The 70,522-nt window shown below is 44.8% G+C and overlaps 2 protein-coding genes across 4 annotated transcripts in view; both read left to right on the top strand.

Annotated features, from left to right (window-relative positions):
• Positions 1-22,145, top strand: part of STK36 (serine/threonine kinase 36) — a 27,586-nt gene extending 5,441 nt beyond the window's left edge. Inside the window, exons 9-27 of the mRNA XM_061148731.1 lie at positions 81-268; positions 779-878; positions 2,670-2,813; positions 7,778-7,957; positions 8,785-8,882; positions 9,322-9,427; positions 10,883-11,033; positions 11,221-11,348; positions 12,185-12,289; positions 12,645-12,743; positions 12,830-12,918; positions 13,197-13,260; positions 13,445-13,555; positions 14,750-14,824; positions 15,261-15,435; positions 15,700-15,847; positions 16,037-16,184; positions 16,729-17,475; positions 18,880-22,145. Coding sequence (XP_061004714.1) covers positions 81-268; positions 779-878; positions 2,670-2,813; positions 7,778-7,957; positions 8,785-8,882; positions 9,322-9,427; positions 10,883-11,033; positions 11,221-11,348; positions 12,185-12,289; positions 12,645-12,743; positions 12,830-12,918; positions 13,197-13,260; positions 13,445-13,555; positions 14,750-14,824; positions 15,261-15,435; positions 15,700-15,847; positions 16,037-16,184; positions 16,729-17,475; positions 18,880-19,023 — 3,000 coding nt within the window. The 3' untranslated portion in view covers positions 19,024-22,145. The remainder of the gene's footprint in view (positions 1-80; positions 269-778; positions 879-2,669; positions 2,814-7,777; positions 7,958-8,784; positions 8,883-9,321; positions 9,428-10,882; positions 11,034-11,220; positions 11,349-12,184; positions 12,290-12,644; positions 12,744-12,829; positions 12,919-13,196; positions 13,261-13,444; positions 13,556-14,749; positions 14,825-15,260; positions 15,436-15,699; positions 15,848-16,036; positions 16,185-16,728; positions 17,476-18,879) is intronic.
• Positions 22,146-27,095: 4,950 nt separating this feature from the next.
• TTLL4 (tubulin tyrosine ligase like 4) lies at positions 27,096-61,697 on the top strand. Of its 3 annotated transcripts, none has more exons than XM_061148728.1 (19): positions 27,096-27,288; positions 41,881-43,465; positions 44,340-44,449; positions 44,801-44,864; positions 48,684-48,805; positions 49,243-49,353; positions 49,716-49,792; positions 50,486-50,677; positions 50,776-50,858; positions 51,092-51,220; positions 52,586-52,708; positions 53,004-53,102; positions 53,428-53,562; positions 53,995-54,123; positions 55,403-55,505; positions 56,234-56,444; positions 56,851-56,921; positions 57,317-57,402; positions 57,737-61,697. In XM_061148728.1, the coding sequence occupies exons 2-19, from the start codon at positions 41,979-41,981 to the stop codon at positions 57,993-57,995; spliced, it is 3,591 nt and encodes a 1,196-aa protein (XP_061004711.1). In that variant the 5' UTR covers positions 27,096-27,288; positions 41,881-41,978; the 3' UTR covers positions 57,996-61,697. The 3 variants fall into 3 exon arrangements, with proteins under 3 accessions (XP_061004711.1, XP_061004712.1, XP_061004713.1); XM_061148729.1 differs by having other exon boundaries at positions 41,845-43,465; XM_061148730.1 differs by lacking the exon at positions 27,096-27,288 and adding an exon at positions 29,259-29,276.
• Positions 61,698-70,522: the final 8,825 nt, after the last annotated feature.

Genomic DNA, 70,522 nt, shown 5'->3' with positions numbered 1-70,522 from the left:
AATGGGCTTTAAATGGAATTCATAGTGTCTTATGGCAACCAGATAGTTCTGACTCAGTGTCTCCTGCCCATTTCCTGCAGAAACACCAGAACACAGGACCTCCCCTTGAGCAAGAGGATAGGACCAGCAAAGTGGCTCCTGGCACAGCCCCTCTGCCCAATCTCAAGGACACTCCTCAGGAACCAGGCCTCTTAACTGGGGTTGTAGCCTCAGAAATGAAGAGCAGCTGGGCTGAGTGGGGTGCTGGAGAGGCACCCCCTGCACCTCGGTGAGGAAGGTAGAGCCCAGGATCTGTAGGATGATGTGACTTGCAGAGCTTTGGCTCCAGTCAAAGCAAATGCAGCATGGTTCCTGTCACTCATCACTGCCTAAATGTGGACAGGGCCCTGGGAGTCTAAGTTTTGGGTTCTTGAATTCTGATTCCAGATGCTTTCGTGATTTTATCAGGAAGCATGGGAACTTTCCTTTCTCTATGTCTCGGTTGTACATTAACTGAAAAGGAAAAAAAAAAATAGTCTCCAGACACACGAAAAGATTATTTGAGTTGAGAGCTCCAGGGGAAAACCACCAAGGTAGATTTGAAAATAAGATTCACAGTGGGAGGGCAGTCAAAGATATGTGTGTAGTGAACATATGCTGTCCTGGCCAGATCCTAGAAGGTCTCCTCTTGCCAGTCCTCTATGGCTTTCCATTCCTACGCTGAACCTAGAGGGAAGGACAAGTTAACCCTAAACCTCACAGGTCTGGTACTCATACTACTCCCTGCTTCCTCTGGCAGGGAAAACTGGATCACCCAGGACTGTGAACGAGCGTTCCCAGAGCTGAGGCCAGAGGTGATGGGCCAGCAGAGCCTTGATGCGGTGGATCTGGAAAATGAGGTGAGCCCTAGAGGCTCCTCTTGGCTTAGTCCCTGCCATGGATGTTAGGTCTTGGTAGCAGTTTTCTGGAACAGTGATTCCCAACTATCTAAGGATGAGTCCCCTTGTGTTAAAAACTGCTTCCTTCTTATTCATAGATTTTCATTGCATAGTGTGTGAACATTTAATTATAAAAAATTGGAGTACTAAGTAAAAAGGAAAGTCCCCTTTGAGCCTTATCTCAGTCCCAAGGTGTCTGTCTCCTTCCAGACTTTCTGTGCATTTATACATATGTATGTAGCCACATAGAATATATAGTTTGGCTGTTTCTACATACTGAGTCCAGACTGTAGGTATTGTTTTGCCTCATGTATCTCTTACCATATGATCTGTTGTAAAGATTTTTCTACATCTACTTCAATCTTTTGGTTTTTTAGGGTTTTAACTTTTTATTTTGGAAAGGTTTCAAATTTAAAGAATAACTGTGAAAATAGCACCAAGAATTCCTATATACCCTTTTACTCAGATTCACCAGTTGTTAAAATTCATTTTAGGAAGAGTTGCAGATATGCACCTTCATTGCCAAAGACTTTAGTGCATATTTGCTAAGAGCTAGGTGATGCACTTGCACTACCTCAGTACAATTTATAGAAGTCAAAAATCTGACATTGATATGATTAATCTACAATCTACATTTTTATTTTCCCAGTTGCTCCAGTAATGTTTATAGCAAAAACACATTTTCCCCCGATCCACAATCCAGTCCAGTGTCATTCATTGCGTTTAGTTGTTATACTTCATTAGTCTCCTTTAATGTGAAATAGTTCCTATTCTTTCTTTGTTTTTCATGATTGACAGTTTTTAGGTGCCCAGGTCAGTTATTCTGTAGAATATTCCTCAGATTGCCACTTCCACATGGTTAGATTCGAGTCATGCATTTTTGGTAGAAATGGTACATGAGTGATGCACTGTTAGTACAATCTTTTTTTTTTTTAAGATTTGCTTTGTTTATTTTTGGCTGTGCTGGGTCTTTGTTGCTGCACGCAGGCCTTCTCTAGTTGCGGCAAGAGAGGGCTACTCTCTAGTTGCAGTGAGCAGTCTTCTCATAGCATGGTGGCTTCTCTTGTGGTGCACAGGATCTAGGGCACATGGGCTTCAGTAGTTGTGGCATGTAGGTTTAGTTGCTGCACGGCATGTGGGATCCAACCTGTGTCCCCTGCTCTGGCTGGTGGATTCTTAACCACTGGACCACCAGGGAAATCCTAGTGTTTTTAATAACTTCTTCATGTTTCCTAACATGGATATGCCATGATTTATTGTTCCCTTACTGACTAGCTTTATGATGTTGTTATTATAAACCATGCAGTGGACATTTTCCTAGATATCTCTTTATGTACACATGCTAGTGTTCTCCAAGAGACTTTTCAAGACCTCTCACATACTGCTGACTGTGTCTTTTTAAATTGATGGCTGAAAAAAATACAACTGTGCCAAAGGAGTCACTGGCTTTTTGCAGTTACTTAATGATTCCTTGGGCTTCCCGAGTAAAGAATCTGCCTGCAATGTGGGAGACCTGGGTTCGATCCCTGGTTCAGGAAGATCCTCTGGAGAAGGGAATGGGAACCCACGCTAGTGTTCTTGCCTGGAGAATCCCATGGACAGAGGAGCCTGGGGAGCTCCTTTGGTCACAAAGAGTCCAACATGACTGAGCAACTAACACTTTCACTTTACTTTCATGATTCCCCAGGGTGGGAGCTATTGCCTTGAACCTGACACACTCCTCCTGACCTCTTTCTCTCCCTGATGCCTCAGGAGCAAGACAGTGATGATGAGTGGCAACACCTGCTAGAGACTACCGAGCCTGTGCCCGTCCAGCTGAAGGCCCCTCTCACCCTGCTGTGCAATCCTGACTTCTGCCAGCGCATCCAGAGTCAGCTGCATGAGACTGGAGAGCAGGTAAGCAGCAGAAGGATACCCATGGATGGGACTGGAGACTGTTTTCACAGATGAGGTGTTAAAAAACAATCAGCATAAGGAGAAATTCCCTTTCCAGTTTTCTTTCACTACTGTCTGTTTAATTCAGGTAGTTTCGGTAACTTCTTTTAGTATACAGAAAGAGCAGACCTTGGGTTTCTCTTTCTAAAGGGAAAAAGGATTCTTCAGAGCAAGGATAAGCAAGCTTTCAGCTGTAAAATTTTTAGGCATTGACTGCCAAGAGGGAAAAAAAGGGAGGATATCATTTAACTACTGCTTCTTTTTTAAAGATTTTTTTGATGTGGACCATTTTTAAAGTCTTTATTGAATTTGTTACAGTATTGTTTCTGTTGTTTTATGTTCTGGTGTTTTGGCCAGAGGCATGTGGGAGCTTAGCTCCCTGACCGGGGATTGAACTCACAGTCCCTACACTGGAATGTAAAGTCTTAACCACTGAACTGCCAGGGTAGCCCCATAGCTACTTCTCTAATGAGAGAAAACACATTTCTACAAAATTTTTGACAAAATTAAAAATACAGATGTAACAATTTATACTTTCTAATACAACTATACTAATGATCACCATAATTCAGTTTTAGAATATTTTCATCACCCCAAAAAGGTAATCCCTAGCTATTTACAGTTAATCATCATTCCTACTCATAGCACTTACAAGGAGATTGCTTTCTGTCTCATAGATTTGTCTTTTCTGAATATTTCACATAAACATGATCATACAATAGATAGTATTTGGCTCCTTTCTCTTAGCATAATGTTTTTTGAAGTTTCATTCATGTTGTAGCCTGTATCAGTACTTAGTTCCTTTTTATTGCTAATTAGTATTCTATTGTATGTATATATCATGTTTTTGTTTATTTGTTCCACAAATTGATGGAAATTTGGGTTGTTTCCACTTTTTGGCTTTTATAAACAATGCTACTTTGAACATCCATGAGGAAACCTTTGTGTGAACATACGTTTTACGTTTCATTTCTGGAAAAGGTCAGTTTTCATTCCAATCCCAAAGAAAGGCAATATTCAAACTACTGCACAGTTGTACTCATCTCACAGGCTAGCAAAGTAATGCTCAGAATTCTCCAAGCCAGGCTTCAACAGTATGTGAACCAAGAACTTACAGATATTCAAGCTGAATTTAGAAAAGGCAAAGGAACCAGAGATCAAATTGCCAACATCCACTGGATCATAGAAAAAGTAAGAATGTTCCAGAAAAACATCTGCTTCTGCTTTATTGACTATGCCAAAGCTTTTGACTGTGTGGATCACAACAAACTGTGGAAAATTCTTCAAGAGATGGGAATACCAGACCACCTTACCTGCCTCCTGAGAAATCTGTATGCAGGCCAAGAAGCAATAATTAGTCCTGGACGTGTAACAATGGACTGGTTCCAAACTAGGAAAGGAGTACATCAAGGCTGTATGTTGTTACCCTGTTTATTTAACTTCTGTGCAGAGTACATCATGCGAAATGGCAGGCTGGAGGAAGCACAAGCTGGAATCAAGATTGCTGGAAGAAATATCAATAATCTCAGATATGCAGATGACACCACCCTTATGCCAGAAAGCAAAGAGGAACTGAAGAGCCTCTTGATGAAAGTGAAAGAGGAGAGTGAAAAAGTTGGCTTAAAACTCAACATTCAGAAAACTAAGATCATGGCATGTGGTCCCATCACTTCATGGCATGTGGAGGGGGAAACAATGGAAACAGTGACAGACTTAATTTTCTTGGGCTCCAAAATCACTGTAGATGGTGACTGCAGCCATGAAATTAAAAGACTCTTGCTCCTTGGAAAAAAGCTGTGACAAACCTAGATAGCATATTAAAAAGCAGAGACATTACTTTGCCAACAAAGGTCCTTCTAGTCAAAGCTATGTTTTTTCCAGTCGTCATGTATGGATGTGAGAGTTGGACCATAAAGGAAAGCTGAGTGCCGAAGAACTGATGCTTTTGAACTGTGGTGTTAGAGAATACTCTTGAGAGTCCCTTGGACAGCAAGAAGATCAAACCAGTCAATCCTAAAGGAAATCAGTCCTGAATGTTCATTGGAAGGACTGATGCTGAAGCTGAAACTCTAATACTTCTGCCACCTGATGCGAAGACCTGACTCATTTGAAAAGACCCTGATGCTGGGAAAGATAGAAGGCAGGAGGAGAAGGGGAAAACAGATAGATGGTTGGATGACATAATTGACTCAGTGGTCATGAGTTTGAGTAAGATCCGGGAGTTGGTGATGGACAGGGAAGTCTGGTGTGCTGCAGTCCATGGGATCGCAAAGAGTTGGACACGACTGAACAACTGAACGTTTAGTTTTGAAATGAAATCATTTTTTCATTTCTCTTGGGCCTATGCATAGGAGTGGAATTACTGAGTCAGATAGTAAATTTATGTTTAAGAAACTGCTAAACTGTTTTCCAAAGTGGCTATACCGTCTTGCATTCCCAGCAATGTATGAGGGTCTTCATTTCTCTACATCTTTGCCAACATGTATTCAGTTCAGTTCAGTTCAGTCGCTCAGTCGTGTCTCACTCTTTGCGACCCCGTGAACCGCAGCATGCCAGGCCTCCCTGTCCATCACCAAATCCCGGAGTTTACCCAAACTCATGTCCATTGAGTTGGTGATGCCATCTAACCATCTCATCCTCTGTCGTTCCCTTCTCCTCCTGCCTTCAATATTTCCCAATATCCTATCCCTCCCAACTTCAATCTTTACAAATGAGTCACCTCTTCACATCAGGTGGCCAAAATATTGGAGTTTCAGCTTCAAAATCAGTCCTTCCAATGAACACCCAGGACTGATTTCCTTTAGGATGGACTGGTTGGATCTCCTTGCAGTCCAAGGGACTCTCAAGTCTTCTCCAACACCACAATTCAAAAAACATCAATTCTTCGGCACTCAGCTTTCTTTATAGTCCAACTCTCACATCCATACATGACTACTGAAAAAACCATAGCCTTGACTAGACGGACCTTTGTTGATAAAGTAATATCTTTGCTTTTTAATATGCTCTCTTGGTTGGTCATAACTTTCTTTCCAAGGAGTCAGTGTCTTTTAATTTCATGGCTGCAGTCACCATCTGCAGTGGTGACTTTGGAACCCAAAAAATTAAAGTCAGCCAACATGTATTATTATCTGTCTTTTTGAGTGTAGTCATCCTAGTGGGTGTAAAATAGTATCTCATTGCTATTTTAATTTGCATTTTGCTAATGACTAATGTGAGCATCTTTTCATGTGCTTACCAGCCATTTGTATATCTTCTTTGGTGAAATATCTAATTATTTCCTTTGGTTATTTTAAAGTTGAGTTCTTATTGAGTTGCAAGAGTTCTTTATATATTCTGGATACAAGACTTCTATCGGATGTGCAATTTGCGAATTTTTCCTCCCAGTCTTAATCTGTCCTTTTATTCTTATGTCTTTTGAAGCACAAAGGTTTTGGATTTTGAAGTCCAGTTACCATTTTTTCCCTTTGTGGATTTTGCTTCTGATATTATATTAAGAAATCTTTTTTTAAACCCAAAGTCTTAAAGATTTTCTCCTATTTTTTTTTTTAAACTTTCCAGAATTTTAGCTCTGACATTTATGTCTCTGACTCATTTTGAGTTGATTCTTATATATATTTTGAGGTAGGGATCTAAATTCATCTTTTTGCATGTGGATACATAATCACCCCAGCACCACTGGTTGAAAAGACTCTCCTTTTACCATTGCATTGTCTTGGCACCCTGCATCTCTCGTTTGGCCCCTACATGTCCTCCTTGTGTCAGATAATTTTTCAGTGGGAAAGGAGGTTAACAATTCTGCCTCCAGGGTAAGACTTTCTGAGTTGGAATTCCAGCTGAACTACTGTGTGTGTTTGTTTATGGCTGTGCTGGGTCTCCTGCTGCCAGCCTTTCTCTAGTTGTGGTGAGTGGGTACTACTCTTGGTGGCAGTACAAGGGTTTCTCATCGAGGTGGCTTCTCTTGTTGTGGAGCACAGGCTCTAGGGTGCATGGGCTTCAGTACTTGCGGCTCCTGAGCTCTAGAACAAGGGCTCAGTAGTTGTGGCGCATGGACATAGTTGCTCCTTCTGGGAGGTGGGATCTTCCTGGACCAGGGATCGAACCCATGTCTCCTGCATTGGCAGGAGGATTTCTTTACCACTGAGCCACCAGGGAAGCCCCCTGTGTGTGATTATTGACTGTTTACTTAACCTGTCTGGAAGCTTCAGTCTCCTTATCCATAAAGTTGGTAGTTGTATTTACTCTACAGTAACACAGAGTCGGACACGACTGAAGCGACTTAGCAGCAGCAGCAGCAGCAGCAACTAAGGTTATTGTAAAGATTGAGTAAATAAGTGAGCAGATTTAGAACGATGAGTGGCATATTGTAAAGTTCTTGATGTAAATGTTACATTTCTTTTGAAAAATAACCTTTTAAAAAATAACCATTTAAATATAGTACTGTCCTTGGCATATGAGCTGTATGAAAATAAGTAGTAGGCTGGATCTGGCCTGCAGGTCACAGTTTGTTAACCCTGGAGGTAGAGCTGAATAATACTGTTTTGTCTATGTGGAGTTGAACAGCACTGTTTTGTGCCCATTGTTTTTAATTCTCAGAAATGTGTGTGGTTTCATTTCATTTTATTTTAAGGTGAAGGGCTGGAGAAGGAAGGGAGTAGATAGGAATGCCCACTAGGTCCATCCCTGACTGAGGGGGGACCCTGCTCCCCCTTAGTCCCCTCTACGTCAGGGGCCCTGGCCACCTGTAGTCCTCTTTCCTGGTGCACTTTCCCTGTTTCTCTCTTCTCCTTCTCTGGGTTTTAGATTTCCAAAAAAAGGAGTAAGAACACTGGGTCTTCTTTGTCAGCGTCTTGGGGACACTTGGTTGCTGTGACTCTCTTTTATCTCTCAAGACATGGATTATTATCTCTTTCCCTCGTGTCACCCAGATCCTAAAAGGCGTCCTGGAGGGTGCTCCCCGCATCCTTCCTGCACTCCGGGTCCTGAGCGGTCTCCTCTCCAGCTGCAATGACTCTATTCCCTTGTATTCCTTCTGCCGTGAGGCCGGGCTTCCCGGGCTGTTGCTCAGCCTCCTCAGACACAGCCAGGAGAGCAACAGTATCCAGCAGGTAAGTGCCGCCTCTCAGGACTGACCGGCATTTCTTCTCTTTGCATTTCTTTTCTTCCAACTGCCATCTCTATCGGCCCCTCTGCCTTTTCTTTCTCTTCTCCGTATCTACTTAGTAGATTACGAGTTGCAAATTCTTTTGCCTTCCGAGGCCAGGCAGATAATGTCATCAGGGGAGTAGACCGTGTATGACTGTTTGAATAGCAGGAATGTGAGGAATTGAGGTCCCGTGCCCAGGCCCATCCAGCTCACTGTTGCTCGGTGGGAAAATGGGCTCATGGTGCCACATCCTCCAGTTTTCTAAGAGAAGCTAGAAATCCAGACTTTTCTGTGTAATTTCTCAAATATTCAGAGCTTAACTCACCCATGGGCACTACCCTGTAAATGGTCATGGAGATGATCCGTGGGAGAGCTCAGGTTGAGACTCAGCATCCATGTGCCCATGCTGTGTCCCGCCGCAGCTGAACCGAGAGGCTGGGATGCAGAAGTGTTTACTGGGGCCAAGGCTCGGGTGGCTGGAAGCGCACTCTGTTGATGAGTGTTAGTCTTGAATGTTTTTAAGGCATTTAGAAGAGAATTTGTGCTCTTTTGAAAAATAGAACCTGCTACACTCCAAAATGCTGTTCAGACCAAACAGGACACATTTTGGGCTGTTCATAGCCTGTTGGCCACCACTTGTGACCTTGAAATCTCCTCTCTCTGTCTAAAGGTTTTCTTCACTCTGTCCCTTTCTGTTTGGTCACCTAACTGGATCTCTGACCCATTTTTCCCTTGGTCTTTGTTTCTGTCCCCTGAGTTGCCCTAACTCTCTGTCCTCTTCCCTGGCAGCAATGTTGGTATGGGGCCTTCGTACGGGACCTGGTGGCCGTGATTCAGGCCTACTTTGCCTGCACCTTCAATCTGGAGAGGAGCCAGACAGGTGACAGGTGGGATGAGAGGCAGTCTTGCGCTGTTGGCCAGTTTGGCTTCAGTTTCTACCCCCATTTCTTCCTCTCCCCATTAGGAAGAGGCTGAGTAGGGAGAAACCATGATTTGTGACAGGTTTAGGGGTCAGCTGAGTGACCTCTCAGAGTCCAGCAAGTCCTTTTAAGGACCTTGAGTCACCTCCAAATTTGCCCACAGAATTTCAGGTTCTAAAGGTCAGCGTTAGTCACCATACACTGAATGGAAGGCTCAGGGTGGGAATAAGCTAGAGAAAATGGCAGAGAAGAGGCCTGGAGGTGTGTATGTGAGACTCTGTATGTGTGAGGAGAGAGAGGGAGAGCGTTCTGAGGTGTTCCTTTGCAGAGATTTTCCTACCCACATTCTCCACATGTGGGCATTTAATAGAGAGATGAGAAGAAACCAGGACTCATTTTTTCCCAGCCTACAGGTATTTCAGGAGGCCGCCAGCCTCTTTCTGGACCTGTTGGGGAAACTGCTGGCCCAACCAGATGATTCTGAGCAGGTTTTGCGGAGGGACAGCCTTATGGTAATCTGCTCTCCCTTCCAGATTTCTCTCTCTGTTTTTCCCCATGTTCCTCCCATTCTCTTTCTCATGACTATATAGGGTTAGATCAAGTAATACAACAAATGTTTGTTGCCTGCCAACTATGTGCCGTATACCATCTGAGTCAGAGGAAGTCTGTATCTTCAAGGGATCAGGACTAGTCTAGTAGGATAAATGTGATAAAGGACAACAGTGTGAAAAGTACAATAGAAGGACTTCCCTTGTGGTCCGGTGCCTAAGACTCCAGGGAACTAGATCCCACATGCTGCAACCAAGGTACAGCCAAATAAATAAATATTAAAATAAAAGTATACTAGAACTTCATATAAAACACAGAAGCACCACTGAGGAAGATTCACACTACCTGCAGGGTCATAGGAAAAATCTTTTTTTGGCTTTACCACACAGCACGCAGGATCTTAGTTCCCTAGCCACAGATCAAGCTGGGGCCCCCCTATAATGGAAGTGTGGAGTCCTAACCAATGGATCATTGGGGAATTCCGTAGGGTCATAGAAGAAATCTTGAAGAAGGAAATAATCTCTGCTAGGATTTGAAGGGTGCTCAGAAGTTTGCCAGGTGGATGAGAAAAGGAAGCAGGGAGGACATTCCAGGCAGAAACAGTAATGTATATTAAGGTGCAGAAGCAGTATGCAGTGTGACCTATTTTGGGGAACCACAAATAGAAGTGATTTCTTCTTGAACAGACTTACAGATCAGCTAGTATTCCCAACCTTGTTTGTCCTACAGACTAGCAACCTAGATAGGTCATCTCTCCTGGACTCTGCATGTGAGGGACAGAAAGGGAGGATTGAAAGAGAAAATAGCCAAGTTCTGACTGGTCTCAGAAGAGACTGTTAAGAGAGGAACATGAGCAAGGAAGGAAACAATTGTCTGATTAGTTTCAGACTGGCAACTGGGAGCACAGATGTGGGCTGCAGTCCTACCCCAAGCTAGCAGTCCATTCAGTCTCTTCTAGTCTGGGAGTCTGTCTTAATATCCCTCATCCTTTCTGGTCAGGAAGCTGTTAATGTCTAACCTAAATTTTGGCCAGTAGTGACTCACATTATTGGTCAGCACTTCTCATATGTCACTGTGCAGTGAGTAGCATGGGGAGTTTGGAATAAATTCTGAAGACCGGGTTGGGAAGGACCGACGAATCCCCAGGAATTCTTATACTTGGGGTCCGCGATACTACTTCGAAAAATATTATTTAGGGAGCAGCTGATCAAAATAGAAGGATTGACACCTAAAATTCCTGTTCCCAAACATGAAGGCAATTACTCTGCAGTTTCTGTGTGAGGAATACTTAGAATTCAACAACTGGTCCCCCTGGGTTTTCCTCCTTCTTTCTCAGGTTCTCCGGGAGCCCTTGCTCCTTACCCTGAGTCCAGTCTGGTTTCTGATGTGCTAATGTGAACCCTGCCCGTCTCCCCTAGTGCTTTACTGTTCTGTGTGAAGCCATGGATGGGAATAGCTGGACCATCTCCAAAGCCTTCTACTCCAGCCTGCTGACTACACATCGGGCTGTGTTGGACGGGCTCCTTCATGGCTTGACAGTTCCACAGCTCCCTTTCCATAGCCCCCCAGGTAATGGGAATGGGGAAGGGAGGTTCTCTTGAGTGACTTGTCAGCAGGACCAGCCCTGCTCTTTATCCTGCCGATTGCCTAGAATAGTGTCTGTCATTTAGCGAGTATTAAGTAACTATGAACTGAGAGAAAGAAGAGAGAATCTGAAACAACCCATGCCTTTGTGCATTCTTTGCCTTTCTCACAGGCGCCCCCCAGGTGAGCCAGCCGCTGCGGGAGCAGAGTGAGGATCTGCCTGGAGCCATTTCTTCGGCGTTGGCAGCCATGTGCACCGCTCCCGTGGGGCTGCCAGGCTGCTGGGAAGCCAAGGAGCAGGTCTAAGCTACAAATTTTTTTTTCAATTTTTATTTATTTATTTATGGCTGCGCTGGGTCTTGGTTGCTGCATTCAAGCTTTCTCTAGTTTCAGAGAGCAGGGGCTACTCTCTAGTTGCGGCGAGTGGGCTTCTCATTAGGGTAGCCTCTCTTGTTGCAGGGCACAGGCTATAGTGTGGGGATTCAGTGATTGTGCTGCATGGGATTAGTTGCCCGGCTGCATGTGGGATCTTCCTGAGCCAGGGATCAAACCCATGTCCCTTGCACTGGCAGGCAGATTCTTGACCCACTGGATCACCCGGGAAATCCTGAACTACAGTTATTTGTTCTTATTGTCGCTGTTGCCAGTGTTGGGGAGGTTGGCCCCAGTGTCTCAGAAAAGCAGAAAAACAAGCTTCTCTGCCTGCCTCTACTCAGTACTTCCAGAAGCAGATGCTAACCACTAGGTTTGGGCCACGTGTCGAACATGATGTAGCCAGAATCCCAGGGCCCTTGGCCAGCTGATTGAAGAGCTCCATGACAAACTGCCCATGTGGTGGGGTGGCTGATCTGAAGCCACCAGTGATGCTTGCTCAAGGGTTCAGAGTTCAGATTTCCTGCTCCCTTTTGGCCAGCAACACTTTCCTCTGTACCTGCCTGCAGTGGGACTTACCTTGGCCTTGTCTTTTGCTTTTCCACTGAGCATGAAGACTGGGGATAGAATGAGGTCTGAGGTTCCTGGTAAATCTGGGAAAGAGTGGCAAGCAAGGGGTTAAGAGTCCTGATTAGTTGGAGATATGAGAGGAATAGGATTGGAATAAAGGGAATGGGATTGAGTCTTCAGGTATGTCTCCACAGATCTCTCAGCATCTGGCTGATCAGCTCACCAAAGACAGCAACCACCTGAGGTCATCCCTCATCTCTGCCCTGCAGCATCCCATCTTGTGCCTACCCCTCCTCAAGGTACTGCCTGTCCAGAACTCTTGGCCCCTCAGATTTCTTTTTCACTTCTAGGAATGAGAAAGAGAGAGAAAGAGACACTGAGAGAAACAGAGAGAGATGAGAGACACCCCTGCCACTGCCCGCCCAGAGAGGAGGACCCCTTTCTGCTTTTAAATCAGTTCAGCTGAGATGGCCCAGATGTCAGCCAGTCCTCACTAGAACTGAGTTGTGTCTGCATCTCAGTCTCTCAGCAAGAGGTGGACATGGCCCAAATTTCTCTGACACCCCTAGATCTGTTGAGAGGCTAGCCTGCTTTCAGCTGAGCCTTCCAGTCTAGGACCTGCCTCCCTGACCAACTCCTTCCCACACTCCTTAGGTTCTATACTCCTGCTGCCACGTCAGTGAGCGCTTATGCCATCTTCTCGGGCAAGAACCCCTGGCCTTGGAGTCACTGTTGAAGTTGGCCCAGGGCAAGGTAGGCCAGTGGCACAAGTGGGCATCTCTTAGGGGTCCTACCATCTCAATCAGAGGACACTCTGATGCCTTGGGTTTCCTTTATAGGTAAAGGTAATAGATAGGGAAGAGTCTACTGAAGTGACTCTCTACCTCCTCTCCCTTCTTGTCCTTCGCCTCCAAGATCTGCCTTCTGGGTGAGTCATAAAGTAGGGTCACCCTGACATGGATACCTTCCGCCCACGTAGGTCACCCTGACATGGATTATGGGGAGTGACACCATACAGCCTGTCCTTGGGAGGGACTAGGACAGAGTGAAGGTTTCTCTGCAGAGAAGAGACCTAGATTCCCACCAGCTCTGTGCCCTGGAGGTGGACATGCAGCTTTGGTGGAGAGTGCCATCCAAAGGAGAGGGCAGGTCACTCAGCAGCCTCCTTTTACATGGCTGCATCCCTGATGTATCTCTTTATTCCAGAATGGAGAAGCTAGGCAGTGAGATTGCTACTGTCTTTACACATTCGCACGTCGTCTCTCTTGTGGTGAGTTCTCAGCCTTCATCTTCCTCTCCTTTTCACCCTGTCATCCCACCTTCTGGGAACAGGAGAGTTGTTTCCTAATGTGCAGCTGTTTGTGAGGCATTCTTCTGGAGACAGACACCCTCTCCGCCTGTCCTGAGTACCATTCAGATTGGGACATTCCTCCTCCTCATCTGACTCTCCACAGAGCGCAGCAGCCTGTCTGTTGGGGCAGCTTGGTCAGCAAGGGGTGACTTTTGACTTCCAGCCTGTGGAGTGGATCGCTGCAGCCACACATGCCCTGTCCGCCCCTGCAGAGGTGAGTCCTACCAGCGCCGAATGCAGACATGTGTTTTCTCTGAGTCAGATAAGGTCTGTGTTCAGGGAGAAAAGCCTGAAATTCCAGTAAGCCTGGAGGGAATCCAGGAGTCTTTCCTGTCCTGTCCTTCTGCCCTTGGGTAATAGGTCCCTCTGAGCCCTTACTGTCAGGGCTTTAGATTTGTTGTTAACACACAGGACCTCTGAAGAGGGAGGAAGAGGCGTCGTCTTTCTCCCTCCTTCCCTCCCTCTTGCTCTCTTCCTCAGGCTCTGGCACTGGCCTCCTGAAGGATCTCTACTCTCTAGTGTTCTTCCCTGATGCCAAAGTGAGCTTTCTTAAAGGAAAACCTGCCCAATTGCTCAACCAGTCATTATTTCACACATAAATATGTACTGAGTACCAGGCACTAGTCTTGCCTATATGGATGGAGCTTGTGTAGGTCCTCAGCAGCTTCCCACAGTTCCTGGGTTAATGTCCACATTTGCTAGCAGGCTACACAGAGCTCATCTGTTACCCCTGGGCTGTCTAATCCTCCTCTACAAAAGAGTTCACATTTCAAAAATTCACTGTGGCCCTTCATGACCTGTCTTTTATATAAGTTGTGCCTTCTCCCTTCCTTGTCTGCCTTTGAAACTTTGAATCACATCTGTTTCCTACCTCTAAGGGCAAAGTTAGCATCTCAACTATCCCGCCTCCCTCTCTACAGCCCCTACCTCAGAGCCTCTTGCTCAATAAGTGTCTTCCTAAACTGTAGTTGTTTCTGTGGCTGGTTACCCTACCAAACTGCGTGTTTTTAGGACAGAGATAGTCGTTGAATGAATAGGCAGGAACCAAGACACAGAGTGGTAAAGAATCTGCCTGCCATTGCAAGAGCTGCAAGAGATGTGGGTTTGATCCCTAGGTCAGGAAGATCCCCTGGAGGAGGAAATGGCAACCCACTCCAGTATGCTTGCCTGGAAAATTCCATGGACAGAGGAGTCTGGCAGACTGCAGTCTATGGGATCCCAAAGAGTCAGACACGACTGAGCACACTGTGCATCCATCCATCCAAGACTCCTAAGTCTAAAAGAACTCTCCCCACCACTCTGGGCTGAAGAAGAACTCCTTCTGCCTGACTTGGAGTTGGCTGCGCAGGTCTGTGCGGTCAGCTCGCCCCTCTCAGGGATCTGCTCTCTTCCTGCCTCTCTCTACCAGGTCCGGCTGACTCCACCTGGTGGCTGTGGATTCTATGACGGCCTCTTCATCCTTCTGCTGCAGCTCCTTACCCAGGTACAGCTGCATCCCAGGATGCGTGGGAACTTAGGAGAGAGAAACTGGGCGCTTTGGGGGGCCACTGGCCAAGAGGAAGGAAGAAGCCACACAGTCACCTCTCCTCTCAGACAACCAGTGATGGCCTTAGATTGGGCCCATCTGCCCCAGTACAGACCCTTTAAGGGGAACCATTCAGCTGCATCCCTTGGGATTCAGTGGAAAGAAAGCTGTAATTGCCTGGTTTCCAGTAGGCATACACATGGGTTGAGAGGTCAGGGGGGTTAAGATGTGATAAGAGAGGAAACTGAGACAACACAGAAATCCTAGGTGGGAAAACAGAAAGAATTGTTTCTGGGACTCCCCTTCCTTATAGATCAGGAAGAAGAGTGAAAAAAAGGCATTTTGACTCTTGACTTGGCCCTCCCCCTTCTCCCCTTCTCAATTTTGGCTTTAGCAGGGGAAGGGTAATCCAATAAGGGACGTGGCCAGCTCAGAGATGTGGACCGTTCTGTGGCACCGCTTCTTCATGGCTCTGAGGCTCCCCGAGGAGGCATCTACACAGGAAGAGGAGGTGTCACTGTCTAGCCCACAAAGCCCAGAGCCAGACTGGACGCTGATCTCACCCCAAGGTATCTCACTTCTGACAGCGTGGCTCCTTTTGTCGGGCCAGTGTACTGATCCCTCTTCAAGAGTAAACAGCCTGAAACTGGGTTGGCCCATGGAGAGGGGTACGAGTGCTGCTGCCTTGGGAGGGGATGGCAGAGTCTGTGCGGGAGCTGCTCAAGGATGGGGTAGGCATCAGGGAACAGGTGGTGGCCCTGAGAACCATGGGGATGCAGGGGCATCTAGGCCTCTTGCCTGCTCCACTGGGTCTCCACTGTTGGTGTTTCCAGGCATGGCAGCCCTGCTGAGCTTGGCCATGGCCACCTTTACCCAGGAGCCCCAGTTATGCCTGAGTCACCTGTCTCAGCGTGGAAGTATCCTCATGTCCACCCTGAAGCATCTGCTTTCGCCCAGCTTCCTGCATCACCTGGGTCAGGCGTGAGTTGAAAATTTCAATTCTGCTATTATGGGTGGGATGGACGGGGGGAGGCAGGAGAGAGAGAGCTGACAGCTTGAGCTGTGAGGCAAGAAATGTGATTACTGAGGTTGGGGAAGGAGGGAAGGGGGAAGAATATGGAAGGCTGGGTGAGCCAGACCGAGTCCATCCTTCCACGCTGCCCTCCTTAGGCCACAAGGGTCTGAGTTTCTCCCCGTCGTGGTGCTCTCTGTCTGCCAGCTCCTCTGCTTCCCTTTTGCCCTGGATGTGGATGCTGACCTCCTTGAAGGTGTCTTGGCTGACCTCACAGACTCAGAAGTCACTGCCCACCTACTGCAGGTACCAGGGAAGCCACCCAGGCAGGAAGGTGGTCAACCTTGTGTCACATTCACTTCCTGGCAGCTCTAGGGCTCTCCCATGTCCCTGGAGGCATACAGCATCTGAGACTGGAGTGGAGGGAGCATGCAAGCCTGAACAGAGGCATGTGGTTGGAGCTGGGCTGATGACTCCTCTCTCCATCAGTCCCTTGTCTGGATTCTCTTGATTCTCTCATCCTGGTCTAGGCCCTGGAGACGCTGCTCCTCAGCCAGGAATCGCTTCTCTGGCGATTGTTGGCACTAAGCAGTGAGTGGGTCTCTGAAGGCAGAGAGACTGAGGCCTTGCAGACTGCGGCTTGGCCTTGGGAAGGACATGTTCTCCCAGGCTCCAGGTGGTGTGTGTCTCACGGGCGGTGCTGTGACCCAGGTCTTCCAACCCTCTGTAGTGTTCTTTGCAGAACTTGGCTTCTTTCTCCCCCAGGCTTTGGGCTATTTCTAGTAACTTCTCAGCAGTGCATTCTCCCTCTCCCTGAACTGTTTTGCCTGCACCCCTCCCCCTTCTTCAGGTCTGCTGTCACCATCTCCCTCTGACACAAGTTGAGCTGCCCATCAGTCTCCTCACACGCCTGGCCCTCTCGGAGCCCACTTTTCTCAACCAGTTTGTGAACACAGTGGCTGCCTCCCCTAGAACCACCGTCTCGTTCCTCTCCATTGCCCTCCTGGGTGACCAGCCTCTGCTGACGTCTGACCTTCTCTCCCTCCTGGCCCACACTGCCCGGTTACTGTCTCCTAGCCATTTGTCTTTTATCCACGAACTCCTGGCTGGCTCCGATGAATCCTATCGGCCCCTGCGCAGCCTCCTGAGCCACCCAGAGACTTCTGTGCGGGCCCGTACTTACGGGCTCCTGGGACACTTGCTCCAACACAGCATGGCCCTGCGTGGGGCCCTGCAGAGCCAGGCAGGACTGCTCAACCTTCTGCTGCTGGGGCTCGGAGACAAGGACCCTGCTGTGCGGCGTGGAGCCAGCTTTGCTGTAGGCAATGCAGCCTACCAAGCTGGTCCCCTGGGACCTGCCCTGGCAGCCGCAGTACCTGGTATGACCCAGTTGCTTGAAGATCCTCAGGCTGGTATCCGGCGCAATGCTGTATCAGCTCTGGGCAACCTGGGGCCTGAGGGTCTGGGGGAGGAGCTTTTACAGTGCCAAGTGCCCCAGCGGCTCCTGGAGATGGCGTGTGGAGACCCCCAGCCAAATGTGAAGGAAGCCGCCCTCGTTGCTCTCCGTAGCCTCCGACAGGAGCCCTGCATCCATCAGGTACATCCCAGGGGACATGTGAATCACCACGACAGGGCTGTTTTCACATTTTTTCTGAGATAATCTTTAAGGAATTGGGACATCTGGAAACCCAAGCTGCCTCCTTCTCTGGGAGCAGGAAACTCAGGAGGCATGACTTGGACATGAGTTTTTCACCTAATGTCTCCCACCTGGAGATGGGAAGGGGCCTGAAGAGGGCTCCATTTGGCTTGGCAATGCCTGGGCTGTCAAGGAGCAGCGTTGCTGTCTTCTGGAGGCTGTGCAGGAGAGGGGGAGGGAAGACTAGAGGTGCTGAGGCATAGAGTCGTTTTTTTCTGAGGGCCATGAAGATGCGATCTTTTTTAGCACTTAACCATATGAAAAGTACCATGCTAAGCATTTTACCTTTATTATCTGGTTTAAGCTATCCTTCTCATTTGGCAGGCGATGAAACTGAGGCACAAAGAATTTAATCACTCGTCCCAGTCACAGAGCTAACATGTGGGATTGGGCTTTTCAACTCAAGAGTCTGAGTCTAGAGCCCATGTTCTTTTTGGTTATGCCATTCGGGATACTGGATCTTAGTTCTCTTCCTGATTGAACCTGTGGCTCCTAAAGCTTGAACTCTTAACCATTGGACTGTCCCTAGAGCCCATGCTCTTAACCACTGCTTTATTCTTTTTTTTTTTTTTGCTCAATTTTCAGTATATAAACAGCACAATTGAAAATCACACATTTACCTGTGATAAAGTTGTATGCTATGTGTGCTTAGTCGCTCAGTCGTGTCCGACTCTTTGAGACCCCATGGACTGTTGCCCTCCAGGCTCCTCTGTCCATTTGGCTTCTCCAGGCAAGAATACTGGAGTGGGTTGCCGTGCCCTCCTCCAGGGGATTTTCCCAACCCAGAGATTGAACCCAGTGCTCCCACATTGTAGGCGGATTCTTTACTATCTGAGCCACCAGGGAAGCCCATGATAAAGCCAAACCCCCAAATTATAATAGCTCCATGTGGTGGCATTTGGGCAGTTCTTGCAGAAGAGAAGTTTTAACAGGATGGTGATGATATATACTACAGAATTTTCTGTAGTCTGTGTGGGGAAATAATAAAAGGGATTTTTGGTGGTAATTCACACTGGCCTAGATCCTTGGTTGGGAATCTCACCTTCTGGCTGCTGCATTTATTATCTCTTCCTGGGGACAAGTTCATGGGTCCTTTGGTGCCTTGGTCTCATGGTCTGTGACCAAAGAGAATGGAAGTAGTCTGGTCTTAGTGGTTCCTGTCTTCAAAGTCTGTCTTTTCCCACATAATCTATTTTGAATCCCCGAGAGCTCATATTCTTTTGCTTTCTTTTCTAGAGTGGGAATTGCTGGGCCAAATGAGAGTACTCTGCATGTCGTGTTTTGTCATCTCTCTCTGTCCCACAGGTGCTGATATCCCTGGGCGCCAGTGAGAAATTAGCCTTGCTCTCTCTGGGCAATCAGTTACTCCCACACAGCAGTCCCAGACCTGCCTCTGCCAAACACTGCAGGAAACTCATCCACCTCCTGAGGCCAACACATAGTACATGACCCCAGCTTCCTGGGGTCCAACCTTCCTTGCCCTACTGTTGCCAATCCTTCCTTCTACTCAACAAGCCACCTACTGAAGAGACTGAAACAGACAAGCCGCCAATCAGCTGATTTGAGAACGAGAACCTAGAAGAGATTTATGTATAAAGCTCCTCCTTTCCCCCAGATTCAGGATGATTTTAACCAGTAAACTTCATGATTGTTGGTGCCAGAGGAGACGTGTTTCTTCTCTACATCAAAGGATCTTTTCTCCAATAATGTGCCTTTAAATCCCAGGGACATGCTTCCAGGATACCTTCTGCCTGAGAGGTTTTCTTCCTTTCTGCAGCTCCTGAAATCTTCCTAGCAGGTTCTTTTTATTTAGACCTTATTTTCATTGCCCATTGTCTGTATTTGTATTTTGGCAAAAATAACATGTTTTCTAGAGACCACCATAATTTCTTCCTATCCAGATTATTTCATTTCAATTCAACATATTTATTTGTTTTTAAATTTATTTTTAACACTTATTTATTTTTAATTTATTTATTTGGTTGTGTCGGGTCTTGGTTGCAGCACACAGGATCTTTTTTTCGGGATGAGCCGGTTTCTCTAGTTGTGGGGCGTGTGGGCTCAGTAGTTGCAGTGAGCCAGCTTAGTTGCCCCAACGCATGTGGGATCCTAGTTCCCCCAACGCATGTGGGATCCTAGTTCCCCAACCAGGGACTGAATTCATGTTCCTTGCATTGGAAGGTGGATTCGTAACCACTGGACCACCAGGGAAGTCCCTACATTAATTTTTTTATTGAAATATAGTTGAATTACCATGTTATGTTAATTACTGCTATATTGCAAAGTGACTCAGTTATATATGTATGTATATATGTATTCTTTTGCTGGGAAAGATTGAGGACAGGGGGAGAAGGGGGCAACTGAGGATGAGATGGTTGGATGGCATCACTGACTCAATGGATACGAGTTTAAGCAAACTCCTAGAGATAGTGAAGGACCAGGAAGTTTGGCACGCTGCAGCCCACGGGGTCACAAAGAGTTGGAGACAACTGAACAACAGTTCTTTTTCATATTCTTTTCCATTATGGTTTATCACAGGATATTGAAGATAGTTGCCTGTGCTATATAGTGAGACCTTTTTATTTATCCATTCTATATATACAGTTTGCATCTGTTAAGCTCAGACTCCCAATCCAGCCCTCTCCCATTTCAGGAGCTCGCCCAGGCCCCTCCCCACTTGGCAACCCCCAGTCTGTTTTCTATAACATGTATTTATTGAGTCCTTTCTATATGCCAGATAACCATTCTAGGCATTGGAGGTAAAACAGTGCTTGTTTGTCAGAGATTTTCCATTCTGGTCAGGGAGGTAGAGAGCTTATTAAACTGAGTGAATTGTTTAGTATGTATGTAGGATTGTTTAGTATGTAGGAATGTGATAAAAGCTCCAGAGAAATGTAAAGCAGGAAGAAGGGGATGAGGAGAGCTGAGTTGGATAGCCAGGGTAGGCCTTACTTAGAAGGTGACGTTTGAACAAAAACATTTGAATGAAGCAGTACAGCTCTCTCAGGGAAACAACTATGCCGGGAGAATGGTCTTCAAAGGCCCTGAGATGGAAGTATGCCTGGAGTGCTGAAGGAGCTGTGAGGAGGCCGTTTTGGATGAAAGAAGTGAAGAAGGGGGAGAATCATAGGAAATGAGGACAGGAAGGTAATGGGGACCAGATGTAGGCCTTGCAGACCTTGTACTTTACACAGAGCAGGGATCTATTAGAGAGTTTGATCAGAGGAGTTCTAAGATCTACCTATGTTCTAGAAGATTGCCCTTCATTCTGGTGTTGTGAATGGACAGGGGAGTGGGGAGGATGGGAAGTGGGGAGTACTTAGGAGGCTTTGTAATACTCCTCATGAGAGATAGTGGTATCCTGGACTGGGGTGGTGCCAATGGAATGGTAAAAAGTAGCCAGATTTTGTATATATTCTGAACATGGAGAAAATAAGTTTTCTGGACTGATTGGATGTGAGAAGGTAACAAAGGAAAGCAGTCAAGGATGACTTTTTGGCCTGAACAGTTGGAAGGATGGAATTCCTGTTAACTGAAATGGGGAAGGCCATTAGTGAAGTGGTAATGGGTAGGGAAACTCGAGTTTAATTTTGAACATATTATGTCTATTAGTTGGAAATTTTCAAAGGTACACACAAAAAGATTAGTTCAGTGAATGCCATCGACACTTCAGTAGCTACCTTATCCTTTTTTTACTTGAGTATTTTAAAACAAATCCTGGACAACATATAATGCTATCCATGAGTACTTTGATTACTTTGAGTACTTTTATCTCTAACAAATCAGAACTTTTGGGTTTTTGGTTTTATCAAAACCACAGTACTTCCCTAAGACCTATCTACATTAAGACAAATATGTATACAGTATTGTATCTTTAAATCTGGATATTTTTTTCTTAAATGATAAATTAGGGGGAAATTACCTTGAAAAAAAAAGAATTGTCTTTTCCAAATAATTTGTTAAATACTAGCTTGAAATATCTTGCTTGTCTGGTACATAAACAGTTTAATGTAGAGAAGTCACACTTATATCAAAACTTTCTAGGCTATGTATTGCATCAAACAACAATCAGTTTAGAGGAAGCATAATAAGAAAATATGTTCCCATCCCTGTGAGTTTACAATCTAGAGGATTGGAAATGTGTAAACAGTTTTACACCCAGCAGTTATCACAGTGCTGAGGGGATTTGGAGTGAAGTCTGAGTGGTGCCTGGAATTTAGAGAATGTCTGGAAGGCGTGAGGATTTGTGCTTCTTTTACATGCATACATGAAGGAAATGGCAACCCACTCCAGTATTCTTGCTCGGAGAATCCCATGGACAGAGGAGCCTTGTGGGCTATGTCCATAGCGTTGCAAAGAGTCTGACATGACTGAAGCGACTGAGCATATGTGCATACAAGGGTGTATGTATTTTAACTTTTGGGGAGGGGAGAAGGAGCTTAAAGTTTTCTTTTCTTTTTTTTTTTAAACCCTTTTTTTCACTTTCATTAATTGTCTTACTATGAAAGGACCTTCTCTAGTCTATAAATTCAGGCAAACACAATAAAGAAAACCTTGTTGGGAAGAATTTCCCCAGTTGTCAGATTCACTTCTTTTACAACCACAGTTGCCCTGAGATGCATTATGGCAGAATCACAAGCAGGTCTCAGAGCAGCCTGACTTGTCCACGTTCCAACTCCTGATACCACTGTGACACCTCATTTCAGTGAAAGTGAACGTGGGAGCTTAAAGTTTTCAAACACAAAAAAAGTAGAGAGAATGGCAGATTAAATACCCATATCCTGATCTCACAAATTCAGCCACCATCAACATTTTGTCACACTGGTTCTACCTGTTCCATTTTAAATTTTGTTATTGCTATCTGTTGTTGTTGGGTCGCTGAGTTGTGTCTGATTCTTTGTGACCCCATGAACTGTAGCACACCAGGATTCTTTGTCCTTCACTATCTCCCAGAGTTTGCTCAAATTCATGTCCATTGAGCTGGTGATACCATCTAACCATCTCAACCTTTGTCACCCCCTTCCTCTCCTGCCTCAGTCTTTCCCAGCATCAGGACCTTTTCCAGTGAGTCAGCTCTTCACATTAGGTGGCCAAAGTATTGGAGTTTCACCTTCAGCATCAATCCTTCCAGTGAATATTCAGGGCTGATTTCCTTTAGGATTGACTGGTTTGATCTCTTTGCTGTCCAAGGGACTCTCAAGAGTCTTCTCCAGTACCACAATTCGAAAATATCAATTCTTTGGTGCTCAGCCTTCTTTATTGTTATTGCTATAGTTTTAAATTATTTTTTGGAAATAATAAGAACAGTGTGAAGAATTCCCACACACCCTTCACCCAGATTCACGAACTGTTAACATTTTGCCACAGTTGGTTTTATCGTATTTTTCTGAACCATATGACGGTAAGCTGTAAATACCATGCTGCTTTACTGTTAGAAAACTTGCATTTCGGGGACTTCCCTGGCAGTCCAGTGGTTAAGACTCTGCAGTTCCAGTGCAGGGAGCACAGGTTTGATCCCTGGTTGGGGAACTTCCCTGCATGCCATGCAGTGCAGCCCCCCAAGACTTGTATTTCTTAAGAGCAAGGATATTTACTTACATAATCACAGTATAAGAAATTCAACATTGATATAATATGATTTAACCTACAGCCATCATATCCCAGTTGTTCCAATAATGTTCTTTATACCAGTTTTTCTCCTGGTCTAGGTTCCAATCCAAGACCATGCTTTGTATTTGGTTATGCGATCTCTTTTGCCTCAAATCTAGAACCATTCCTCATTCCTTCCTTAATTTTATGATAGTGCTTTTGAGTGTGTCTGATATTTCTTTTTGATTTGTGTAAATCTGATGTTTGGGTGTATCTGATTTTTTGTGTGTGTGATTTGATGCTGGTTATACATTTTTGGTAGAAACACTTGTAAGTGATGATGTGTCCTCTTAGTACATTGTATCTGGAGGCTGATGATGTTACTTATTCCCATTATTGGTGAAGTTACATCTATAATTTGGTTAAGGTGGACTAGGCAAATTTCTATTGCTAGTTTTTTTTTTTTAGGATTATATATAAAGACTTTATATTTTAGAACAATTTTAGATTTACAGAAAAATTGAGCAGATAGTACAAAGGGTTCATATATTATACCTTGCCTCTATCTATACACAATTTCCCCGATTATTAGCATCTTACATTATTTTGATATATTTGTTACAATTAGTGGAATCAACATTGATACACAGTTGACCCTTTAAGAACTTAGGGCTTGGGGGGGGCGGTTACCCCCACACAATTGAAAATCTGAGTATAACTTTATAGTCAGCCCTCCATACCTGAGGGTTCAACCAACTGTGTATTATGTAGTACTGTAGTGTGTATTTACTGAAAAAAATTCATGAATAAGTGAATTCACTTGGTTCAAACATTGTTTAAGGGTGAACTGTATTATCAACTAAAACCTGCATTTTATTCAGAGTTCCTTAATTGTTACCCAGTGTCCTTTTTCTGTTCCAGGATCTCATTACACATCATTTAGTTGTTTCCTTGGGCTCCTCTGGCTGTAAGAGTTTCTTTAGAAATATCTAGTTTTTTATAACCTTGACAATTTTGAGAAATACTGGTCAGGCATTTTGCAGGATGCTCCTCTACTGGAATTTGCCTGATGTTTCTCACGACTGGACTGGAGTTATGAGTTTTGGGGAGGGAAATCACAAAAGCAAAATGCCATTTTCATCATCTATCAAGGGCATATACTATCTACGTGATGTTGACCTTGATCATCTGGCTGAAGTGTTTGTCAGATTTTTCTACTGTTACTACTTTTGCCTTACGCTACCCCCCCACTTCCATACTGTACTCTTTGGAAAGAAGTCACTCTGCACAGCCCAAACTTAAGGAATGTGGGTTATGCTTCCCCACCTTTAGGGCTGAATATCTACATTTTTTCTTTTAATTCTTCTGCATAGGAGAGTTGGCTCTTTATCACATTTGTGAACACATTCAACCATTTAGTTATTTTAAAATTTTATTCATTTTTGGCTTCACTGGTTCTTCATTGCTGCATGCAGGCTTTCTCTAGTTGCAGTGAGTCGGTTTCTCATTGCAGTGGCTTCTCGTTGCAGGGCATGGGCTCTACAGCACATGGGCTCAGCAGTTGTGGCACAAGGCCTTAGTTGCTCTGCGGCGTGTGGGATCTTCCTGGACCAAGGATCAAATCAATGTCTCCTGCATTGGTAGGCAGAGTCTTTACCACTGAGCCACCAGGGGAGTCCTCAACCATTTATTTATACCAATGACTCATGGATATTTGTTTTATACTTTGGGTTATAAAAGCACTGCTACTTTAATTTTATTGCTTCAATTATTGCAACTTTGGTCATTGGGAGTTCTTTGAGTTAGCTCCTGTTACATCTCCCCACCAGTCTGTTGTTTTGGCTTGTTTTGGTAACTTTCTTTCTGGCACCACCAGGCGCATCTGGCTCATTTTGTGTATTTCCTGCCCTAGTCCTAGAATCAGCCATTTCTCAGAGGAGCCCTGGTTCCTACTATGCTTAGTTGCTCAGTCATGTCCAACTCATCGAGACCCCATGGACTGTAGCCCGCCAGGCTCCTCTGTCCATGGGATTCTCCAGGCAAGAATACTGGAGTAGGTTGCCATCATCTTCTCCAAGGAATCTTCCCAACCCAGGAATTGAACCCAGGTCTCCCACATTGCAGGCGGATTCTTTACCACCAGGGAAGCCCTGGTTCCTGGTAATGGAGTGATATTAGAAACTAAGACCTGGGTGTTAGGTGTGCTCATTGCTACTACATTGTTTGCTATAGTGTTTTAAAGCGCGCGCACACACACACACACACACACACAGAGGCAACTCCTTGGCATCATGTCGTTTAATACCTTAAAGTATCTGGTAAAAAATAAGGATATCTTCTTAAATAATGTCACAATATCCATTCTGTGGCTGCCAACACATTACCACAAATTTGGTGACTTAAAACAACAAATTCTGTCATGGTTCTAGAAGCCAGAATTCTGAAATCAGTTTGTCTGAAGAACTCCATTTCCTCAGAAGATTCTAAGGAAGAATCCATTCTTGTCTCTTCCACCTTCTGGTGCCCCCAGGCATTCTACTTAGCTCTGATCTCTACCTTCTTGGTGACAAGTTGCCTCTCCATTTTTTTCTGTATCTTCTCTGTGTCTGTCCCATCTCTTTCTGCCTCACTAGGGATTCTTCTTATTGGATTTAGGGCCCACCCAGATAATCCAGGAAAATTTATTAATCCTTTCAAGATCATCTCAAAATCATTAATCACATATTTTGCCAAATAAGGTAATATTTACAGGTTCCTGGAATTAAGACAAGGATATATTGGTGGGAGGGGGGTTGTCAACATTCAGTAAACTAAAAAAAACTTAATGATTTCTTAACGTTATCTATGTTCTTAATGTCCCCTGTCTATATTCAGATTTCTCTATTGTCTCAAAAGACAATTGCAGTTGGCTTATTTGAATCAGTATCTAAACAAGGTCCACTCATTGATGTGATTACGTCTCTTAAGTATCTTACAACATAGGAAACCTCACTCTTTTTTTATACTCTGAATTTGTTGAAGAAATGAGGTCATTCCTTCATACATTGGCCTACATTCTGAATTTGTCAGATGGCCTTCTTGTGACAATGTTTCTCTTTATTTCCTATAAACTGGAAGTTGGAGCCAAAAGCTTGATTGGATTCAGATTCAACTGATTTTTAGACAAAAATATACTACTTCCTAATGTTACTGTGTAGTTCAAATTGCATCACATCATGAGATATAATTTATAGCTGATCAATGACTGTTGCCTGAATCAATTATTTATTAAGCATCTTTGCTGTGGCTCAGATTGCTTTTCTTAAATTAGTTTCATCTCTTATTGTTCCCATTATTTTCGTAGAAGACTATTTAGAAAAGCTCTTTTCGCCCTTCAGTTCTTTTGAGATCTCCGAATTCGTTAGAACCAGGGACATCTGAGTCTGAGGGGTCACAATCTATCTTGCCTGGAGAGATAATTAATTGAGTCAGTGTTTCCTAATGTTCACACTTGAAGCTCAGAAAGCAGGTGATTGTAATTGGAGCCTGCTGCTTGGGTTGGGGTTAGGGGAAGGTAGGTAGAGCGAAGCATAGCGAATCTGGCGATCTCTTCTTTCCTGGGGTCAAACTCAAAGGCTTTTAACTGGAAAGTACTACAAGAAAATTATTTAATGAAGTCTGAGTTCTTTGGTTTTAGAGGAGCAAATTAAGGCACGGCCAAAGAAAGAGTCCATAGGGGTTAGGTTGAATCAAAGTATTAGAGGATCCCGGCGTGCCGGAACGTAGCCTTTCAGGGCTTTAACCTTGAGACTACATCTCCCAGAATTCCGCTCTGCGAGTCCCACCCGCGTTGAAGCGGCTGCGCGTGCGCGAGCCCTGTGACGGCCGTCTTTCCAAGCTCCATTAAACCCCGAGATTCCGCGCGCCTGCCTCCCTCCCGCTGGGATCGCCCCTTCAGGCCCTCGGTGCGTCCGCTGGGGGCGCGCGCAGTGCGTGTCTGGTGGCAGTCGCGCCGGCGGCTGAGAGCGCGGGTCGCGTGGCCGTGCGTGGTTGCTAGGGGCGCCTGAGGCCGCCCGCTCGCCCGCAGGCGGAGGGAGGAAGCAGCGCGAAGCCGGCGCCCAGCTGCGGCGAAGCTGAGTCCGCTGGGTAAGTGTGGCCGCGGAGCCGGGGCAACGACCCTCTGCCGGCTCGACTCTCCCGCCCCTTCTTCTGTCCCGGGCCTTTTGACGCGGCTTCCAGCCCTCTGGCCGCTCCTGTCCCAGCCCTGCTTCCTGCCAGCCACCTCTCCATCACCTGGGAGGAGAGGGATCCGCGGCCTCCTACCCTGCCAGGTCTTCGCGCCTCCTCGGAACCCCTCTGCACCCTTCCTTGCCCCCTTTCCCGCCGCGCCCAGTGAACTTAGTCGCCGCTCCTCTGATTCCCCGATCCCTGCAGCATCATTTCACCGTAGGCCTCCGAGCCTCCTTTCCCGCCCCGCTATAGTTTAAATTCCCCTCGCTTTAGTGTGAGCCCAAGCTCCTCTCAGGCCTCACGGCTGAATTTAACATGAATACCCCGCTTTTAACTTCCCCATCTTCACTGTCTATATAGAGAAATACTTTCCCTAACTGTAGAGAATTTAACTCTTCATGTGTTCATCAATCCATTACTTCCTTTAATCATCCAACAATTTTTAATAAACATCCACAAATACATAGTGAGCCAGGGCATTATGGAAGGCACTGGGGGATACAGGGGTGCACAGGGCAGGCGTGTTTGCACAGAGTTTAGGGGAAATTTTAAGCATGAAAACAGTGTTTGTCATATTGTGTGGTGTGTGTTCTAATAGAACATTAGAAAAATATTTAACCCAAATTTATTTGGAAAACTCTGTTATCTTCACATTTCCATTCTGCATCTAGGAGATCTTCCCCCCCCCCCCCCCCCTCAGGAAATGTTTTAATGCTTCCTTCCTTGGGGAGTTACTCCTACCTACTCAGATACTCCAGATTTCATCTTCCTTAACTTAATTAGCTGTTGATTTAGGCAGTCAACAAGTAGCAGGGGGGACCCTTTGGGAAAGTGTTCCATTCCATCCTTAGTTATTTGCAATAAATACTGAAGTACTGTTTGTATGAAAACCACCCCCCCTTAGTTCCCAAAAGTTACCAGCTCTATTGATTGGACTGAATGTAGCATTGAAAAGTTATCAAATGTTTTCTGGGGATAAAGAGGTGAGAGGACCTTCCAGATACAAAGTATCTTTAGTAAAGATACAGCAAGGCCTGAAAAGAGAATTGGAAACAGTCTGACAGACCTGAGCTGGGTTTGGAGGGAACTTTCCTGCTCAATCCTGTCCGACTCTTTCCTGTCTCCTGGACTGTAGCCTGCCAGGCTCCTCTGTCCATGGGATTTCCCAGGCAAGAATACCAGAGTGGGTTGCCATTTCTTTCTTCAGGGAATATTTCTGACCAGAAATCAAACTTGAGCCCCACTGCAGTGGAAGCTCAGTCTTAAGCACTGGAAAACAAGGGAAGCCCCACATACGGTTTTAGAAGAATCAATTTCCAGATTCTTAACTTCCAAATGAAGTCTTCTAAAACTGACCTTACAAAAAAAGGGGTAGAGAGTGTCATATCTCTTATGCTTCCAAATTTTACTGTAGTGTGTTATTCTGTGTATAAAAACTTCAAATTGGGGTGGTCCCAAGATGGCAGAGGAATAGGACAGGGAGACCACTTTTTCTCCCACAAATTCATCGAAAGATCATTTGAATACTGAGCAACTTCCACAAAACAACTTCTGAATGCTGGTGGAGGACACCAGGCACCCAGAAAGGCAGCCCATTCTCTTCGAAAGGGGGTAGGACAAAATATAAAACATGAAAAGAGAGACAAAAGAATTAGGGATGGAGACCCGTCCTGGGGAGGGAGTCGTGAAGGAGAAGTTTCCAAACAACAAGAAACCCTCTCACTGGCAGGTCTGTGGACAGTTTTGGAATCTCAGAGGGCGACATAACCGGGAGAAAAAAAAAAAACCCCACAGAATACGCGCCTAACTGCAACTCCCAGCGGAGAAGTAGCCCAGTCGCAGGCACGCATCCGACACCAGTGATCGGGGGACTGGACAGGGAGGCGCGGGCTGCATGCTTTAGGGTAAGAACTGGGCCAGAATGCCCTGAGGACAATCTGAGGGAGCTAACATGAGATAGCAACCCAAACTGTGGGATAGCCAGAGAGGAAAAAAAAAAAAACTTTCCCGCGAAAGGCTCTAACCTAACCCAACCTGCAGCCTGGTGGGCTCAAGAACAAAGGATTGAGCAAATACCAAAGGAGAGCTAGCCAGCTGCGTACAGGCTCCTCCCCTTCTGGAGGCAGAGAGGCAGGTGTGCGACAGCCAGAGCCAGAAGGCAAGGGGCAATCCAATCTTGGCCCCAGAGACTGGCATCCTCCACCAAACTGTGAGCAGGCTCCCAGTTGCTAACCACGTCTTCCTGTGATCCTGGATGGTTGACATCTGCCAGGAGGATCGCAGCCTGAGATCAGCTCCCTAGAGGAGACACACGGCACACCTGAGATGGTGCTCTTGCTGCGCACCTGGGAAACCGAGTGGCCGGACCGGGGAGGTGATTAAGACACACGGCCCACCTGGGACAGTGCACTCACCAAGCACCTGGTCACCTGAGCTGCTCGGACCTGGGAAGGGCACAAAATGCACACCCAACTGAGTCTGTGCCCTTGCGGAGTACCCAAGAACCTGAACCTGACCAGCTTAGACCTGGGAAGTACACGAAACGCAGGGCCCGCTTTGGACAGTTCCCCTGCAGAGCACCCTGGTGCCTGAGCAGTGTAGACCTGGAAAGCACATGCTGCCGTGAGCAGGGGCAAACCTAGTGTGGTCCAGACACTGCGAGCACTCCCCCCACACACCAGTGTATTTGTTTGCAGCGTTCCTCCCTCTCCACAGCACAACTGAACAAGTGAGCCTAAATAAGTGACCACCTTACCCCCTTTGTGTCAGAGTGGAAATTAGACACTGAAGAGACATGCAAAAAGAGGAAGCCAAAATAAAGAAGAGGGAACCTCGCTGGAAGTGACAGGTGCAAGAGATTAAAACCCGGTAGTTAACATTGACTAAGCATTGGAAGGGGCCTATTAGACCTTGAGAACAAGTACAAGGTAGAACAAGGAACTATCTGAAACTGAACTGACCCCACACTGCCCACAACAGCTCCAGAGAAAGTCCTAGATATATTTTTACTATTATCATTTTTTGATTTTTAAGTTCTTTATTACTCCTTTAATTTGCATTTTTATAACTTACTATTACCTTGCAAAAAAAACCCCCTATTTTAAAAGCAAATTTCATATATATATTTTTTATAATTTTTGTGATTGATTTTGTTTTGTATTTTTAATATTGTATTTTTGAGAGTCTAACCTCCACTCTAGATTTTTAATCTTTGCTTTTTGGTATTTGTTATCAATTTTGTACCTTTAAGGATCTAATTTTCAGTATCTTTTTTCACTTAGGGGTGTGATTACTGGCTTGATTGCTCTCTCCCCCTTTGACTCTCCCCTTTCTCCCCCAGGTCACCTCTATCTCCTCCCTCCCCCTTCTCTTCTCTGCTTAACTTTGTGAATCTGTCTGGGTGTTCTGGGCTGTGGAGAACACCTAGGGAACTGATTACTGGCTAGATTGGTCTTTCCCCTTTTGACTTCCCCCTCTTCTCCACCTGGTCACCTCTATCTCCCTCCTCCTTCTTTTCTTCTCTGTGCAACTCTGTGAACCTCTCTGGGTGTTCCAGACTGTGGAGAATGCATAGGGAATTGATTACTGGCTAGATTGCGCTCTCCCGTTTTGACTCCTCCTCTTTTCCTCCTGGTAACCTCTATCTCCCACCTCCCTCTTCTCTTCTCCATGTAACTTTGTGAACCTCTCTGAGTGTCCCTCGCTGCAGAGAATCTTTTCACCAGTAACCTAGATGTTTTATCATCTGTGCTGTATGGATGGAGAAGTCTTTGAGACTATTGTAAGAATAAAACTGAAAGTCAGAGGCAGGAGACTTAAATCCAAAACTTGAGAACACCAGAGAACTCCTGACTCCAGGGAACATTAATAGACAAGAGCTCATCCAAAAGCCTCCATACCTACACTGAAACCAAGCTCCACCTAAGAGCCAACAAGTTCCAGAGCAAGACATACCATGCTAATTCTCCAGTAATGCAGGAACACAGCCCTGAGCATTAAAAGACAGGCTGCCCAAAGCCATGCCAAACCCACAGACACCCCAGAACTTACTACTGGACACTTCATTGCACTCCAGAGAGAAGAGATCCAGTTCACCAACCAGAACACAGACTCAAGCTCTGCTAACCAGGCAGGAAACCTTGACAAGCCACTAGACCAACCCCACTTACAGGGAGCAAGCTCCACAATAAAGAGGAATCACAAACTTAGAGCCTACAGAAAGGCCACCCCAAACACAGCAATCTAAACAAAATGAAAAGGAAGAGAAATATTCAGCAGGTAAAGGAACATGATAAATGCCCACCAAACCAAACAAAAGAGGAGAAGATAGGGAGTCTACCTGAAAAATAATTCAGAATAATGATAGTAAAGATGTTCTTAAATCTTGAAAACAAAATAGAGTTACAGGTAAATAGACTAGAGACAAGGATTAAGAACATGCAAGAAATGTTTAACAGGAACCTAGAAGAAATAAAAAAGTCAAATCAATTATGAATAATGCAATAACTGAGAACAAAAGCACTCTGGAGGGAACCAACGGTAGAATAACTGAGGCAGAAGATAGGATAAGTGAGGTGGAAGATAGAATGGTGGAAATAAGTGAAGCAGAGAGGGAAAAAAAGAAATGATGACAACCCCAGAGACCTTTGGGACAATGTTAAACACCCCAACGTTTGAATCATAGGAGTCCCAGAAGATGATGACAAAAAGAAAGGGCTTGAGAAGATAATAGTTGAAAACTTCCCTAACACGGGGAAGGAAATAGCCACCCAAGTCCAAGAAACCCAGAGAGTCCCAAACAGGATAAATCCAAGGTGAAACACCCCAGGACACATATTAATCAAATTAACAAAGATCAAACACAGAGCAAATATTAAAAGCAGCAAGGGAAAAGCAACAAATAACACACAAGGGGTTCCCCATAAGGATAACAGCTTATCTTTCAATAGAAACTCTTCAGGCCAGAAGGGAATGGCAGGACATACTTAAAGTGATGAAAGAGAAAAACCTACACCCCAGATTATTGTACCCAGCAAGGATCTCATTCAGATATGCAGGAGAAATGAAAAGCTTTACAGACAAGCAAAAGCTGAGAGAATTCAGCACCACCAAACCAGCTCTTCAACAAATGCTAAAGGATCTTCTCTAGACAGGAAACACAGAAAAGGTTTATAAACTTGAACCCCAAACAACAAAGTAAATGGCAACAGGATCATACTTATCAATAATTGCCTTAAATGTAAATGGGTCGAATGCCCCAACCAAAAGACAAAGACTGGCTGAATGGATACAAAAACAAGACCCCTATATATGCTGTATACAAGAGATCCACTTCAAACCAAGGGACACGTACAGACTGAAAGTGAAGGGCTGGAGAAAGATATTTCATGCAAATGGAGACTAAAAGAAAGCAGGAGTAGCAATACTCATATCAGATAAAATAGACTTTGAAATAAAGACTGTGAAAAGAGACAAAGAAGGACACTACATAATGATCAAAGGATCAACCCAAGAAGAAGATACAAAAATTATAAATATATATGCACCCAACATAAGAGAACCACAGTATGTAAGACATTCTGACAAGTATGAAAGGGGAAATTAACAGTGACACAATAATAGTGGGAGACTTTAATACCCGACTCACACCTATGGCTAGATCAACTAATCAGAAAATTAACAAAGACACACAAACTTTAAATGATACAATGGACCAGTTAGACCTAATTGATATCTATAGGACATTTCACCCCAAAACAATTAATTTCACCTTTTTCTCAAGTGCACACACAACATTCTCTAGGATAGATCACATCCTGGGCCATAAATCTAGCCTTGGTAAATACAAAAAAGTTGAAATCATTTCAAGCATCCTTTCTGACCACAATGTGGTAAGATTAGATGTCGACTACAGGAAAAAAAACTATTAAAAATGCGACCATGTGGAGGCTGAACACACTTCTGAATAACCAACAAATCACAGAAGAAATAAAAAAAAAACCAAAACAAAATATGCATAGAAACAAATGAAAATGAAAACACGACAACCCAGAACCTATGGGCTTCAGTAAAAGCAGTGCTAAGGGGACCGTTCATAGCAATACAAGCTTACCTCAAGAAACAAGAGAAAAATCAAATAAATAACCTAATGTTACAGCTAAAGCAATTAGAAAAAGAAGAAACGAAGAACCCCAGGGTTAGTAGAAGGAAAGAAATAATTAAAATTAGGGCAGAAATAAATGAGAAGTAGACGAAGGAGACTATAGCAAAAGTGAACAAAGCTAAAAGCTAGTTCTTTGAGAAGATAAATACAATAGACAAACCATTAGCCAGGGAGAAGAATCAAATCAACAAAATTAGAACTGAAAATGCAGAAATCCCAGCAGACAATACAGAAATGCAAAGGATCATAAGAGACTACTATCAGCAACTATATGACAATAAAATGAACAACTTGGAAGAAATAGACGAATTCTTAGAAAAGTGTAACCTTCCAGAACTGTACCAGGAAGAAATAGAAGATCTTAACAAACCTAACACAAGCATGGAAATCAAAACTGTAATAAAAAATCTTTCAACAAACAAAAGCCCAGGACCAGATGGCTTCACAGGTGAATTCTATCAAAATTTAGAGAAGAGCTAACACCTATCCTACTCAAACGCTTCCAGAAAATTGCAGAGGAAGGTTAACTGCCAAACTCATTCTATGAGGCCACCATCACCCTAATACCAAAACCAGACAGAGATGCCACAGAAAAAGAAAACTATGGACCAATATCACTGATGAACATAGAGGCAAAAATCCTCAACCAAATTTTAGCAAACAGAATCCAACAACATATTAAAAAGATGATACATCATGACCAAATGGGCTTTATCCCAGGGATGCAAGGATTCTTCAATATTTGCAAGTCAATGTGATACACCATATTAACAAATTGAAAGATAAAGACCATATGATTATCTCAATAGATGCAAAGAAAGCCTTTGACAAAATTCAACATATTTATGATAAAAACCCTCCAGAAAGCAGGCATAGAAGGATACATACCTCAACATAATAAAAACCATATATGATAAACCCACAGCAAACATTATCCTCAATGGTGAAAAATTGAAAGCATTTCCCCTAAAGTCAGGAACAAGACAAGGGTGCCCACTCTCACCACTACTATTCAACATAGTTTTGGAAAGTTTAGTCACAGCAATCAAAGAAGAAAAAAGGAATCCAGATTGGAAAAGAAGTAAAACTCTCACTGTTTGCAGATGATATGATCCTCTACATAGAAAACCCTAAAGACATCACCAGAAAATTATGAGAGCTAATCAATGAATATAGTTAAGTTTCAGGATATAAAACTAATACACAGAAATCCCTTGCATTCCTATACACTAACAGTGAGAAAACAGAGTGATTAAAGAAACAATTCCATTCACCATTGCTATGAAAAGAATAAAATACTTAGGAATAAATCTACCTAGAGAAACAAAAGACCTATGTATAGAAAACTATAAAACACTGATGAAAGAAATCAAAGAAGACACACATAGATGGAGAAATACACCATGTTCATGGATCGGAAGAATCAATATAGTGAAAATGGGTATACTACCAAAAGCAACCTACCGATTCGATGCAATCCCTATCAAGCTACCAACAGTATTTTTCACAGAACTAAAACAAATAATTTCACAGTTTCTATGGAAATACAAAAAAGCTCAAATAGCCAAAGCAGTCTTGAGAAAGAAGAATGGAACTGGAGAAATCAACCTGCCTGACTTCAGACTATACTACAAAGCTACAGTCATCAAAACAGTATGGTACTGGCACAGAGACAGAAATCTAGATCAATGGAACAAAATAGAAAGCCCAGAGATAAATCCACAAACCTATGGACACCTTATCTTTGACAAAGGAGGCAAGAATATACAATGGAGAAAAGACAATCTCTTTAACAAGTGGTGCTGGGAAAACTGGTCAACCATCTGTAAAAGAATGAAACTAGAACACTTTCTAACACTACACAAAAATAAAATAAAAATGGATTAAAGATCTAAACGTAAGACCAGAAACTATAAAACTCCTAGAGGAAAACATAGGCAAAACACTCTGAGATGCTTTGATCTGTCAGTGAAAGGTGAGAAAATTTTTCTTTAATGCTCTTAACTTCTCACTGTCTCTTCTGGCAGAATTGGGAAGCCAGACCTGGTGTTTTGGAATAAGTACTGAGAATGCTAATTTTTGTTAGGCCCTGAAATCAAAAAGACCTCATCCTTAGGAGCCTCTTGGATATTCTGGACAGGCAGTGCCATTGTAGACCAGAGCTTTCAAGCTTTCTGGTCTCTTACATACACTTTTTTTTATTAAAGACCTTTGGAATCTTCAGTATATTCTTTTCAATGTGGAATATATATCTACTCCACATTAGAAATTGAAGTATTTATTAATTCACTTAGAAATAACAAACTCATGACAAATAAACATAAGTAGCATTTTTAAAAACTAAAAATGCTATTGTTTCAAAAATGTTAGTGAGAAGAATAGCATTATTTTTGAGAATCTTTTTAATGTCTGGTTTAATTGGAGACAGCTGGATTTTCCTATTTTTTTTCTGTTTCAGTTGGTTCAGTGTATTGTTTGGTTGAATTATGTGGATTATCTAGCCTCATATAGAGAATTAGTTGGAAGAGGGAGGAGTGTTTCTGTAGCCTTTTCAGATAGTGGGTATTCTTTGGTACTACACAGAAATTACAAGGGGTGGTGGTAAGAAGGTTAGCTGCTGTGGAATCTGAAATGTTATCAGGTATTCTTTGGTACTACACAGAAATTACAAGGGGTGGTGTTAAGAAGGTTAGCTGCTGTGAAATCTGAAATGTTATCAGGGAGCTTTTCATACTTTGTTACATTAGAATGCATTGGTCTGTCTCTGACTTTGACCAGATCTTTTACCCATGTCTGATTTTTTGACATTGTGTGATAGATAATTTGGAAAATACTGGTTCATTGACTTGTTGCCACATTCTATTTGACAGTATAAAAAAATAATATCACCACAGTCATCAGAAAAATGGTTAAGTATTGGGAAGCTGTCAAGCTCATGGTGGCAGATACAGTTTTGCCCAAATTCTCATTTTCTTTTGGAAGCTCAAGTTTTATCACTGGCAACAAACACTGTCAGTTGTTTGAAGTGACAGGCTTCCTCTGTTTCATTTTCTAGAGAACGCCTGCCAAGTATCAAAGTCTGAATAACCATCACTTGTATATCCTTCATTCTTTCAAGTAAACATGATGTTCCACAGAAAAATTTTGCAATTCAGACAGTGCTTTACTTACAGACAACCGTTGTCTTCTGTTTTATATGTACTTTTCATTTCATCACACAATGTTAAAAAGATACACTTGAGGATTGGGATTTCATTTTTTACTGTGTCATCAAGGACATTCTTAAGTAAACCTGGCACTTCTTTTGCTGTGCAGTGAAGAAGTGTGTGGTGGTAAAAAATCTCAGGTGGTACCTTTGGCTCGACTCCTACTCAGGAAACTGCAATTTGACCCACCATTGCTCTTGCGCCATCAGTGGAAAGGCTGGCACAGTTAAAAAGTCAAATCACATTTTAGTTTTGTTATGGAAATAGTTTCACCTAGTGGAACCCCTGAGAGGGCCCACACTTTGAGGACCACTGCCTTCAAGCTCACCCAAGGTTTCTTTCTGAAGCTGCTGAAGGTCAGGGCTTCAGGAGAGATGGTAACTTAATTATGTTAGGATGTACTTAATCGTTCAGTCATGTCTGACTCTTTGTGAGCCCACCAGACTCCTGTCCATGGGATTCTTTAGGCAAGAATACTGGAGTGGCTTGCTATTCCCTTCTCCAGAAGATATTCCCAATCCAGGGATTGAACCCAGGTCTCCTGCATTGCAGGCAGATTCTTTACCATCTGAGCCACCAGGGAAGCCCCTAATTATGTTAAGCCTTCAACTGTTTCCACTTTTCAGTAATTTGTAGATGGACCTCCTTTAGCTTTAGCTGCTATAAGCTGTTTTACCCCCCTGATGTTGGCTAACTACTTTTGCAGTAACTGTGTTCTATAAGAGCTGCCCCTGTCAACGTCTTTTTTTTTTTTTTTTTCCGGTGTTGACCATCTGGTGATGTCCCTGTCCCTGTCAACTTCTATTGGCCCTCCCTTCTCATTAGGTTGGAGTGTTGGCCTTTCTTTCTCAATAGGGCTTTACAGAAGTTCCATACTCCTCCAACTTTCTTTAGGGAGACAGAATTTGGAATTTATCTCTTAAGAGAAAATGTGTCTGATTCCTACACTCCTCATTCTGTTTGATTCCAGCCAAGTCACTTCTATCTTCTTACATAACTATTGGGCAACTAAAGTGATCTCATCAGAGATCTTGTGACTCTAGACTCTGAACTGTTTCTGATGTCCTGAGTTCCCCTGGTGACTGAGGGAAACTCTCAGATGGAAGAGGAAAAGGAAACTGCAGATCCCAAGAGCCACACACTCCTGTAATATAGGAGAGTGATACAGTCAGTGTGTAATGAATAATTGCTTTCTGTAGAAATAGATACCTTGTCCAAGTTGGTTTGGTTTGGCCTGGTCTCTGGAGACCTGGTGGTTTGAGACAACAGTCTTAGATTTTCTAAGTATAGGTTGCTCATTATTCACTCTCACTTAAGGAGGAAACTTGAGGTAAAATGCCCCATAAAGAGTGGAAGGCAGAATGAGATAGACAGCTTCTGAATGTTGTCTAAAGGTGGCGGGGCAGGATGTTGAGATTCCTGAGATTGGATGCTTTAGGAGAAGAGAAGTTGGATCCAGGGAAGGCAGGCAGGATGCTATTACAACAGACCTGCATTTGGTGAGGCAGGTGAGGGACTAGGAACTGGACAGAGCTAGCCATGCAAATAGAAAGAGATGTTTGAGGCCATTTTGTTTATCTTCAGAATGCTTTGCAGTTCTTTACTTTTCTTATCCCCTCGGGGCAGGGGGGGGGTGGAATTGTTTTATTTTTAACAGCTTTGTGGAGGTATAACTGACCTAGAAAATATTCATTACCCTCATCAATTATTTTTTAAACTTTATTCTAGGAACTCTTAACATCTCATGATGTTTTGTGGGGAGGAGACTTGGGCAGCATTGCTGAGGAGGAGGCCAGACTAGGGCAGTGATCTTCCAACTTCTACTAACATAGCTGTGCATTTGTCTATTACAGATAGACACAAGATTTCCCTATAAAAACTATCAGGGACTTGTGAAGTATATTCATATGAAAGGAGAACAGTGGTAAAAGATAGCCTTTGCAAAACATTAAATTAAAGGAATAAATACACAACAGATCTTCATGGGTGTGATGGGGCTTGAGTTGGGCCTGGAAAAGGTAAATGCCGGGCCACTTGCGTCCAGTGTTCCTGGCACTGAGGATTCATGCGGAGGGATGCGGAGCAGTGTGTGCGAGAGGTGAGGGGGACGGTTGTCTTTACCCAGCCCTGAGGTGGTGTGCAGTGGGGGCCCGTGGCTATGAGGGAAAGCAGGCTTGGCTACAGTACAGATGAGGAGACAGTGGTGGGCTCTTGGGTGCTTCACCAGAAAAAGGGGTTCAGCATAGTGTTTCCAAACTGCCTTTTGTCTTCCACTTGAAGGTTAGGGATAAGTTTGGAAACAGGGCCTAGGCGTGTGTTTCATTTCTATTTAAGAGGAAGCGTGGAGTCAGACAAACTCAAGTTTTAATCTGGCCACTCCTTGTTGGATGTTTAATTATGGAGAAGTTACTTAGCTTTACTGAGTCTCAGATTCATCATCAGCAAATGGAGCATAGTGTTTTTGTGAGGATTTAATGAGCACAGTACCTGGTGTTTGCTAGGTGCCCAAACTAGCATTCATCAGTGCTAGTGTTCAGTTCGGTCACTCAGTTGTGTCTTTGCGACCCCATGGACTACAGCATGCCATCACCAACTCCCGGAGCTTACTCAAACTTATGTCCATCGAGTCGGTGATGCCATCCAGTCATCTCATCCTCTGTTGTCCCCTTCTCCTCCCACCTTCAGTCTTTCCCAGCATCAGGGTCTTTTTCCAGTGAGTCAGTTCTTTGCATCAGGTGGCCAAAGAACTGGAGTTTCAGCTTTAGCATCAGTGCTTCCAATGGATATTCAGGACTGATTTCCTTTAGGATGGGCTGGTTGGATCTCCTTGCTGTCCAAGAGACTCTCAAGAGTCCTCTCTTGGAGAAGTGCCAGTGTATTTCCCCTTTATTTACTGTATTTTTTCCCCCCAGTTTATCCAACCAACAGAATATTGAGCACTTAACTGTGGGTGAGACCTTATACTGGGAACAACATGCTCCTTGGTCCTAGTCAGATGAGTACTCCTTGTTAAAGTTCAGTGTCATAGAGACAGCAATGGTGGCTAGAACAGAGAGGAGGCATCCTATTTGAACTGGGGAGTCCAGAAAGGCTGTCTGGAGAAGGTGACAGCCTTTGAGCTGTGTATTTTTAAGTCTGGTAGACAAGAAGGAAGGGGCTCCAGGGCACCCAGGAGCCCACCACTGCATCTTCATCTGTACCGTAGCCAAGCCTGCTTTCCCTCATAGCCACGGGCGCCCACTGCACACCCCCTCAGGGCTGGGTGAAGACAACTGTCCCCCTCACCCCCCCCGCCCCCCCCCACACACACACTAGGGAGTGACACCTGTAGAGACCTGAAGGTCTGAGATGGCAGGATGCACACGAGAAGCCACACATCGGGTGACATTCAGGGGGCGGCAGCCTGAGATCTTGTTTCCTTATCCCTTTCCACCATCACTTTGGTGAACCTGTTGTGCCGCATCCATGGGGAGAGATATGGATTCCCAAAAGACGACTACGAGAGTTGGAACGTGAACTTGTTGTGTGTACATGACACACGCTCAGTGTGTGGTCTTATAAAATCACCGGCAGGGTCTGACCCCTCCCTTTGTGCTTGTCTCCTGTAAGCGTGCAGAGTGTAGCTGTGCCCTGCACAGTATTTCCATAGTTTGGACTTGGTGGAGGTCCATTTTCTGTTACCTTAAGTTTGCGTTTACTGGCATCAAATCTGGTTGTAGCTGTGATGCTGTTTTTTACCCACTATCATTTTGAATAATGGCAGTGGTTTTTTGGTACTCTTCTTGAGAAGGACTCCCACACAGATCAGTCTTTGCAGGAAAAGAGGGTAACATCACGTGGCTTTTGCAGGCTTTTTGTTGGTGGAAAACAACAGCAGTTCCTGTAGCTGTAGGCAGGAATGAGAATCTTCCTTGGTCATTGTTCTCCTATCAAAATACAAAGTCCTCTCCCCATTATCATTTGTGTCTTAAATAAAACCTGAGCAAGAAAATTCTCTGCTATTTCCTTCCCTTTAGCCACTGTGAAAATACTTGATTAAGATGCCAGCATTTCATTCAGAATTATCCCAGATGAATGACTTCTTACCGAAGAGTCTTGTGTTTCTCCCCTGGATGCTGTCGTAAAAGCAGGCTTACCCTTCCCCACAGGTGTGAAAAACTGCAGAATACTTTTGATTTAGAAATCAAATGACCATGCAAAACTGACTGGGACTCAGAGCTACAGACTGGTTCAGAGGTTTTGCTTTAGAGGAAAGATTGAGGAAATGCAAGAGACAGACTCTCTCCCCAAGATGAGCCCAGACTGAAGCCTGGGATTTGGGATAAAGAAAGTTTCTCTCCTCTTCTTGCCTCTATATTCTACTCCTGGACCTCTTCTGTCCTAGTGTGGCTGCTGGAAATAAAATCACTTTAAGTAAAAAGAATGTTGATGTCTAATTCCATCTTATTTCTTCTCTTTTCCGCCAACACATTGGTTGGAATTTAAGCCTGTATAGTTGGCTAGACTCTTGAAGAGATGAAATTACTGTCTCAGCTACAGAATGTACCCCAGAGGTCAACAGGAGAAATCCCTGCTCTTGTCTGAACTTGTCTCACTTAGTCCGTGGAAAGCAGACCACATCAGGGGCAGCTGGAGAATTGGTGAGGGAGCGGTGCATGTAAAATCTGTTTCTCACTTGATCTTTGAGCATTCAGAATTGGTTAATGAGAGGAAAGTGTTGGCTGGCTTCTCTGCCACACCCAGGTTTGCCTTATTCCTAGGCACACGGGTGTCAGATGATGGAAGGAAGCCACTCGTGTAAACTTGTGGACGATGAGGCAGAAAAGTGTGAATTTTTCTTTGGAGAAAGAGGAAAGAGCTCTCTGAGTGAGAGAATGGGAGCATGTGAACCGATTTCACCCTGTGGCACCTTAACGTCCCGGTCCTTGATGAAGCCAGCTCTGATGGCATGAGGGCAGCAGGAAGTCCACGGAGAACACCCTCAAAATCTAGTGTTCTTCTCCCAGGGCCCCAAATGATGGCTGAGACTGGTTGCCCAAGAAGTGCTAACGTAGGGCTATTCCTTGCCTGGGTACCACTGTAGCCTTGTGTCTATCCTCCTAGGACTGGAACATTCCCAGCTGTCTCTCTCCCCTTCAGGCTGACGGACTTCAAGGATGCAGCTGCTACTGCAGGAGGCACCTGGCACCTCACCTGAGCCGGGCCATGAGGCCATGTGGCCGTGATGTGGGCTCCTCATGGCCTCAGCAAGAACAGAGCACTACGATATCGGCCTCCGCCGGGGACAGAGCTTTAAGCAGAGTGGGCCCGCAGGCACAGCGCCTACCCTGTCACCTGAGAAACCCTCCGAGGGCAGAGTCTGGGCTCAGGCTCATCAGCAGGTGAAGCCAATCTGGCGGCTGGAGAAGAAACACGTGGGAACACTTTCAGCAGGGTTGGGCCCAGGCCTCTTGGGTGCACCCCCGCAGCCAGCGTACTTCTTTTGCCCCAGCACTCTATGTAGCTCCGGGACCACAGCTGTCATTGCGGGCCACGGCAACTGCTGTTACCTGCACTCCCTCCCGGACCTGTTCAGCAGTACCCTGCTGTACCGCCGCTCCAACTACAGGCATAAAGCATACCAGCAGCTGGAGTCTTTCTGCTTGCGTTCAGGCCCGTCAGAAAAAAGACCTTTCTCTCTCCCTCAAAAGAGGCTCCCTGTCAGACTCACTGCCAATAAGGCCACGTCTTCCAAGGTCATCCCCATGGCCTCCTCATCCACGGAACCGTACTCCTCACTGGGAGCAGCCGGGGAAAGTCCTTCAGGGAGGAGCCTGGCCTCTGCCATCTCAGGGAAGACCCCATCTCCACTCTCCTCTTCTTCCTCTTCCTACAAACCCATGCTGAACAACAACTCCTTCATGCAGCCAAATAGCACTAAAGTGCCTTTATCGCAGGCCACAGAGGGCCTGAAGCCAGTATCCTCACCCAAGGTCCAGCTCATCTCCTGGCATCACTCAGGGGGCACCGGAGACTGTGCGTTCCAGCCTGTTGAGCACAAGGCGCCCAAGAGCAGTGGCCCTGCCCTAGACAACGCCCCTCCCCACAGCACGCTGTCTACCCCCAGCTCCTTGGACACCTCCACCACCAGTGTTGCCTCTTCCCTCTACAGCCAGAGTAACTTAGTCCCCAGGGCTGAGTCGCATCCCTCCGGCCTGGATGGTGGCCCTGTTTCCCAGACTCTGACTAAGGAGGTTCGGTTCACTGAGGCTGTGAGGAAGCTGACTGCAAGAGGCCTTGAGCAGAAACCAAGGCAAGGCTACCATTTTGAACAGACTTACTTCATGAACCCCAGCTTGCAGTGGGATCTCCTCAACCAGAACAGGCGGTGGAAACCTCCTGTGGCCGGCCAGCAGGTCCCTCAGGAGGACACTGGAGCAGACAATAGGGTCCTCCCTGCAGTCTCGGACCCCGGGGACTTGGACAGTGCAGTCTTCTGTACCAAACGCATCAGCATTCACCTCCTTGCCTCACATAGCCACGGGCTCAGCTACAGCCCTGCCTGTGGATCTGTGATCGACTCCCCACGTCTTGGAGAAGACAAGACTCCAGTTCCACCTTCTCCACCTCAGCCCCTTGGTGTAGCCGAGGTGGCCACCCGCCTCTCTTCCATCCATCTGGGCAAACTTGGGAGAGAAGGGCCTAAGGAAGCCAGGGAGCTGAACTCACCTCCTAGGACTATAGGGTAAGTTGAAGAAAGTGTTTGGTTTATTTAAAGTAGTAGAATGTATACACACCTGGTGACACTGACCCTGTGTCTCTTAAGGTTGGTTTTTATTTTTTAAGTGCCCTGGAATGTTGGTTTTCACTTTAGGGCAGAGGTTGGCAAGCTACACCTTTCAGGCCAAATCCTGCCCTCTGCCTGCTTTTGTAAATAAGGTTTTATTGAAATGCAGCCTTATTCATTTACTACTGTCTATGGCCGCTTTCTTGTTTTAATGATAGGGTTGTGACAGACTGAATGACCTACAAAACTGAAAATATTTACTGTCTAGTCCCTTAGAGGAAGAGTTTGCTAAGCCCTGCTTTAGGTTATAACCAGGGAAAAATAAGAATTTCAAACATCATGTGTTGGGAACTGTGATTTCTCTACTTAATTCCAAACCAAATCAGGTTCTCAGTCATTCCTGGTATGACAACTGTTTCAGAGTTAGGACACACACTTAATTGGCTTCTTGTGCCTTCTTATTTCTCTGGAACCATGGTCCACCAAGGCCTTTTCTGAGTTCCTAGAGAGAGGTCCAGGGACCTTTGATGTCTGTTACCACATGTTGACTGATGGTGTTTTATATTCAGAACTTTGTATTTATATGCTATGAGGGACTTCAAGGAAGGTGGAAGGTAGAGTACCTCTCTGTGGAGTCGGAGATGTGGGGTTGAGGAACTGTGGCCAGGCCAAAGCTCTGAGAGCAACAGGAGTTGGTTGTAAGGCCCAGGCAAGGACCAGCAGACTGGTGACTAGGGAAGAGATGAACACTGGGAAATGATGAAGGAAGGTGAATCTAGCGTGACCTCTCTTACGGAGCTGGCTGGGCTGGGGGCATGATTCTTTCTTACAGTTCAGCTACTGACCTCCAGCTAGACCCGGTTGAAACTGAAGATCTGGAAGAAGAGCTACTAGATGGTTTGGAAGACTGCTGCAGCCAGGATGAGAATGAAGAGGAGGAGGGTGAGTAGAGGACCCTCTCGCCTCCAACTGGGAATTGGTCACCACTGCTCGGGAAGAGGGGCTAACGATTATATACCAGATCCTCGACTTACTTTCTCACCTGCATTTATCATTCACCTTGGGGGTCTGAGGGCGGGAGTGGCTTTGGGGGGGCTTGTTCTCTAGTCCCCTGTCCCCCGAGTCTTGCCTTCTCCCTGCGGCTGTTGAGCTCAGGGGAGGCAGTGCAAGGTAGCAATGGGTGCTTGTGGCACTTTGAGAAGGCTGAGCCAGGATGTCCTAGGAAGAACTGCCTGGGCTTGGTGACTGAGTGGCAGCCTCTCCCACCTGGGCCTTCTCTGTCCTTCCCCCTAGGAGACTCAGAGTGCTCCTCGTGCAGTGCTGTCTCCCCCAGCGAGTCTGTGGCAGTGATCTCTCGGTGAGTCCTGACTGTGTAGGTTGTTGGCAGATGCTCATTTACCATCTCTTGAGGATTATAAAGGGATGAATCACCCCAGTTATTAATTAATGGCCCTGTTAACCCTAACTCACTTTGGCTGAATTTTTGCAGTTTAGGACTTTAGTTTTCAAACAGGAATCAGTAGGAGGGAAAAGAAGCATATTTTATCAGCTGAGCTTAAAATCAGTACCGTGTTTCTTGTGCTGCGATTTAGTCTTTAGGCTCCAAGAAATTGTTCAAGTAAAAAGCAAATAATCTCAAGAAGTAGTTAGAAAATTAATAACTAATTTCATGAAGAGACAGTGTTTGAGGTAGATTCTTAGTTAGGCTGCACACATGAGGATATTTGTCACCTTGCAATTTAAATGTGTCCCAAAGTCTGAAACAATTCTGAGATAGATAATATCACTAATTGGAGCTTTTTTTCAGTGCTTTTTTGCTCCCTTTGGAAGTTGGTTTTATAAGACTAAAGTTGACCTTAGTAATAAATTGAATTTAAAATTCTCTAGCTATAATCTGGAGTATTTTATTGACCACCCTTCATGGAATGTGAGTGATACCCACCTCTACCTAGGAAACCAAGAAGTCCGTCTCTTAATGTAGACCCTTCTTTTGTAGAACAGATAATTGTAGAATGGTGCATAACTGAGATGTGGAGTCAGGGGGAGGAAGGAACACAGGATTAAGAGGAAATTTCTGTAAATGAGGACATGTCTTTATGCTAAAGAGTTTTAGAACTTGCTTACAGATCATATAGACCACCTCTCTGGGTAGAAAGTTAACATTCTTCAGTATAATCTTCCACTTCCAACCTTGTCTCAATATGAAGCTCTTATCTTCATTAATTATTTTTAGATATTAAAAAGAACCCTCATAAAGTACCAACCATTAAAGTTTTTTTCTTTTAAAAAATAACTTCTACTGAAAGTGTAAAAAAAACAAAGTTCCTATTCTAATTTTTTTTTTCTTTTTTTCTTTTTTATGTTTTTTCTATTCTAATTTTAATTCTAACCTGGCCATACATGTCAAGGCTTGCCTAGCATGTGGAGCAGCCAAACTCTGGTTGCTTTCCTTTGTGTCGGCTCTGCTTTAAATGAAGCTAAGAGGAAGAGTTAGTCTCATCTAAGATTAGTATGGATGAGGCAGGCTGCATCTCTGAATGTGATGGTGGCTGCAGCTGTACCAGTTTTAGAGTTCCAAACCAGCAAGGTAGAGAGAGTTGTTTAGAAAATGGAGACAGAATAGGGACTTTCTGTGAAGGTTGGTAGAAATCTTGTCATAGGTATCCTGAATCTGGTGCATAAATTCTGTTACTTTAAGCCTAACCCATTGCTCTTTTGGATAAGCAAATCTACTCCTGGCCATATATATTAGATGTTGACCAAAGAGAAACACATTTAACGTTTAATTGACTTGGAGCCTCTTTTCCACACTTAAGGGTGATCTAGGTTTGTCTTCAGGCTTAGTTCAAGACAGCTGCACAACCCTTTTTTTAGCTTTTCTGATTTTTAAGATAAAATTCACAAAAGGTGTTTGTTAATTCTATGTTCATTAATTAATTTCTACAAAATGTAGTCTATATGAGGCTTAAAACATGAGGTCAAGCAAATGGAGGTTGAAGAATTCTAAACCACTTTGCATTTTGACTAAAATCAGGCATCTTTTTGGATTGCTGAAATCTTATTTTTTCCCAATTATGAAAGATTTATTTATTTATTTTAGAAAATTTTGCAGCCACAGAAAGATCATTGAAAACGCTACCTGTTTCCTCTGTCCAGCAATAGTATATTACACTTCTGTTAAGTATTCTTTTCCTAAGAATCATGTGAATTTAGAGATGGCATTGGTCAAGTTCAGCCTCTGTTTTTTCAGATGTGAGAACTGAGGAACAGGAAATTAAGTAACTATTTGCAAGATCAAGATTTTTAGCACTGGTAGACCAAAAGTCATGCCTTTTGAGGTTAAGTTCAGTACTCTTGAGAGGCAGCTAACAAAGATTTTCTTTTTCTTTTTTTAATTAAACTTTTGATTTTGAGACATTTATAGATTTTCATGTAGTTTTAAGAGATAATACAGAGATTCCCTGGATTCTTTACCCAGTTTCCCCCATGGTAACATCTTACACAACTATAGTACGATATAATGTAACCAAGACATTACTGTTAGTGAAAATGTGAACATTTCTGTCACTGCAGGAATGCCTCCTGTTGCCAGGAGAGCCGCAACTCCTTCCCTCCTACTCTCATCTCCTTCTTAAGCCTTCATAACCAACAGTTTTGTTGTTCCAGGAATGTTATACAAATGGAATGATAGCCATATGTAGCCTTTTGGAATTGGCTTTTTTCACTCAGCATATTCTCTACAGATTCATCCAAGTTGTTACATGTATCCATAGTTCATTCCTTTATATTGCTGAGTAGTGGCCCATGAATGGCTGGACCACAGTTTGTTTAACCAGCCACCTGCTGAAGGATATTTTTTTTCCAGTTTTTGACTATACAGATAAAGCTGCTCATTGTGTACATATTTTTGAATGAACCTTAAGTCTTCATGTCTCTGAGATAAATGCTGGGTTCTATGGTAATTGCACATTTAATTTTTTAAGAAACTGCCAAAGCTATTTTCCAGAGTGGCTGTACCATTTTACATTCCTGTCTTGTTTTTGTTTTTAAATATGAACTCATTGTTTTTGATTTTCAACAATCTTAAATTCTAATATTCAGTAAATGGAAAGTCTTTAAAGTAAAAAATTTTGGAAATGAGAAATAGAGTTGAATTAATTGTATTTATTTAATTAATTGGAATTAATATTTAACTCAACCCAATAAATAAACTCAACCCAATAAATAAATTTTTAAATTCATTAAAAATTTCTCAGGTTTGAAACACTGAGGTGTTTTATATATACAGTGCCTATTTCTGTTGTGCTGAAAAATAACAGGTAGAGTATCTCTTTATAAACTGAAAATTAATCCTAAATAATAAATATTTGTGGATCACATCAGCCTGATATAGAGGGTCATAACTGTCCTCTCCATTTTCAATGTTATCTGAAGAAATTGTCTGGGTCTGTCAGCTTGTATCCAATAGATAGTCTAAGTCTTCCTATTTTGAGACTCCTTGAGCTAGCCTTGACCAAGACATTATTGGAATAACAGTAGGGACCCCATGGCCCACTGCTCCAGATCTCCAGACCTGTCTTACTACCACACTGTTATGTAAAAATCTGATGTCACGAATGTCTGATGTCTCTATTTTCAAAACAGAGAAGAGCATTAATCATCCATTTATCTTCAGATAAATATAAAATGAGTTAGAAGTAGCACTGCTTCTTTTCCTTCTGTTGCTTTTTTCCCTTTTTCTTTTTAAAAACCTCTTTACCTCTTCTTAGTTCTTTCTGTCTTTTCTGCTTTTCCTCCTCTTTATTTATCCATATCATTCTTTTTCTCTCCTTATCTATTTCTCTTTGTCTTAGCGTAGCATATTTCTCTACTGACATCCACTTAAACTCCTTACTTGCTCTCAGAACCACTCTTTTCAGGGACCTCCCCAGCCTATGGCTTGTCACAGGAAATTTTAGAATGAAGTATTGGAAAACATTGTCTTTAGGTGACATTTATAGTGTGATTGTGTATAGGTTAGCCTTAGCATGGATTAATATTTGCAAAATAATTATTGAGTACTTGTCTCTGTAGAATCGCAGTGTAAAAGCACCCTGAAAGAAACAATGTGTAATAGTAACAGCACTCAAGGTTGTGGCTTTGCCTTTCTCTACCGCATGGCTGTTTTTCATCTTAGGAACTGCATGGAGTTTCTGACCAAACCCCTTTCCAATGAAAAAGTTGTTCGACCAGCCCTCATCTACAGTCTCTTTCCCAACGTGCCCCCTACCATCTATTTTGGCACTCCAGATGAGAGAGGTAAACCTAGCCGTGTGTCTACCTGGAATAGCCCCCAGGAGAAGGATGCTAGTGAAGCTGGCGGTAGGGTGGAGGGGGCATTCCAGAATGGCTGTGTTGGTGCTTGGTTACCCACCTGGTCCACCAGTCCGATGAAGGAATCTTTATCTTGTCCATCCTTTAGCTGACCCTCTTGGCCCCATAATCTCATTTTTCACTCTTGACCTCTAACCTTGTGTCTCTCCCCTTTTCATCCTCCTCTCCTGTCTGTGTTCCTCATTCCTGTGCAGTCCCCTCTCTTCCCCAAAGTGTGCTCCTCTGAAACTCTGACCTGGAATAATACTTACTGACTTGCCTACAGGGAATGTTGAGCAACAGTGCCACCTCTTAGCTCTACTCACCATGACTCTCCTGCTCTTCTCCACACCCTCCCCCCACCCTCTCCCCGTTTTGCCCAGTGGAGAAACTTCCCTGGGAGCAGAGGAAGCTGCTCCGGTGGAAGATGAGCACAGTGACCCCCAACATTGTCAAGCAGACCATTGGACGTTCCCACTTCAAGATCAGCAAGAGTGAGTCACTTGCCTTACTTCAAGCCTGTCCTCTGCCTTAGCAGCTAGGCTCTGGGCAGGAGGGAACCTCTAGATTAGCTCCCGCTGTGTGAGGACCCTGTTCTGAAGTTTCCAACTTCATAAGAGGACATAGGTCTGAAATCCCTCTGCCTGGAGCCTGTTCCTCAAAATTGGAAGACAGAGGGCCATTGTTCTAGTCCTGACCCCAGGGCCTCATGTAGGACAGCTCCATGGCAACTCTTAGAAAACTGGGGCTGGGACCTATGCCCAGGCTCTGGTGGTATTTCTGGGTCCTCTGAGCCACTCTCTGTCCCAGGGACCGAGCTGCTAGCAAGACTGACTTCCTAATGTGCCTTCTATAGGGAATGATGACTGGCTGGGCTGCTGGGGTCACCACATGAAGTCTCCTAGTTTCCGATCCATTCAGGAGCATCAGAAGGTAAGAGCCTTTTCTGAGCTGCTCTTCCCCTGGACTTGGGCAGGAGAAGGTTGGTAGTAGAAGTAGGAAAGAGATGGATGACCATAGAGAAGTCAGGAGGGCTCAGAGGGTGGAGAAAGTATGAGAGGTGGGTGCTGTGTGAGCCGCCAGTGGATCGTGCACACCTCGTAGGTCAGCTACAGTGTCTTGGACAGATAAAGCCTCTAAGACACTTTTTCTCTGGTGTATCTTGAGACGCAGTGTCTGTTTTCAGCTTATCATGTTTTTCCTCTAACCACTGCACATTGCCTCTGTTCCTCCAAGCTGAATATGTGTAAAGAGGTCTCATTTGGAATGAATAGTCCCTTTACCCCAGGAAAGCCAGGTGCTTTTCTGTCTTTGTCCTAGAGGCATGGAAAAAGACTTAACAGGTTTTTATTTACTTTTACAGTGAATGTTACTTCTGTCTTAGTTATTCTTTTACATCGTGAACTATTGACTCCTAAAGGGCACTACGTTGTGTTGTGTTGTGTTTGTGTTTTAATCATTTTTTTGGTGGATGCTCAGCGCGGGATACTTAAGAACCTTTAGACAGTGAGCATCAGATGGAACAGGAGCTTAGAATGTTGGAATGGTGTAGTGAGCCTTGCTGTCTTCCTCGTGGTCTCACATGGCTCTGTCTCTCCCTGCTCTCACCCTCTGTCCCCTCTGCAGCTAAACCACTTCCCAGGTTCATTCCAGATTGGGCGCAAGGACCGACTGTGGCGGAACCTGTCCCGCATGCAGAGCCGCTTTGGCAAGAAGGAGTTCAGTTTCTTCCCCCAGTCCTTCATCCTGCCCCAGGACGCCAAGCTCCTGCGCAAAGCCTGGGAGAGCAGCAGCCGCCAGAAGTGGATTGTTAAACCAGTGAGTGGTTCTGGCGGGCGGCAGGCAGGGCCTGAGAGTGGGAGCGCCAGAGTATCGGGCCAGGTAGACAATTCCTCTCCTCTCCACTCGACCTCTAGCCAGCGTCCGCGCGAGGCATCGGCATCCAGGTCATTCATAAGTGGAGTCAGCTCCCCAAGCGGAGGCCCCTTCTGGTACAGAGGTGAGCCCGTCTCCAGCTGAGACCCCACTCCCTGATTCCCACCTTCTCAGCCTCGGAGGGCCCCTTTTCATCACGTTCTTTTGTCCTTTGTCCTCCCAGCCAAAGACCTTCTTCAGCCAACTGTTTAAAGGTCTTTATCCTGGGAACCGTTAGCTGGCTTTTGCCGTGGCTCAGTTACCTGCCAAGCCCTGTCTCCTCTGTCCTGTCCCTGAAGCTGGCCTTTCTCTGTGTAGGTATCTCCACAAACCCTACCTCATCAGCGGCAGCAAGTTCGATCTGCGGATCTATGTTTACGTCACCTCCTATGATCCTCTACGGATTTACCTCTTTTCAGATGGACTTGTCCGCTTTGCCAGTTGCAAGTATGTGGTGGTGGTGGGGGCTCGCCCTAACAGCCTTGGGGATTTGTTCTCCCTCCAGGGAGGGAAGCTGGCGGACTCCGAACAGGAAAGTAACCAATGTTTTGGTAGTTTTTGTTAGCAAAGGAGAAGGTGGTGTGCCTTTGGGAAAACCTTGTCTGCCTTTCCTCCCGTGTGACTGACTCCTTTACTTGTACATCAGACACTTCTGACACCACCTATAACCAGATGGTGGGTTTTTTTCTGCCCGCACAAAGCATTTCTATACAACACCAACTGGCTGTCCTACAGTTGAACTCAATTCTGACATGTCTATCTGGGGACATCATCAGATCTCATGGGTCAAGGGCTGAGTCTCACCAGGCTGCCCCTCCCTCCACCACCTGTGATGCCAGTCACAAGTGCGGGTGGCTGCCTGTGCGTCTCACCAGTGGGCTATAAATCAGAGGTTCCCATGACCCCCTCCTCGGGGCTGGGGGTATCAGTTTGGTTAATTTTCTAGAGCAGCTCACGGAACTCAAGAAAACTTTGCTTATGTTTATTGATTTATGAAAAAATGGATGTGATAAAGGATACAGAAGAACAGGGAGATGGAAGAGATGCACAGGGCAAGGTGTGTGAGGAGAGGCACCAAGCTTCCATGCCCTCTCTGGGTGGGCCACTCTTCCAGCATCTCCATAGGTTCACCCACCTGGAAGGTCTTATATTTGGGGAATTTTTACAGAGGCTTCAGCACTTAGGCTTGATTGATCACTAGCTCCATTTTCAGCCCTTCTTCCTTTTTTAAGATAATGGGAGTTGGGTGGGGGGAGCTGAAACTTCCAAGCATCTAATCATGTCTTGGCCTTTCCAGTGACGGGCCCTCATCCGGGAGCCATCAGGAACTCACCCAGTGTTGCCTCGTTAGAACAAAAGATGCTCCTATTACCCAGGAAATTATAAGGGTTTCAGCAGCTCTGTGTAAGGAACTGGGGTCAAAACACCAAATCTGAGAACAAAGATGCTCCTTATCCTTGTACCACTTAGGAATCTACAAAGGTTTCAGGAGCTCTGTGTCCGGGAGTGGGGGCAGGGTCCAATATATACATATTTATTATTATAAATCACAGTATGACATGCAGAATGGGAAATAAGGGGATTCTCTACTTCACTAAACAGGGAGGGTCTTTCTACAGAACTGAGGTAGGATAAAATAGGAGATGAGTTTAGCTGTAGTGTTCTAGAAACCTTACCAGCAGATGTGCTTCTCAGACTCTTCTGCATCTGCAGAGATCTGTCCACTTACCTGCTCAGGATCTGGAGAAATGTTTGGACCATTATCCATCTGCTGTATCTCCATCTCCCCTCTGCCTTTCCTCTCACTTGCAGGTATTCCCCTTCCATGAAGAGCCTTGGCAACAAATTCATGCACCTAACCAACTACAGTGTCAATAAAAAGAATGCCGAGTACCAGGCCAATGAAGATGAAACAGCCTGCCAGGGCCACAAATGGTACCCAGACAGTGTCCCCATTAAGTGGAGGCCTGGAGGAATACAGGGTTCTGGGGTCTGGGGAGGTTTCAGAGGAGTGGTGAATGGAGCAGTAATATAAGACCCAGAGATTATATAAATACTTGGCAATTCAGAATTGGTCTGTTTGTATCCAAACTCCTCTCTGTCCTTATTCAAAACATTAAAAGAAGACATATGAAGAAGATACCGTTGGGCCTCTTACTCCTTTTTCTTTCTCTTCACTGATCATTCATAGATTCTAACCCTAAATACTCCCTTCTCCCCTGCCTCACAGGGCACTGAAGGCTTTATGGAGCTACCTGAGCCAGAAGGGAGTCAACAGTGATGCCATCTGGGAGAAGATAAAGGATGTCGTTGTCAAAACCATCATCTCGTGAGTCACACTGCCACCCTGGGTGTGGGGCCTGCCACCAAATCCCCTTTTTCTCATGGGCCTCCACACTGCTGTCCTCTAGACTGTAGGCCATGCTGTGTTTCTGTTTCTGAGGACAGGGTTTAGGAAGGAATAGAGAAGACTTAAATCCTGCTCTACTGAACTGCATCCCCAGAAGCTGGCTCCAGGTCACAGGCATCTCTAGAGCTTCTTTTCTTGGGTGGCTTCCTTTTTCCCATCTCTGAGCCACTCCATGGGCCTAGGCAACTCTAGGCAGGGTCTTTGGGAGAAGTCGAACTGAATACTTTATCCTCCCTGGGACCAGGTCAGAACCCTATGTGACCAGCCTGCTGAAGATGTACGTGCGGCGGCCTTACAGCTGCCACGAGCTCTTTGGTTTCGATGTCATGCTGGATGAGAAACTCAAGCCCTGGGTTCTAGAAGTGAACATCTCCCCCAGGTAGGTGTTCTCAGGGCACACAATAGGAGCCTTTCCCTGTCCTCCTGATCCTATTTTTGCTCCAGTCCTGCTGACTCTGGGAAGACCTTTCCTTCCCTAAATACCTTCATAGTTAGTTTACCATTTACTGTTTGTTCTTGCCATCATCTCAAGGTTTTCTGATATTGGAGACAGGCTGTTAAAAGTTGCTCTTTTAAACTTGATACCTACTGCATGCTTTTCCTCTAGCAAACCAAAGTCACAGGCAGGAACCACCCTGAGCGAGGTTATTCACTATCTGTGGGGCTGGAAGACCCCCCACGATGGTCATGAGTTTGCATCTAAATGCGGCTGGTATTGACTTGGACATGTCAGTTTTAGTGTCTGGAAACAGATGGACTGGAAACAGTTTTAGTGTCTGCTTGTACCACTCTTTGCATGCTTTCCCCAAAGCCTCCACTCCAACTCTCCGCTGGACATCAGCATCAAAGGCCAGATGATCCGTGACCTTCTGAACCTGGCAGGCTTTGTTCTGCCCAATGCAGATGATATCGCTTCCAGCTCCAGCAGCTCCACCACCAGGTCAGCCTCCTTGCTTGTCTGGCTCTGGGAAGGGATGGTGACTGGGTGTTCCCTCCTACTTGGTCTCCTTGCTGCTCCATCTCCCACTGCAATATATCCACACTCCACTGCCATGTCAGTGTTCCTAAAGGCATGTTTGGTTAATTGCTCCCCTGCCAAGGAATCCCTACAGGGCCTAGGAACCAGCTTTAAATTCCTCAAGCAGACAGTCAAGGCTCTAGCCGGTTTTTCCCAGGCACCCCACCCTTTACTTCTCTTCCCAGCTCATGTGCTCTGACAAACTGCATCACTCTTAGAACCTCAGGGTTAGAAGGATCCTTAAGGATTAGTTAGTCCAGTCTCCTCTCTGAATCGTGTGCTGCCTCTCATTGTTCCCATATGGTGTCCTCTCCTCTGCTCGTGGGATTCCTTCCTCCTGAAATTCCATTCAGCAAGATCTCCCTGTTTTGACCTCACCCATCCATCCAAGCCTAGCTGAAGGCAACCTCTTAGTGCAACCAGCTCAATGTGTGCTGTCTCCTCCACACCCTCAAAGCACTCAGAACCACACTTGAGGAAAGGGAGTTTAAATTTAGTTGGTATCTTCTCTGTGTACAGAAAAGCCTAAAATTTATCTCCAAAGTAGCCCATGAAGTTGGTATTAGTATCCTCAGTTTACAGATGAGGAAACTGAAAAATCACTGGGATTAAGTGACCCATCTAAAGTCATTCATCTGCAGAGCTATAGAGCTGGGCTTCAAATCCTAATTTGTAGCAACAAGACTTGCTTTCCGCATTGTACCTTATAGTTTAGACTTGGCTCTGTGCTGTAGTTGTTGTTTGATCCATGCCATCCTGTGAGCTCCTTGGAGGCCGTCTTTGTGTCTGTCAGTAGTAATTGTAGTAATGTGAAATGAGGGGCAGGGCGTCAGGGAGCTTGTCCAGGATCACACAGCCAGTAGGGCCAAGCTGGGTATTTAGTAAGTGTTCACTCAGTTAAACTACACTGAAGTATGCAGTGATTATTCCATGGTCTTTTTTTTTTTTTTTCCATTTAAATACAACTTAAAGAGGATGCTTTGTACCCTTTTAGTTCTTTCATGGTGCTTGATCTTTGACTCTTGGGCTATTTGAGTGTAGTGCATTGCAGTCTCATCTACTCCAATAACAAACTTCTGTCCATCCTTCTTTGTCTTCTCCTGAGGAGGGTGTCTTTCTGGGCTGAACCTTCTCTCTACGTGTCCTCAGGATATGAAGCTGCTGACCTTACACCTTGCCCCCTTCCCACCCCCTGCCTTAGCCTGCCCAGCTCTCCCAGTGACAGATGTCGAGTGGCCCCAGAGTACTTCACTGCACAGAAGATGAAGAAAGCCTATTACCTGACCCAGAAAATTCCTGATCAGGTAGGAGACTGCCTTTACCCCAGTGCCAGCAGAAAGTTTCCCTGGTCAAACCTGTGGGGCCCCAAGGCAAACAGCTCTTCATCCCTCTCAGGCAGGATTTCCTACATCCCCACATGCAGGGATTTGCTGGCGTGTATGTCACTAGAGAGGACTTCCCTGGTGGCTCAGACAGTAAAACATCAGCCTACAATGAGGGAGACCCGGGTTCGTTCCCTGGGTCAGGAAGATCCCCTGGAGAAGGAGAGAGCTGATGGCCTTTAGTATGTGTTCAACAACCACTGTTCTTAGCAAAATACTGTGCCAGTCCACCCTTCTTATAGAGCTGTTGACCCTTTGGGTTTCTTTCCCAGAGGGGCACTGAGCCCCTAGAAGGCTTAGCTTCCTCAGAGCAGATAAGGGAGCCAGACGGAAGGATGGCGGACGCACGGCTGCGGCCAGATCTGAGTTGCTGGATTCTCATCTTGACTTCATCCAACATATCATTTAACGTCTGTGTCCCCTGGCTCTCCTCACCCCTGCCAAGAATCTCTTCATCCTCTGAATAAGCTCAGTAGATTTGGGAATAGATGAGGTCCAGAGCTAGCCATCCCAGCCTGCCCTAGTGGTCCGTGGAAAGTCCTGGAGCCTTGGGACCCTGAAGCCATGCTCTCCACCTCCAGTTTCTTCATTCTCTGCCTCTGGCTTACGTGCTTTGCTGCCCCCTTTCCCCCCTGGTCCTCGGGCCGTAGGACTTCTACGCATCTGTGCTGGATGTCCTGACACCAGATGATGTTCGGGTTCTAGTCGAGATGGAGGATGAGTTTTCTCGCCGTGGTCAATTCGAACGCATTTTTCCGTCTCGAATCTCTTCTCGCTATCTCCGCTTTTTTGAGCAGCCACGATATTTCAACATTCTCACCACCCAGTGGGAACAGAAGTACCATGGCAACAAGCTCAAAGGTGATGTGTCTTCCCTGCCCACAAGAGGCCATGTTTAATGAGAGATTAAATCCCAGTAGACCAAGAAACGGGCTTCCGTGGCAAGAAGAATAGGCCAGTCGATTCCACCTTCTTTTTTTTTTTTTTTTTATGATGACTCTTTTCTTAATTCATTGTTTTGGCTACACTGGGTCTTCACTGCTGTGGATGGAGTTTCTGTAGTTTTGCGACAAACAGGCTCTAGGGCCTAGGCTCAGTAGTTGTGATGCATGGGTTTAGTTGTCCCACAGTTTGTGGGATCTTCCCAAACTGGAGTTCAAACATGTGTCCCCTGCATCAGCAGGCAGATTCTTAGTCACTGAACCACCAAGGAAGTCCAATTCTGATTCCATCCTCTTGAGTCCCACCCTTGTTAATCTTATCCTAGGAGTAGATCTGCTTCGGAGTTGGTGCTACAGAGGGTTCCACACAGGAGCCGTCTCTGATTCTGCTCCAGTGGTGAGTGGTGCTGCCAGGATACAGGGGGTGGCCTTGCCTCAGCCCTTCCCTCTCCCTCCCTAAGAGTGCAGCCTGGGTTGGGTGCGGGTCCAGACCCTCTCACTTCTTCCTAGGGTTCCGCAGGCCTCTGTGTCTCAGGACCCTTCCCTTTCAAGAGATACTTGCCTCCGGGATTCCCTGGATGCCTTTCTTTCAAGGATCAGAAGTGCTTTGTAGCCTCACCTTCTTGTCTGAATCAGGAGGGGGCCAAGACTTACTCTCCCCAACATGGGCCCATTCCGGCAGGGTTGCCCTTTAGTCACTCCGAGGTAGAGCTGGGAAAGAGGCCTAAGACCCAGACACTCTCCCCTGATCTTGAGCTAGCCCTTTGGCCTCATTGCTTCCTTTGCTTCCAGTGGACTCTCCCGGCCTCAGTTCTGACTGTCCCAAAGGCTGATGCGACACTCAGTGCTTTCTCCAAGCCAGAGACTGTCAAGCTGAGGTGAGTGCTGCCTGGACAAGGGAAGGATGTTGGGGGTGAATTCAGGGAGTTTCCTTCCTTCCTGTCTTCCCAGATTCTGATGAGAACAGGATTCTCCAGTTGAGGGTTAGTGGGACTATCAGAATACTCTGTCACAGCCTCCTCTTCCAAGCGGCTCTTGGTAAGCCCAGTAAAGCTGAGCCGGAGCACAGACTCATCCCCAGAAGCAGCCACTTTCAGCCATACTGCAGTGAATACTGTGAATGCCTGCTCTAGACTCCAAAGGGAGCAGTCTATGGGTTAAAGTCTCAGTTACACAGAGTCTCAGCCATTTCTTTCCTCCTGTTCCCTTCAGAAAACATGGCTCCACCGAGCAAAATATACCACTGTCTGAAGATGGGACCATACCCAAGCTGAAGAAGACCCAAGCTGGCCTTTCCCCTCCTCCCAGAAAACTCAGTTCCTCAGAGGACAGTGAGGACACCAACAAAGAGCCCAGCCTCTCCACCCAGTTGTTACCTGTGATCAAGTACTCTGGGCAGACTTCGAGACTCTCTGCTTCTGCCAGCTCCCAGTCAGCTGGTGGCTCCCTCCTGGCTGCTGTGAGCCTGTGACAGGCTTCTCTTCACTTGCCTGCCCAGGTGCACCAGTGTCAGCTACCTCATGGGAACCGGCCGGCTGGCCAGCCTGAACCCCCAGCCCCTCCACTCTGCCCCTCCTCAGAGTATTTTTTGAAGTGGTTGAATTGTAGAGATGGGTATTTGGCGGGCTGGAGGGGTGGTTGGGAAGGGGAGAAGGTGAGACAGGTTGACTGGCTGGCACCTCATATCTCAGCGGAGAAGCCAACGATGGCTACTCAGCCTTATAAAGCAGGGTTTGGTTTCTACCTTCAGAGAGCCATGTGTGGTTTGTTTTGGTTCAGTGGTTTTGAGTTATCACTCAAGAGGAGAAAGCATATTGAACATATTTGGGCCTGAAGTCCCTTGCTCTCTATATAATTGAAGAGGTTCCTCTGAGGGTCCTTATTTCCTCAGGTCTCACCCTCTCCCCTTCCCAACCCCCATCCTGAGGAGTCACTTTCAGAAACCTTCAGACTTCCTCAGTACTTGGGCAAACAGAGACCATGACATGCAGAACCAGTTTCCTATTGTCCTTGTCTTGGGGGCATCACCACCTCCAGACAATTTTTCCTTTCATGTACTCATCCAGCCAGTAGCCCTTGGTCTTCCAGCTCTGACCTCACATCACTACTTGTTCAGCCTTCTAGACTTCCCTCTCACGGATGTTACCTCTTCAGCTCTTAGCTTTCTGTGAGGCAAGAGCTTCTGTGAACTTTGTGAATTTCTCATGGCTGCAATCAAGGAGCCCGGATAATCCCCAGAGAAGGGTGGAAGGAGCTGAGGTTCTCCCTTCACTCTCTCTGGTGATCAGGGTCTGGCTCACAGGTCTCTGGGGCACGCACTCTGGTGGCCTGGCAGGCAGGTTTCAGAAACAGCCACCATTGTAGCCTGAGCTTCCAGTCAGGCTCCTGGCTAAACTCTTCTACGCTGAATTGGATCTGCCTCCTGCCCCAAGACTCAGCCAGCAGCGAGTGTTCAATAAATGTTGTTCACGTGAACTGGAGATCTCACAGGATGCAAACACCTAAACCAGAAGCTCTCCTGCCTGGGCTGAAGAGCCGCCCAGGGGGAAGCCAAGGTGGGAGAGTTTGGGCCAGAAAGTTTGTTTTCATTTGAACTATGCTCCTCCTTAATTTGACACCTCCTGGTTGCCTCTCAGTGCCCTCCCCAGCCCTACTGAAGCCTTACTTCTGTTTATTTTTCTCCCAGCGGGGCCCAACAAGAAGCCAGTTGGTCCCTTGATTCTGATACCCGGGTTTTCCCTTTGGTGTATCAGGCAGGAAGCTCTGCTCACGGTCTGATCCAAGACCGTGAACAAGGCTTTCTCTGCCTTTGTTCTTGAGCTTTGGAAAGATAGCCTGCTCCATTCCCTGCTCTGGGAGTTCTGTGGTGAGTTGGAAGGGAACCCTGGAAAAAGCCCTGAGAGGCCTGCCTGGGTTCAAGGCCATACCGCTGATATGTGAAGGCCATGTTGACAGTTGTGAAGAAAGCTGGATAGCAAAGTCCTGGGGCGTTGCTGCTCAATAGCAGGGACTTCAAAGTCAGGGCCACAGGAGAGCTGCTTGACAGTCCTGTTAAATCTCTTCTGATAGCCTGGAAGCCACCTCCCTCTTGTCCTCCATGGGTGCCGTGTCCTAGTGCAGATGTCAAAACAAACTTTGTGACGGGGATAGGAAGCAGCCTTCCTGTGATACTACCCACTCAAGCTGTTCCGCTGGGGCTGGTCCTCTGGTGCAGCGGCTTAGGTGTGGAGGCCTGACCGAGCTCTGCTACTCCCTGGAAACCAACTTCAATATCATGCCTCCGAGAATCCCCAGAGAGCACAGCCACTTCCATTCCCGTAACTGGAGAAGGGACTGGCCTTGCAGTATGATGAGAAGCAAGGGAGTGAGTGGTGGGGAAATTGAGAGGTGGGGATAGACTGTTCTCAGTAGTTTAAAGGGCTTGTCTGGGGGCTCAGACGGTAAAGAATTCACCTGTAATGTGGGAGACCTGGGTTCGATCCCTGGGTTGGGAAGATCCCCTGGAGGAGGGCATGGCAACCCACTCCAGTATTCTTGCCTAGAGAATCCCCATGGACAGAGGAGCCTGGTGGGCTACAGTCCATGGGATTGCAAGGAGTCGGACACGACTGAGCACCTAAGCACAGCAATAGTTTAAAACATGTTTGTACTTTTTAAAGTTTTCATCACATTTGAGTGTCTGGTAGATGTGAGTGTGTTGCTGGATGGGAGAAAGGAATGAGGTTTATGTATCATACTTCCCTTTCAGCCTTGAGAGAAAATGAAATCTTGCTTATTAAGCATTCAGCATACATACTTGGCAGTGCATACCCACAGTATAAGGTGTTTGGCTGAATAAGCAATTTGGGGGCAGTAATGAGATTTGGGGGAAAGTTTAAATTTGAGAATGTTGTTGTTCAGTCACTTAGTCATGTCCCACTCTTTACGACCCCTTGAATTATAGCACACCAGACTTCCTTGCCCTTCACTATCTCCCTGAGTTTGCTCAAACTCACATCCACTGAGTCAGTGATGCCATCCAACCATCTTGTCCTCTTTCGCCCCCTTCTCTTGCCCTCAGTTTTTCCCAGCATCAGGGTCTTTTCCAGTTGGTCAGCTCTTCACATCACGTGGCCAAAGTATTGGAGCTTTAGCTTCAGCGTCAGTTCTTCCAATGAATATTCAGGGTTAATTTCCTTTAGGACTGACTGCCTTGGTCTTCTTCCTGTCCAAGGGACTCTAAAGAATCTTCTCCAGCACCACAGTTCAAAAGCATCAGTTTTTTTTTTTGGCACTCAGCCTTCTTTATGGTCCAACTCTCACATCCATACATACTAGTATGTTCATCCTTACTACTGGACAAACCATGGGTTTTGACTGTATGAACCTTTGTCAGCAAAGTGATGTCTCTGCTGTCTAGGTTGGTCATAACTTTTCTTCCAAGGAGCAAGCGTCTTTTAATTTCGTGGCTGCAGTCACCATCTGCAGTGATTTTGGAGCCCAAGAAAATAAAGTCTGTCACTGTTTCCATTGTTTCCCCATCTACTTGCCATGAATTGATGGTACCAGATCCCATTATCTTTGTTTTTTGAATGTTGAATGTCAGTTTTTTCATAACTTGATAATGTACCTAGTCCTTGTTTGGAGAAAGGGGAACAAGTGCTCTTGAGGTAAGAAATGCTGTGTATAGGGTATTTCTGAAGCACTGGAGCAAGAATTTGAGGGCAGGGGCAGCAGCAAGGAGGGTGGTCACTATTTGTTTACTTCTGATTTACTCAAGCTTGATCAGACACTAAGGAACTTAGAATGAATACTTAATAGAAAGGTGGCATGGGGCTAAGAAAAGAGCGTGGATCTTGGGAGTCTGACATAGGGTTCAAATCTCATTTCCTCTGCGCAGCCTTGGGCATGTCATCTAGCTTTTTAAAGTTTTACAATAATACAAATTTAATACCTGCATTGCAAGATTATGGAAATTGAGCAAGGTTATGGAAATTATGGGGAGGGAAAGGGAGGCTAGAGATGTAAAACCCTTTCCATGAGGGAATGAAGGCACTCTAGAGACATAGAAGTGAAGGGGCCAGGACAGGGTTTAGATACCTTATCACACCTACCTCCACCCTGGTGCATAAAGAAACCCTATCACCATTATTCATTCTACTGTTTCACTCTTTGTTGGGGATTTATTTCTTTGGTTAAATATTTCACAGACAGAATGCAAATTAAAAGTATGTGAATTGGGCTTATTCAGTTCTATTCAGAGAGACGCTTTGATTTAAAAAGGGAATGCAACCTAGAAGTCCATCGGCAGATGAATGGATAAGAAAGCTGTGGTACGTATACACAACGGAATGTTACTCAGCTGTTAAAAAATGCTTTTGAATCAGTTCTAATGAGGTGGATGAAACTGGAGCCTATTATATAGAGTGAAGTAAGTCATAAAGAAAAATACCAATACAGTATATTAATACATAAATATGGAATTTAGAAAGATGGTAACGATGACCCTATATGTGAAACAGCGAAAGAGACACAGATGTAAAGAACAGACTTTTGGACTCTGTGGGAGAAGGTGAGGGTGTGATGATGTGAGAGAATAGCATTGAAACATGTATATTATCATATTTGAACTAGATCACCAGTCCAGGTTCGATGCACGAGACAGGGCGCTCAGGGCTGGCGCACTGGGATGACCCTGAGGGATGGGATGGGGAGGGGGGTTCAGGAAGGGGGATGCACATACACCCATGGCTGATTTATGTCAATGTATGGCAAAAACTACTACAAGATTATAAAGTAATTAGCCTCCAATTAAATTAGTTTTTAAAAAGTCTTTTCCCCTTCAAAAAAATAAAAAAATAGGGAATGCAAGGGAGCAGTGAATGCCTAGAGGCTGGAGAAGGGAGGAGCAGGGCACAGAAAATAGAGACCTTGAACTAGAGCCAAAGAACATGCACCCACATAACAGCTGTGCCAAGGGACGCTTGTGGTTATAGGTCCATTCTTGTGATTTCAGGGTATTTATTAATAGTTGAGGGTGATTGTGTCTCCTGTCACCCTCTTGAGAGGACACCTGATTGTGCTCAGGGACCATCCAGTACCAAGTCAGTGAAGGAGGCTGATAATCCAGGGACACAGCTGAATCAGTTACCCAAATAACATAGTCACTGAAGGCAGCAGGGGGACCTTCCCTCCTGGCTTCATCTGGGTTTGTCCTAAGACTACGGCTCAGCTCTGTTTACGGCTCAGATCCTCAACTGCTTTGGAACACTGATGGTCTTCAGAGGTGTGTGGAGGGAGCTCCATTTCATGCCACTTGACATTCTAATCCAGCCTCTCGAACAACACTCGGCCTTTGATCCCCATGTAGCAGTTTGCACCCTTGTTAATGTCAGGCTCATTTGACTTGACTCTTCATCAGCTTTGGAGCCTTGAGAACTGCGAGCAACCTTAGGTTGTCCTTGGCAGATTTCTCGTGGGTGAAAGAATTCAAGAAGCATCAATAGCAGGGCGGGTGTTTTCTAAAGCTCATTTGTGCCTTAATGATTATAATGGACTGAGACGCATGAAATGCTGCAGACGGTCATGGGAAAATTAACACAGTTTTGTAAAGATAATGATCTAAATTGTAACTAATACAGTGGGGAGACCAAAGCCTAGCTCCATGGGTAGTTAAGAGGGTTGGGAAGGGAGGGGATATACATAAAGCACCTAGCAAAGTACCTGATATATATATAGTGCAGATTTAAAATAGATTCTAAAACAAAAAAGTAACACTACCAAAGCCATTTTCATAGAGGAGCAGTAACTATGTAACAGCATGTTACTGTTACAGTGGTTCTATGATACCAGTACAGTAGCGTTATAAAACTGTGATAAACATGAAACAGCAAACAGGTGATTTAATTGAGATAATTCATTTAGAAGGATTGAAGTCCTTAACATTAGTTAAGTCAGAGAAGTGCAATTAAACCTATACTGATGCAGGCTGAGGAGCCAATAGGGAAAAGCTACCACCTGTGGGATTACGACTACACCTGTAAATAAAAATCGCACCAAGGCAGAATCACTGGGCAGGCCTGGCTGAACCTCCCTTGGCCGGTCCCTCAGTCCCTGCTGCAGGCAGGTGGCCAAGTTCTCTCCCTTCCCTGTGAGGCCCACAACACACACAGGACCGTGGCCTGAGCCAAGAGCCTGTAGTTCAGAGAAAGGAGGTCCTCCTCCTTGCATGTCACTCAAGGCACGTTCCTGGGGAACCTGGTGCTGAAACATATGTAGACAGCCTGCTTCTGGGTCAGGGTTTCTGTGTAGCCAAAGAGCTCACTGTGATGTATTGAAAGTCAGCCCTCAACTTAAGGGTTTGGTGGGTGGGTGGGGGGTTGTTGGGGGGGTGGGGTGGGCGGGGGGAGTCTTAAGAAAAATAAAAACTACAAGGAGACACCACTTACACAGAACGGCTCAAATGAAAAAAGACTGAAAATGCGAAGTGTCTGTGAACGTGGAGCAGCTGGAACACATACATTGTTGGGGATGCAAAATGGTACATTGAAAAATAGCTCAGTAGGTTCTCACTAAGTGAAGCACATTTAACATATGACCCTGCAGGGCAAATGTTCACAGCTGTTTTATTCATAATAGCAAAACCTTGGACACAACCCAAATATCCAGCAACTAGTGAGTGAATAAACAAATTGTGTATGAATAAACAAACTCAATATGACTTAGGTATAAAAAATGAATAAATTGACACATGCAACAACATGGATGAATCTCAAGATTATTACGGTGAGTGGAAGAAGCTGGAAACAAAAGACTACATACTTTATGATTCCATTTATGTAACGTTCTGGAAAAGGCTCACTCATGATAGCAAGCTTATCTGTGGTTGCCAAGGACTAGATGACAGGAGTGACTGTTGAGGGGCATGTTGGAAATAAAACTATGCCTTGATTGTGATACTGGTTTACAACCATTATGTTTGTTGAAATGCATCAACTTACAGACTGAAAATGGATGAATTATAAGTAAATAAATCTGACTTTAAAAAGGCTAAGGAGATTCCATTTCATAATGCATTTTCAAAATAGAAGCACAATGAGAGAACACTAAAAGAGTTAAAATTTAAAAGACAGCCAAGACCGAATGTTGGAGAAGATGTAAAGCAATTGGGGCTTTCACATATGACAGGTGTGAGGGTGCAGGTGCAATCACTGTGAAAACTGGAAGTTTCTTATAAGTTCACATATGTCTCTACCTATGATATGACTTGGCAATTAACTACCTACCTACCTATGACTCGGCAATTCCACTCCTAGGTGTTCTCTCCCCACCTTAATCAAATCATATGTCCATCAAAAATGCTTATTGTGGCTTTTTAATAATAACAAAAATTTGAAAGCAATTCAAATGTCTCTCAACAGGAGATTAGATGAACTGGTTTGGACTACTGCTTAGCAATAAATCACTGATTAATGCAACATGATGAATCTCAAAAACATCCTGGGTGAGAGAAGTCAGACACAAAAGAGTACATACTGAATAATTAAGTTCAAGAGCAGAGGACACTAACCTATATAGATTAAAATCAGAACAATGGTTCCCTCTGGGAGTTAACAGTATAGCGATAAAAGGAGTACAAGGGAAATTTCTGGAGTGATGGCAGTGTTCTATTCTTGACTCAGACCTTGTAGGTAATGCACTAGTTAAAACCCATCAGACAGTATACTTACCTGTGCCTTAATTTGAAGATAGCAATTGTTTCAGAAATGAAAGTGAAATTAATGTAATATAAAATTAACTTTTAAAGTAATTCAGTGGCGTTTAGTACGTTCAAAATGACCTTTAGTTTCAGAACATTTTCATCAACCTAAAAGGAAACCAAGGCTCTTGGACCCCTAACCCCTGTTTTCTGTTTCTGTGGCTTTACTTATTGTGGATATTTCATATTAATATAGACGGAAGCATACAATATGTGGTCTTCTGCCGCTGACTTCTTTCATTTAGCTTGTTTTCAAGGTTCCTCTAGTTTGTAACATCTATCAGCATTTCATTCCTTTTTTGCAACTGAATAATGTTTCATCATATATACTACAGTTTATCTGTTGATCTACTGTTGAGTATTTGGGCCATATCTTTTTACTGTTGTGGATAGTGCTGTTGTGAACATGTGTCTGAATGTGTCATGCATATGTTATGCGTATGTTCATGTGTGGATGTTCTTGAGGACCTCCTTTCTGTTCTTTTGAATGTTCTATTAGTTTGCTAGGGTTGCTGTAACCAGCACCACGAATTGGGTGACTTAGAATAATAGTCAAATAATAGTCATTTATTGTCTCACAGTTCCAGAGGCTAGAAACCCGAGATCAAGGTGTCAGCAGGGTCTCTTTCTTCTGAGGGCTGTGAGGGAGGATGTGTTCTGGGCATCCCTCTTAGTTTCTGGTGGCATCCTGGCAGTCTTTGACATTCTTTGGCTTGCAGACACATCATGCTAATCTCTGCCCTCACATTCACATGGTATCTTCCCTGTGTGCATATCTATCTCCAGATTTCCCCTTTTCATCAGGATACCAGTCATGTTGGAAGAGGGGTCCACCCTACTCCAGGATGGGCTTCCCAGGTGGCACTAGTGGTAAAGAACCTGCCTCCCAATGCAGGAGACATAAGAGACACAGATTTGATCCCTGGGTCAGGAAGATTCCTCGGAGGAGGGCATGGCAACCCACTCCGGTATTCTTGTCTGGAGAATCCCATGGACAGAGGAGCCTGGTAGGCTACAGTCCATGGGGTTGCAAAGAGTCAGACACGACTGAAGTGACTTAGCATGCACACACATTACTCCAGTATGACATCATCTTGACTTGTTACATCCGCAATGACCCTGTTCCCTAATAAGGTCACAGTGTGATCAGAACGTCAGCACATGTGTTTGGAGGCACACAATTCCCTCCATCACAAACGTATACATCAGAGTGGAGTTTTCCATGTCAGGTCAGCTGGAAACCGATCATGAGATCAGCAGATAAGGCTGTAATAATGACATTATCAGTCTTAGTACACAGATCTCTGGAGTAATTTATGCTATACATGGTATATATAGAATTTGCATTTCCACGATGCCTGACATGAGAGATTGTTTTTTCCAAAGGTAGCTGCAACAATTTCAACACATGTGTAGATCTACAACTGACCTTGCCACTCTTTCATTAGGAAATGGAGTCTAATATCCTCCCCCTTGAACTGGGGAGAACACCTGACTGCTTTGACTAAAGAGTGTGGCAGAAGTGATGCTGTGTCACCTTTGAAGCTGGGTCATAAAGTATCACGTAGTTTCTGCCTTATTCTTTGGAGCATTCACGTTTGCAGCCCTGAGCTGCCATGTGGTAAATCCTATACTCTGTGGCTGCCATGCTATGAGGAAGCCAAAGCACATGAAGGGATCATGTGAGGACACACTCGGGACAGCAGTCCTTGCCTCTGAGTCACCAGGCACTTCCAGATTCTTCCAACCCGTGGTCTTTAAGTCTCCCTTGCTGAAGTCTCAGACATTATGTAACAGAAACAAGTCATTCCCACTGTTCCCATTCTAAATTCCTTGTCATCAGCCTCCATACCTGTAATAAAATGACTGTTGTTTTAGTTGCTAAGTACTTGCGCAGTATGTTAGGCAGCAATAACAAAAGTTTAACATGAATTATTGGTTTTATTGCATAAGGCTAGAATGTTCAGATCCTCTAGCTCCATTTACCCCTTCCTGCCTTTTGCATTATTATCATGATTGATAAGAAATACATATGTGGTTTTTCAGATGACCAAAATATATTTCTCATATATATTTGGTCTTCATCAGTGGTTCCTGGCTCACACAACCCAAGACTCTTGGAATGTACTAAGTGATAAGAGCAATGGGAGAATCTTCTGTTACATTTGGTGTCTTATTCACAGTTCCTGAAAATGTTTCAGAACTGGAAAAGTGAAATGATTATCTTGTATAACAAGCCCCTTTCCTCCACAACTGTTTGTTAATGAGATGACTTTTGGAAAACCCCTAAGGACGGGGACTGGTTGCCAGAGAAACGAGCCTTGAGGTGGAACTCTGAATTCCAGGGAGAGGATGAGGCACTGAAGGTTGAATCAGTCACCAATGGCCAGTGATTTACTAAACCATGCCTATGTAATAAGGCCTTCATAAAACCCAAAGGAAGGTTTTGGAGAGCTTCCAAGTTAGGGAAACAATGCTTCCACATGCCCCTGTGCCAGGCCAAACTATGGGGACAAAAGTTCCTTTGTTCCAGACCTTGTTCCAACCAGTTCTTTCATCTGTTGATTTGTATCCTTTCAATATTCTTTGTAATAAACCAGTAATCTAATGAGTAAATGGGTTTCCTGAGTCCATGAAGTGCTCTAGCAAATTAATCAAACCCAAGAAGGGAGTCGTGGGAACCTCTGACTTATAGCCAGTTGATCAGAAGTACAGATAACAGCCTTGACTTGTGACTGATGTCTGAAGAAAAGGAGACCCTCCAATCTGTAGCTGGTTAGTTAGAAGCACAGGTAACAATCTGGACTTGTGATTGACATCTGAAGTGAGGGTTAGTCTTGTGGAACTGAGCCTCTAACCCATGGAATCTGATCCTCTCTCCAGAGTAACTAGTGTCAGAATTGAGTAGTTATGGGACACCCAGCTGGTATGGGAGCACTGCTTGCTGGTGTGGAAACAACTTCTACTCCATTGGAATTGGGAACAGAACCTCTTAACTATTGAAGCATTGGTTGGCCAAGAAGTTCATTGGGGTTTTTCCACACGGAAAAACTCAAACTTTTTTTGGCCAAGCCAGTACATTGTAATGCTACATATATCTCAAGACTGACGAAAGCAACATTCGGCTTTGTGGAGGGTTTTCTCCTTAGATTTCAATCTCCCGTTCTGTGCATCCCAGAGTTTGGTAAAGGTCTTTAAGGGGAAAGTGGTTGAGTGCTTGAGGGTGCCTCTCCTTAGTAAAACCTGAACTTCAACCTCCTACCCATTCCAGGGATTTACCAATGCTCCCAGTATGAAGACATCAGTAAGTAATCAGCTGTAAGTTCATCCTCACTGGTGTCTTCATCCCTGTAGACCCAGCTACTTAGCATGTGGTTTGGGGCCAGATGTCTTGTTGTCACCTGGGTGTGCTCAGTTGCTCAATTCTGTCTGACTCTTTGCGGCCTCATGGACGGTAACTCTCTAGGCTCTTCTGCCCATGGAATTTTTCAGGCAAGAACACTGAAGTTGGGTGTCATTTCCTCCTCCAGGAATCTTCCTGACCCAGGGATCAAACCTTAGTCTTTTGCTTCTCCTGCATTGGCAGGCGGATTCTTTGCCACTGACGCCACCCAGAAATCCCATACATTATGATAATGACCATTTGTTAACTGACGGGTTTTGCTGATATTATCTTTCATTCTCACAACAGCCATGTAAATTTGGTATGTATTATTCATTTTTATTTAATTGTTGGGAACTGAGGCTTGTTCAAAGGTTACGTAACTTGCCCCAAATCTTATAGCTGATAAGCAACAAGGCCAGGATCAGAACCTGTGTCTGTATGTTCATACAACTTATGTTCTTTATTTTTTTGGTTCCTACCAGCTTTATTTATAATATCGCCAAACAAGAATCAACCCAAATGTACCACAGGGAAACAGATCATCAGTTTTGATATTTGCAATGGAATATTACTCAGCAATAAAGAAGGTATGGATTACTGATATATACAACAACATGGATAAATCTCCAATATATTGTATTGTATAAAAGAAACCACACACAAGGGTACATGCTATCCAATTCCTTTTATATTTAAAAAAATAATTTTATAAATGTATGTATTTATTTATTTTTGGCTGTGCTGGGTCTTCATTGCTGTGCTCAGGCTTCCTTTAGTTGTGGTGAGAGGGGGCTGCTCTTCATGGTGGAGCACGGGCTTCAGTAGCTGCAGCACACGGGCTCAGCAGTTGTGGGGTAAGAGCTTCACTGCTCCACAGCAGGTGGAGTCTTCCCAGACCAGGGACTGAACCCGTGTCCCCTGCACTGGCAGGTGGGTTTCTGTCCACTGTGCCACCAGGGAAGTCCTTATATTAGTTTTTTTAGTGATAGAAATCAGAACAGTGATCGCTTTGGTGTAAGGAGATTGCTGGAAAAAGGAATAAAAGTGCTTTACAGGTGATAGAAACATTCATTGATTTTGGTGGTTGATTACATGGATGTATATATTTTTCAAAACTAGTCACTTGAGATCTGAGCATTTTACTGTACATAAACATACATCAAAAAAGTATTTTAAAAAGTAAAATAATAAAGCATGTATTCAAACATGCAAAGGATCAAGGAGAACACAAGGACTCTTAAAGCAGAAGATGTCCACTGGCCACTGGGGATGACTGCTTTACAACTGATGTTCTTTGCTGTTGTGAGCAAGCATTTTTCTTTTCTTTTTTTTTTTTAAATTTTTTAAAGCATTTTTCTAACTGTAAAGAAATTCATTTAAATAATTAAGAAAACATACATTGTGAAGTGATTGGCCTCCAACTAATAAAAAAAAAAATAAAAAATAAAAAACAAACAAAAAGAAAGAAAACATACAGAAAAGTATAAAGAATAAAACAGAATTAACATATAATTTAAATTATAAAGTTGAATCATTATTATATTTGGTGTGTGTATTTCCAGTGAGGTGTGTGTGTGAGAGAGACAGAGAATCAACTGTGTTGAAAGGGTTTTGTAACTTGCTTTTGTTTCTTAATGAAACATTGTAAGCATTTTAATAAAACTCGTGCTCTTTTCACTGAGTCATGCTGTTTCTTTTTCAATAAATTCTTTTGTTTCAGGATAGGGAGCCCCATTCAAGTGTCCAAGTCCAGCACCACCTCCAGATGCCCCCAGGTAGTCCAGGGGCCCTCCCACATTAAGGAAGCAGTGGTTGGAGGGTTTCATCTCATTCCCTTCAGGGAAAGATTGACACAGAGAAAAAATAGTCAATTATT

Source organism: Dama dama, chromosome 8, assembly GCF_033118175.1.
Source record: "Dama dama isolate Ldn47 chromosome 8, ASM3311817v1, whole genome shotgun sequence".
NCBI classification, from domain to species: domain Eukaryota; kingdom Metazoa; phylum Chordata; class Mammalia; order Artiodactyla; family Cervidae; genus Dama; species Dama dama.
This window is presented reverse-complemented; position numbering and strand designations above follow the sequence as displayed.

What these genes read in the sequence shown, in the direction of transcription:
- TTLL4 (XM_061148728.1), top strand. Translation starts at nt 41,979, where the DNA reads ATGGCCTCAGCAAGAACAGAGCACTACGATATCGGCCTCCGCCGGGGA. An exon ending in CCACTTCAAGATCAGCAAGA is followed by an intron (nt 49,354 to 49,715) that starts GTGAGTCACTTG and finishes TGCCTTCTATAG; the next exon opens with GGAATGATGACTGGCTGGGC. An exon ending in GCCTGCCAGGGCCACAAATG is followed by an intron (nt 52,709 to 53,003) that starts GTACCCAGACAG and finishes CCTGCCTCACAG; the next exon opens with GGCACTGAAGGCTTTATGGA.